The sequence below is a fragment of the Pinus tabuliformis genome, chromosome 3_2, assembly GCF_031772625.1.
Source record: "Pinus tabuliformis cultivar Carrire ecotype Pingquan chromosome 3_2, CPIR1, whole genome shotgun sequence".
Lineage (NCBI taxonomy): Eukaryota > Viridiplantae > Streptophyta > Pinopsida > Pinales > Pinaceae > Pinus > Pinus tabuliformis.
The window spans coordinates 887,985,286-888,057,374 of record NC_142302.1 but is presented as its reverse complement, the minus strand read 5'-3'; the positions used below and the strand labels follow the sequence as shown (position 1 = coordinate 888,057,374).

General features: G+C 37.9%; 2 protein-coding genes across 2 annotated transcripts; both read left to right on the top strand.

The window, feature by feature from the left end:
* Positions 1-23,281: 23,281 nt before the first annotated feature.
* Positions 23,282-26,412, top strand: LOC149183468 (uncharacterized). The gene is made up of 6 exons (XM_089414956.1): positions 23,282-23,827; positions 23,955-24,101; positions 24,228-24,535; positions 24,661-24,836; positions 24,926-25,965; positions 26,065-26,412. Exons 1-6 carry the CDS (start codon positions 23,282-23,284, stop codon positions 26,410-26,412), a joined length of 2,565 nt encoding a protein of 854 aa, XP_089271082.1.
* A 256-nt stretch (positions 26,413-26,668) lies between these two features.
* Positions 26,669-30,076, top strand: LOC149183467 (uncharacterized). Its single transcript, XM_089418737.1, has 4 exons — positions 26,669-28,011; positions 28,100-28,648; positions 28,748-29,278; positions 29,402-30,076. The coding sequence occupies exons 1-4, from the start codon at positions 26,671-26,673 to the stop codon at positions 29,936-29,938; spliced, it is 2,958 nt and encodes a 985-aa protein (XP_089274863.1). The 5' UTR covers positions 26,669-26,670; the 3' UTR covers positions 29,939-30,076.
* The last annotated feature ends 42,013 nt before the right edge of the window (positions 30,077-72,089 follow it).

Below are 72,089 nucleotides of genomic sequence, written 5' to 3'. Positions count from 1 at the left end.
CTCAAGCCTATTTTGTCTCACATGGGTACATCTACAGATTGTAATGAAACATATTGTAAGAGTGAAAGACCAAGTGTCGATAGTAGAATGTAATATTCATGTAGTAGTTGAAGAGTCATGAGGGTAGGTGAAGAGTCACAAAGAGGAATGTCAAGGGTCACCCCACCCTTTGCTATTTATAGAACCTCATAACCCATTATACAGGGTTTTGGGAGCCAAGCTTCCTATAGGTGTAACTTAGAAATCTTGGAGTATATTGTAACAAGCCTTGGCATCTCCACAGTGTAGAGCTAGTATATCTCTTTGGAGGAGAAGACGACAGTGACTATAATGTTCCGCTGTCGAGAGTAGTGGTTGGTCATGGTTACTCTTTTAATATAATAGATCCATCACGTTTCATGCATATGTTGTTATTGTAGTTCAACTATCTTGGTTACTCTAATGATATATGTGGTTGTTATTTATGCATGTATGCATGGACTATTTTGTATATGTTTGTATGAATCTTATCAAAATGTGTTTTTGGTATAACCATCACTTTGGATCGTCGGCTAACCTGCTTTCCGGCTTGTGATGTCTTGTTGCTTGTGTTTTCCCTTTCAAGCTGCGTGCTATCATAGGTTTCTAAGGGGCGCAGTCATCCCCCCATTCCATGTGTTAGAGCCTTTCATGCACCTTCCTTGACTTGCTGCAAATGTCACACCCTTGCTACCAACAAGGACATCTTACTGGCCTCTGTGCACAACCGCGGTCAAGGAAATACCGTACTACCCCACTGCTGGGAGTCCTACACCAAACAGTCTGAGGTCTAGTTATGACTTCTTACCGGGGAGATCCCCTGACATGTTGGCGGGTCCAGCACCGTCAACAAAACCAAACAAAGGTATTTACCTCAAGCCACTACAAAATCTATTGAAAGAGCACTAAATGATCAAAGAGTAGATATACCATTGATTATTTATTCAATCAAAGATAGACAAGCATAAACCCCTTAGAAAGCCCCAATATTTTAGTAATGATTCAAGCAAAGAGAGATAAATAGAATTCCTTACAATAACACTAAAAGGCATATAGATATATGACTGGCCATAAGTGTTTTCAATGTTTTGTAGTGCAAGAGAGCGTGTAGACAAATACCTTATTCTCTAAGTTGAAACAACCTTTGAAGTCTAAATTTCTTAATGATCTAAATATCCATACATTAAGAGCTTCAACAACAAATGAAATTCATCCACTAATTGGTCACGATGGATTTTTTTTTTCCCAATTTAATAACGTCCAAGTATAATAAAATACCATAGGAAATGGAACAACCATGACAATTGTTTGCATCCCTCTTTTATTTCTAACAATGAAAATTTCTAAATTTCATCAGTTAGGAACCAAATGAAGGTTTCCACCTTGAGCCATGGCACAAGCTATGATGAGAGTGAAAAATAAATAGAAATAAGAGATCACATATACCATAATTTTTTATTTTTTTATTTTCTTAAAGAAAGGGATTTATAATTATTAAAAGGCCTAAAGGTGGTGACACTTAGAATTACAATGGCCCAATAGCAATGAAAATGTTATGTGGAGAAATTTATAGAGAGTAGAAGCACAAGCCACAGATGTACAAAATGTCAAGAAATATAACATGCCTAAATGCTCACAATTTTTTCATCTTTATATCAATTTACAAATTAACACTGAAATTTCCAACCTAGCTTGCAAGCCCTAAGTGTACACTTGTAAAAAAAAACACAAAGCAATTGGTGCAAACACTTACAATACCTACAATAAGAAATATGTATAGGGAAATATGATTCACGATACTAAACATAAACCAATATGATTCACCAAACTAAACTACAAGGACATGTTGGCATGGAGCAGTAGTGAATGAAGTGTTCCACTCATCACCCACAAGGACCACAATAACCCATCTTCAATTACAAGGGAAAAATAATCATAAATCTCCATTGCAAAAAGTAATATATTCTGGGACTAGCCATCAGTATAATGTTCCTCCATTTAATCAAATATGAGCAACCCCAAATTGCTAAATAGCGTTATCATTGTATAACGTTAAATTACTAAACATAGTTATCACTACATTTTTTTGCCATCTATGTAGAGCCTAATGTTGAATGGAAGATGACATCCCTACTAGTGAGATGGTGTCACTAGGATTATGTTCCTAGGAACTCCATGGGATAAGTCTATTTCCCCACAAGAAACTCCTACCTCAAATTCTCTCAATGAACTTTGAACTTAAAACCTAATAAAAACTAAACCCCACATGAACCAATTGATATACACCCCATAAATCATAGCATTAACAATCACAACCACTACTTAAACACACCTTTATTTTTAATATTATTATTATTTAATATTAATAAATAAAATATTTTTCAAACTAATCAAACTTCCTTAACTAATAATAACATAATAACCCTCTATTTTAAAATAAATTACATTATTATTATACTTTTATAACTAATAACGTTATAACAACTTTATTTTAAATTAAATTACAATAATATTATACTTTTATAAAAACCTTTGAAATACCTAAACTGCACGATTGCTATAATCACATATAATTATTAGCCTTGGCAATTAAATTATTAAACATTAAAAATGGCATTAAAATTATATAAGTTGACAAATAATACTGACAAAAAAATTCTGTAATACTATTATTGTTTATAGTGAATCACAAGCTGTCACGCAACATCTTTTCCATCAAGGTCAAATTATTAATGGTCACGTCATCACTGACCTAATTTCCACATCACGTAGGAAGCTTAGTGCTTTAAAAATCACTTGAAAATATATTAAAATTATTACTTATCGATCACAACAACTCATTAATGATTTTAAGAAATAATTCTCATTGGTTGGAGGGCTCCTGAATTAAAAAAACATTCATAAATCTGACAAGTTCAATTAGAAAAAATTAATTACTCTATGTAATTAATTACTCTTTCATGACAGCCAATTCTGCCATCAGGTTGTATTGTTTAACTGAGGGAAGAACCTTCAACGGCAATTGTTTTCAGATCGTGGAAGAGACTTGCAAATATAATACAATATCAACAAACGATAAACAAAGCATCATGATGATGAATTTATTGAGTGTTTTATATTTTTTTTTAAATTAAAATGAAGTATACTCTTTTTTTGAAGGTGGTAAAACCTATCAAACTCAGGTGTCAAACCAATAGTGAGGACAGCCATCTCTGGCTGCTATCCGCGATTGTCGGTTTGACTCATCACTGTCATCAAGGAAAACCACGCCACCTGTAATAATCCGCTGGTGGTCCGTAAGGGAGCAGGCTTTCACTCCTGCCAGATGCCTCTGGGTCTTGGGCCGTTACCCTGTTTCCTTATGTCCAAGGAAGACGAGCTCTTAGCCAAGCAAAAGCAGTTTTACGGCAAAATGAAGTATACTCTTATTATTACTATTATTTATTTATTTATTATAGATGAGATTTTTTAATTTAAAGAATATTATTTTATTTTTAAAAAGGATATTTGTTAATTTCAGTTGAGTATGGATTGAATCACACATGGCTTTCATATTGAGTTCTGGAATCCACCTCCTTGCTAAATTATTATTCACTACATTTGAAAGCTAATTCTTTGTTCACACGTGTAACTCCACATTCAGCATGGACAAAATCACTCATCACCCTTATACTTGCTATATTATTATTCACTATATTTGAAGGCTCAATTTATATGTCATGGAAAGCTTCTTCATTGTTCAATGATTTTGTCTTGTTTTGTTAACAACAAGTTTAAAACAATCCAAAGTTTTGTAAAATTAAATGCTTGTTAAAGAGATGTGGTGTGTATATATACTGCATTAAAGTTTCTAGTTTTTTTTTTTTTTTTTCAATTGTGGAAAATCTAGCATAACTGAGTTAACAAACTAGCAACAACTAAGACAGTGATCTCTAGATACTATAGCAAATGTAGGGTGATGATCTACAATTGTAGGTTCACTAATCGTCAAAAATACTTTCTTTATTATTATTATTATTATTTTATTTTAATTTAAGTTTTATTTAATTTATAAATAAATGACTTAGTTTATTTATATATATATATATATCTATATATATATATATATATATATATATATATATATAGATATATATTGAGGTTTTAGAAACTTGCGAAAAATGTTATAGGAATATCTTAAAACTCAAAGAGGTTAGACACAAACACATTCCTAAGCCATAACAATTAAAAAAAAAAAAGTGTGTATTAGAGATATGAACTAATTAGGATAAAAGTAATAAAGGAATAAAATAAAATATATTTATGTGTAAAGAACTTGGCATTTGGAAACCTAGAATCGAAGCAGGTACAAACATAATTACATGAAACATTTTAAGATGGAGAAAGTGTATTAAACAATTTGCAATTGTTGAAAGAAAATAATTTTAACAAGATGAAGGAAAAATAATAAAGAAAACATAAAATAGTAAAATCACATCTATCATACACCAATGCATAAAAATATACATAGCATTCTAGAGAGAAAGCAAAAAGTTAAATCCCAAATTATGCTTGCCCAACAAAATTTATATTTAATTGATGGGGATTTTGATCATGGAAATTTGTCCCCAAGGGACTATGCTTTCCCAACAAATTTTCATTTAACTCATGGAGACTTTGATTATAGAAATTTGTTCCAAAGGTGTTTGACACATTTTAACATGACATAGATAAAGAGAGTTAGAGAAAAATGAGTGGATCATGATATAAATTTTCCTGGCCAAAAAAATGGAAGAAGATCTACAAATATAATTGTGTTTGTCCATTTATCAACTCACTCCTCTATGATTTTACTATATTTGTGTTATAAGTAATGATAAAGCTAAATATTAAGGACATAACAAGGCATGTATGTTATAATTGTTTAAGATATTTATGGCCACATATGAATGCAAACATATAGGAATTGGTTCATAATGATTGCTTGGGCTCCGTTTTGTGCTTACGGTTATTATTCACTTTCCATATGTCAACAGGATAATGGACTTCCTAGTATCCATGGGCATGCAATAATATGTCACCTTGTAGGAAACATTCAAAGTAACTCGCATTCAAGGCTTGGTATCTATCTTACCTAGCTACCACTAAGTATCTCTTCAATGTTTGTTGTTTTTGTTTTGCTTGTTAAGAATAAGATTACAAAAATTAAAACCTCTTATTTTGTAGAGAATTGTCTCACTTATTTACTTAGATCCTTTTAGTCATTTCTTCCATTTTGTGTAAGAGGAAGTGTTCCATTGAAACCTCTTATAGATCTAGGTTTCATTTTCAAATCCATTTTATATTTTAATTGCTTTGTAAACATAAGGACACAGTTCACTACATAGTACTAGTTCTTTATATTGAATTGACACACACATGCAAAAGAACATGGAAATGCCTTAAGAATCAAAGACGTTGGACATATACAAACTAGCCATCCCTAGAAATAGACAATAGTTTATATAATACATAGGGATAGCGGTGGGATTATCAAGTATAAGTAAATGAAATAAATAATTAACATTAAAATTAACCAGATATAAATCCAAAGCTCTATAATTTCCAATAAAGGTGTCTTCTTATCATTGCATATTTTATGACTATCAAAATAGATAGAAGCTTATTGTAAATTTCCATATAGGTATGAAAAAAAGAAAAAATGCAAGCCATGGTGAGAACATGTGTAGAAAAAATAAGGCCAAAATGAAAGCAATTCAATTTCTAAATACAAAATATGGAAAAAACATGGGTATATACCTTATCTTACAAAGGAAAACAAACTTTATAGATCTCAGACCCCAAAACGATACAAAACAATTTAATCAAATTGAAATCGAATTGTGTTCAAACTAGGTGGCTACAAATTAAATACCCTTGATATGAGGGAATATGGATGCCAAATAATAATGGAGTCAATTTTTATATATCCAAAAGATAAAGGAAAAGAAAATTATTAAAGCCAAAGGGGATCAACTTGAGCCAATATGGAAAGGACCTAATATTTTCAAAATAACTGAACCATAGAGAGATGAATGAAAGTCATTGCAATAACACCAAAAAACAACCATATACCTTACCCTACCTTAAGCATGAATTCAAGGTTTTTGCAATGCAAAAAAAAGCATACCCACATATGTTATTCTTCGAGGTGAAATAGCCTTGGAAGTTTGAACCACACAACAATCCAATTGTCCACAACATAAATATCTTCAACAACGAATGTCATTCACCCAGGGCTTAGATATGAGCAACATGGGGTTAACAATTTGTTAAAAAATTCCATTTGAACTATGTCCTATAGTTATTAGATCCCTTACAAATACAACACCCCCATTGATTTCACAAATTCCTTTTCTTTTATAATGCACAAGCTCAATTCAAACCCACTTGGAACCTGTTGTAGTGACTACAACCACCCTCCAAAATTTTCCCTTAGCTTCATTTTGGAGCTTCCCTACTAACCATCCTTAGTAGCATGTCTTGCACTGTCCAAGTACAAATGCTTCAGTTGATTTTCAGTGGATTACTAGCCTGTGCTTGTCAACTTGTTTGTCTCCCACTCGCAGGCTGACACTCTGGGACTTAACCATTTTCTGGTTGTAATGCTGACCTGGGAAATTGCGCAATTCTGGAGGGGAACCAACCTTCCCTCTGGAAATTGGGCAATCTATCTGGGCTACCTGCTGGGCTCTAGAAATGTGCAATCCATTAAGGCAGCCTTCCCTTAAAAAACTACACAATATAGCCCAACACTGGGCTTCATCTAAAATATTGCACAATTCTGACTCAAAGCTAGGGCTTCAGTCCAAAAATTGTGCAATCCATGAGGGACAATCAGACTTGCTCAGCCCAAAAACTGCGCAAATGTCATTACCAGGCTTGTGGGTTGTTGCATGTGCTTCTAGGTTGACCAGTTCCCTCTAGGACTGACCATTCTTGATTTGCATGCATATGCTAATTTTTCCTGAAAAATAAAAAAGAAAAAAACATCGCTAGATTTTAGGGATCTATTTTTAGCAACTTGAGGTTACATGCAAAACCGTTTTAGAAACCTCCTGCCAATTGTTGCTTTTTCCTATATTTTTGGCATGCACGTCTAAGCCTTTATCTTATCAAACTTATTTATTCAACGCTTCAGAGCTCTCACATCAATCTTGGAGCTCTGACATCCCACATCGCATCTAGGAGCATTCAACAGATTCAACTCAACTTTTTTTTAGTAAGTCTATTTTTCATGTCTTTTGCTACTTTTCTGTCGCATTTTGTATTTCTCTTTGTGTGAACGATGTTTGCTTGGTTTTGTTGAACGATTTTTGTCGTTTTAATGCATGTTAGCTTGTAAAAGCATTGTTTCAAGTTTTTCATTACATCTCATTGTTGTCGCATGCATGACATTGTTTCTGCACTAACGGTCGCCATTGCGGCGACTCTCTTCACACATATGCTTGTTTTCCAATTTTCTGAATCCTGCACTCACTGTTTTCATGCATGATCGTTCACTCTCATTTACACTCAGCTTTGCCATGCATTCAAACCTTTCATGTTTTCAGTCGCCCGTCAGCGGGTGTGGTTTGCCTTGGCTCAAACCTTGCATTGCCCGGCTAGCAATGCGCATTTATGAGATTGAAGGCTCAAGCTTCCTCCTAGAAATTGCATAAATCTGGAACAACACTATCCTCCAAGCTTTCTCTGTGCCATTCTAATAGGCAGTGTCCTGCTGGCCCCAGAAACTGCGCAAACGCAGTTTGCTGGTTTGCAGTCCTTGCTGACTGAAATTGCGCATTGCACAGTTTCAGTCGTAAGAAGGCTAGGCTGGACTCTGAATTGCGCAATTTCAGTAGTCAGTCAACATCCTGACAGCCTAGACTGTGCCTTGCGTAGTTTTGGCAGTAAGTCTCCCAGCCTCCCAGTGAAAATTACGCAATCTTCCCAGTGAGTCACCTGAGTATGTTGCATGTCAGTCCTCAAGTTGCTTTTGGTTTTCAACTGACAGAATTCTTTCTATGAGTGTTGCTATGTCTCCAGGTATCACAGGTGTTCATTCCGTCTCTCAGCAGTAGAGGTACAATGGCCTCCAAGAGAGCAGGGTCAAAGGACATCGTTGAGAGTGCAACTGGAGATGTAGTTGAGAAAGTGCCTATGAGCTTGCCTACCTATGAAGACACCAAGATGTTCATAGACAAAGATATCAAGATGAAATCGCAGGACATCAATGACACATTCTCAGGCACATTTGAAGAAAATATGGAAGATCACAGGGTCTACGTCAACATCCACAAGTCTGGCTTGTACATGAATGCATGCAGGTATCTCGTGTTTCCATGTACGAAGATGATCCATTGGATTGTCTCGCATACTGATCCCAAGACAATGGTGTTGAGAAGTACCAGTGGAACAAAAGTTTCTACCTTCAGGGTGAAGGACTTTCAGGATGTGTATCACTTGCCGCAGTCGGTGCTCACGATGGAGAAATCCTTCAGCAAACCTAGCAACATTGCAAATTCAAGAGATATCTTGAAGAGATGGGTGAAAGAGCCAGCAAAGTTCAAGACAACACCCAGCCATGTTTACATGATGAAGATACTGCGGAAGGGATATCAGTTCTTGGTCATATTTGCATGCCGCTTATACGACCAAGAGAGCACAGAAACCTTCCTGCAGAGTTGGGTGATCGTGTTGGATCAACTAGTGAGCGAAGGAAGACCTTGCAACTAGTCCAACATGTTGACTCTCAGGTTGAAGGAATAGGTAATAGAAGCCCAACATCTGCCCAAGGGTCAGCAAACAAAGATATACATGTCTTACTACATACTGGATGCAGTTTGTTCCCTTCAGCAGTTCCTAGGCTTTGGTTGGGCATGGACACCTTTAGAAAACTCTGTGCACACTTATTGTAGATTGTTCCCCGAATGTAGCTTCAACAGAGTTGTCATATAGGTATCAGACCACTTCGTCACCCCGGTGTACAAAATGATATTCAAGTAGGATCCACCTTTCATGTCACAGGTAACGATGGAGGCATTGATCAACATAGCAGATTGGTATGCCTCACCCCTTGGCAACTTCATACAGATGTACAACGCGGAGAAGGCTCTGCATGTTTTAACGAAGTTTTCCATGGATAAGCTCGCCATGTAAGAAGTGTCGTATCACATCTCAACAAGGTTGTCAGCGAGACTTCACAGGAAGAAGAAGGCACCTTGGCCCGCTCTATGTTTGCAGATCGATTTATATGAGATTTAGAATCTCAAGCATGCTTAGGCCGAGACAGAGGAATTCAAGAGATTCACCTTCAACACCAGAAATTTCAATCCATATGACCTGCATTGTTTAGTGAAGGAACACTGTGCTAGAGTGCAACATCCTTGGATCCACGGGGTGTGTCATTGGCCTAAGGAAGACCCATGGAGATACTGCTATCACTTCTCCAAGCTCAATGAACAGGTCAGCATAGCTGTAGAGTGGTTAGCAAAGCAGAGGGAAGCAACATCTCAGAGAGCAGCATCATCAACAATAACAGAGGGTAGCAGACCTGTGCGTGACAAAAGTAGGAGAAAGGTGGTTGAAAATGCAGAGGTAGAGCAAAGCTACAAGTCCAAAGCAGATCCACTGGTGTTGAAAGCAACTTTGGATATTGAGGCTAGGAGGCGACAACATGACAGGAGGATCGCGCAAAGGAAAATAGAGAAACAAAGGATGGAGGAAACAGAAAAGGAGTTACATGAGTTGAAGCGACAACTTAGGGAAGAATAAGAGTTGCGCAGAAGAGAGAAGGAAGTGCATCAGGAATAGGTACAGAAGGAGGTGCAACATGCACATATTGATGAAACTGTTTCCATATAGGGTATAGACTCATCTGAATAGTTGGCATAGAGAATATAGGGTGAGAAGTCGCAGGAGGAGTTAGCTCAAGAGACTGAACAGATGCTAGAGCAGATGGACATGGATATGGTTCAGCCAGAATAAGATCAAGATATTGACCTCATGCCTCAGAACCAAGAGGTCACCCCATTGACTTCACCAAATCCGGAAGCAGAGAAAGTCCCAAGCAATTAAGGTGACATAGAGATCCATGAAGACAATCCAGAAGTGGAGATGCAAAACATATATTTCGATGAGTCTCAAGACATAGTTGTGCAGTCGCATAGAGTTCCTACTCCAGATGTCCATATATTTGCTACGCAATTTGAAGAACAAGTGATCGTATTCGATGTGCAAAAGTGTCCATAAGCATTGGCCGATGCTACGAAAGCATATGCCGAAGCCACGAACTTGAGTGTTAGATTCTTGATAGTTAAGAACGAGCGCATGGCTAAGGAATTACAAGCGACCAAGCAGGGAGGAGAAAATGTGACAACATCTGCCAGAGCAGAGTTGAAGAGAGCGATATTGGATGAAGTACCATCTCTTGAGACAGTCATGCGAACGTTGTACTCCAGATTCATCACCGTGCATAAGTCAGTTCTCCATCTCAACAGTTGGCAACATTGATGTGCTAAGAGAGAATGCATCTTGTTAAATTTGCACACTACTTTCGATCGCATGCAAACATGGAAAATGAGGTACAAAGGAGCCCCATTGCACTTTCCCAAGATGATGAAGCCAAAGGCAGTAGAGTTGAAAGCACACTTCCTGAGTCAGATCCGGAACTATGAGGAACTCTTGCAGTTCATCACCACTTTGCAGGCTTCACATGCACGGTTGTTAAGGAGCATGGATGTCATTGTATGCACGCATGTGATCCCATCCACTGGCATGCTCACCGAGGCAAAGTCAAAGAACCAAGTTTGACTGGAGCTGGACATGTACTTTTATGGGTTGATGCACGTAGCCACCAACGCAGACTTGGAGATCTCCGCACACACTATGCATCAGTATGTTGTTGGTTCGACTGCACTCAATATTGTGATGTGCAAGTTATCAAACGAGTTGGAAAAAGGTGCCAAATCAATGTACCTGGATGCAATAGAGGCAAGACTTCACTTTCATAGGGATGTCACCATAGAGCACGCAGACACCATAACGGACTACCAAGCTTGGCATCAGTTCGCCATCGTCGATCATCGCGAGGATGTTGAAGAGTTGGTCTTTCCACAGTTGTTCGAGCCTTAGTGATGTCTTGAATGGCTTACCCAAGCCTATTTTGTCTCACATGGGTACATGTGCAGATTGTAATGAAACATATTGTAAAAGTGAAAGACCAAATGCCGATAGTAGAATGTAACAGTCATGTAGAAGTTGAAGAGTCATGAGGTTAGGTGAAGTCACAAAGAGGAATTTCAAGGGTCACCCCACCCTTTGCTATTTATAGAACATCATAAATCATTGTATAGGATTTTGGGAGCCAAGCTTCCTATAGGTGTAACTTAGAAAGCTTGGAGTATATTGTAATGAGCCTTGGCTTCTCTATAGTGTAGAGCTAGTATATCTCATTGGAGGAGTAGGCTGCAGTGACTGTAACGTTCGGCTGTCGGGACTAGTGGTTGGTCATGGTTGTATGTATGATTAGATCTTTCACTCTTTTAATATAACAGAGCCAGCACGTTTCATGCATATGTTGTTATTGTAGTTCAACTATCTTGGTTACTCTAATGATATATGTGGTTGTTATTTACTCATGTACATATGGACTATTCTGTATATGTTTGTATGAATCTTATTGAAATGTGTTGTTGGTATAACCATCACTTTGGATTGTTGGCTAACCTACTTTCCAGCTTGTGATGTCTTGTTGCTCGTGTGTTCCCTTTCAAGCTACGTGCTATCACAGGTTTCTAAGGGGCGCACTCATCCCCCTATTTCGTGTGTTAGAGTCTTTCATGCACCTTTGTTGATTTGCTACAAATGTCACACCCTTGCTACCAACAAGGACATCTTACTAACCTCTGTGTGCAACCGCAATCAAGGTGATATCGTACACCCCACTTCTAGGACTCCTACACCAAACAGTCTGAGGTCTAGTTGTTGGCATTATGTTTAGAATTCTTTGTTACATAATGATTTTTATTAATGGTGAGGATGGTTATGTTTTTGAAGTGTTTAAATGTTACATCATGCTATGTTGTAGTCATGGCTTTCCTACGATAAAGTCTCAGATAATACTTATATTGATTGAGCCACATAGTTGTTATTCAGATCAGATTTATGGATGATTGTGGATGACTCTTTTGATAATGCATATACTACATATGGTATGTTGTTTACATGGTGATATTCATAAGGACAAGGAGAAGAACACAGCTTGAGTACACAACTTCATTATTTGATAAGTGTCATTTCTTTTATGCTGTTGTCATCATGCCTTCAAAGATGCATAAACTTCATATGGTGTAGTTATGGATAAGGATTCCTATAGTTCTTGGCCCTCACATAGTTGAGGATTGACGTTGTTGATTGTTAAGTTATGGTATGTTCTATGCTTATAGCAGTTTACTTCTTTTTATTATTATTATCCACGGATTAGAAATCACATATACATAAAGTAAAGTGCATATAGAACATTAGACGATCGATAGAAAACAAGCCAAGACAAGAGACACAAGATGTGGCGGCTAGCCAGGGACAAACCCCAATGTGGGGAAACCCTTTGATAAAAAATTCCTTTATCTTCAATAATTCAGCAGAGAGAAATCGTACATAAATCTGATTTACATCAGCAGCAGCAAACCCTAGATTAGCCAAACTAGGGCAGACAATATCTTGCAAACCGACCGTCAGATCGGCTTGATTCCACCACCAAAAAATGCGGCCTTCAGAGGAGATCCAGATGGACCTACAGTGCAGTTCTGAGGAGGGAGTCTTCTGGTCAACGCTGGTCAAACTTTGGTTCTGTAGTTGCAGCCCTAAATTCTGCACCTTCCTTCCACACGTGTGAGAGAAGAGTCTCTTTCTGCGCAGTAGGAGAAGAGCCTCTTTTCTGCACAAGAGAGAGAGAGAGATGTGATGAGTTGAGTGTGTCCAAATGAGGAAAAGACCTCCTGTATTTATACACAACTATTGATTTTTGAATAGATGCGACTGTTGGGCTTCTGAGCCTACATGAGTTGCTGGTCGGCTTGATAATTATTCCATAATCAAAATAAATTCATATCTCCATAAATACTTATCGGAATCGGATGATATTTAGATCAATCCTACACCTCTCGATGAGAGGAATCTAATAAACATATTATTAGCCATGAATAAGATGACCCACATGGAGTTCGGCCCTAGTTGCCAATTTTAACATTGGTAGTATCAAGAAAGCTTGACAAATGACTATGAGCTCATGGTTTGCTAGATACATATTGCTATCTCTATGATGGATACATATTACGCTGATACACATTGGTAAATAATGTTGGTTGGCCAAGAAAATGGTGTTATTGCAGGTTTCATGAAGACATATCTATTTGAAGACATGGTTATTTGGAGACATGGCTTAGTCACATAATGATGATGAATTCTTACTTTATGATGATAGGTTTGATTCTCACATATGTTTATTATCATGGTCAATACTTATCAGATGTGGATGTTGGAAAAATCCATAGTGAAGATACATGGTTGATATATTGAGGGTTGTTATGGAAAGATCATGCAGTTCTTGTTACAACAATGATGATATTATGGTCATGGATGATGACAATGGTGGTTTCACATATATATATTATATTATGTGAATGGTTTTGTATTACTACTTGGAGATGTGACATATGCGGGATAATTTGTCATAGGTTGATGATATTAAAGGTACATTTTCTTATCTGGAAAACTGATGATGGACATATATAGGTTTTTGTTCTAGATGTTGTTGACATATGCTTATGGTGCAGATCATATATGGTGTATGATAGTTGTTAATAACTATCACAGTATTGTTTAGATATTTAGTATTTGTTATAAATGTCCAGTATATTATTTGATGTAAAGGTCATGTAAATACCTATTATGTAATAATTGTCATATTCAGTCATGTATGGACTTTTGAGATCATGTCAAATATGTAAACCCACTTGGTTGGGTGGATGAGTCAAATTTGGTGCATCCCCACTTGGTTGGGAGATTATGTATGTATGAGACATTGGTGATAGGAAGGTCGAACTCACATAGTTGAGTTATAGAGACATTATTCTCTTGAAAAATATTTCTACAAACTCTGCATGTGCTTAGGGGGAGCATGGACAGTATAGTGCATCTCAACATGTACTAAGGGGGAGTTTGATTAGAGAATTCAGCATGTGCCTAGGGGGAGCATGATCAGTGTTCATATTCAACAGTTCAGATATAGAAGTCTTCATTTAACATTGGTCAGCCCTTTGCCCTTGATGTCAAAGGGGGAGAGTAGCTTGATGTTTTGAAAAGCTTGGTGCTTGTCTTGATGTTATTTACAGGTTGTGGTGACCAAACACCAAAGTGGTTTCCATCAAGTCCAAAGGGGGAGATTGTTGGCATTATGATGCATGTGTTGTCCTTGATGGAAACTCACTTGTAGCAGAACAAGTATATGGTAACTAGATGAATCTACAGGACAAATCAAAGGTGACAGAATGATGGAACAGAATAATGGACAAAGGTTTGATATAGGGAGATTGTGTTAGTGTTTTTCTTAATAAGAAACCTACCCAATGAGTTGTCCTTAATGAAAACCTATTTGATGAATGGACTACTTGATAAAGGTATAAACAAGATGTGATAGAATGCATGGCAGTTTTGTTTACAAATATGACAAAATGCATGGCAATTCAAAGGAATCAATTCAGAAATGTTATAATGATGACAACTCACATTGTAACAGGTCAATTCAGAGGTAACAGAGTAACGACATAGAAGAACAGGATGATGGAACAATGGATTACAGATCATAATCAAGCAATTGAAGAAAAAGAATGTTTTAAGTTGCATTAAGCTGTATGCGATGTTTCACCTAGTCCAAGTAGCGTATACAAGCGGGTACATAGAACAAAAAGAGTGTATACGTATGCACGCGCTTTCACAGAAGGAAAACTGCATATGGGATGGAAAATTAAGGTTAAATAATACCAAGGGTCCATACCATGGTATTAGCCCACAATATTGAGCGGAGTATCGGTTACCTGATCCCGTCAAAGAATACCACAGGTTCTAAGTGTTGTTTTGGTTCGAGGTATTGAAAAAGGCTCTAAGTATATAAGCAAGAGAAGATCAAAGGGCTAAGTGTGTGAGTAATGAATATCTTATGAAGAGTCAGATCAAAATAAAATATACATGTTATGGGTTTTTGATGCTTTGCTTGATCTGAACTAAGTATGCACCTGAATGTTTGCTGATGGATGAGATCTAATGATGGATTAGGATCATAAGTCCTGGAATGACTTATCATTATGTGATCTGATAATGAATAGGCTAGATCTGAGTGCTAACAAATGTTTTGTCCTTTAAATGTTATGATCTGGGTATGTTTGAAGTCTAGAATAGTTGTAAAGTTATAAGTTATTATTTGCAGATCTATACATTAGTTCGCCTTGGTGAAGGTGTGTATACACGTTGGTTCAGCACTTCCAAGTAGCATATGCAGAAGAAAATCTTGTTGTTCAGAGATGACTGATCTATCTGATCAATGCTTTCGTTTTACTATTGTTTATCAATGATGTCTTCATTAGAGTTGAAAGTAAAAATGATTGTTTAAGGAGATTGAGTCTGGTTGATTGATTGATTGAGTGAGAAGGGTGATCTTTTCTTCTATCTATTTAGAACTTTGTAATTTGACAATAGATCTTCATAATGTCACTAGTTGGTACAATTTTTTGTTTATAGGTTTTATGATTCATTATCTTTAGAGGTATACACAATTTGGGTTACAAAAAGTAGCATATACATGCAGGTTGGCTTCATTGAAGTAGCATATACATTCTGACATATGATTTTTGAGGTTACAGTTGGTTCTGGTTGTTGATGCAGTGTTTTGGGTTCAGATCCGTGTTATGGTTACAGTGGTTTGACTGATCCAGTTGATTGGTTGAATTTTGATTAAGTATAAGTTTATTGGTTTTTGAGTGAATGATTGATTCCGTTGTTTCGGAAATTGATGATTACGTGATTCAGTTGTGTTAGAGGTTTCAATGATTGTTTGATTCAGTTGCATCAGAAGTTTAAATGATTGGTTGATTCAGAAAGTGATGATTGGGTTTCATTGATTGGTTGATGCAGATGTATTTTATGGTTGTATTGCAGTGGTGATTGATTTTGAGCTTCAATGTTACTGATATGTCCAGTATGAAAATTTGATGAAACGTGGTCCTTGGAGGATATTGAGGGTTGGAGACTTCAGTGAGGAAGTCGAAGCTTCCTGCTAGCAGTGGCTGGTGATTAGATCAAGGGGTTGGAGCTCGCTTCTAGTAGCAGCTGGAGAATGAGTGAAGTTTGTAGCCTTCTGTATTGGAAAATATATCAGTTGGTACAAAAGTTAAGGGGCTGTAGGTCCCTTCCAGTAGAAGCTGGAGAATGAGAGAAGGTTGTAGCCTTCTGCATGCAGGTGCCTATGTACTGGTATGAGTCTGCACCAGTACAAGATTGTAAACAACTTATTCTTTATATTAAAAGGAATATAGAGACAACAAAAACAGGTGGTTTTTCTCCCACATTGGGTTTCCACCTTAAATCTTGGTGTTCATGTGTTTTGCTTATGTGTGATGGCTTATTTATTACAACACATGGTTAATGTTTATCTAATGGTTAATAAAGTACTAACACACTATTTGAAGACAAACATATGATGGATTAACTGAATTGTAAGTTCACTGGATATATGCTAATTGTCTTAAGAACAGTCGCATGCACACGCAGGTTTGATTCAGTAAAGTCGCGTATAGAAATCTGAATATGAAATGTAAAAATTTATTGATTTGTAAATACTGATTCACCCCCCTCTCTGTATTTTTCCCAACAATTACTATCAGAGCATAGCATATTCTCCCCCGAAACTTGTGCCAACCGTTCATTGTCAGATCTGTTCATTGCATATGTCAGTAAGAATCATCAAGGCATCATCATCAACTAGTTATACATCAAGTCATTAACAAAGCACTTCTAAATAACATCCATATACTGTAATCATCAACTATCAACATAAAAGACACTTGACAATTGTCTGAACCATATCAGGTCCTTTTTATGAGTTTTTCCTACTGCTTCTTCATCAAACCAACATATACGTGACTGTGTAGTTTTTAACTCGCATATATATGCAACTCATCTTCATAATAAATGTGTACGAGCATTGGAATACTAAAGTTTCACACTTTCAGCTCCCCCTGAGTCTGTTCTGTCTGTACCTGGTCCTAGAACTTTTGTTGAAGCATCAGTTCCAAGAATATCATTATCATGATGGTTCTTTATCATAGACTCCATTTTTCTCTTGTCTCTAGTCAAGTGATGAGCACATCCATTATCATCTTTGTTTTTGAATGAGCAGAGAGTAGGATCACACCTTATCTGATCTTCCTTTTCTTGATTCTTCGTGCATTCATCTTTTTCAGATTTTTTGATATAAATCTGCTTATTTGATTTTTTACCATATTGTCTACGATGATCCATAGACTTGTCCCTGCATTCTTTTGCTATATGCCCAAACTTGTTACAAGCATAACATCTTATATGTTTCATATTCCTTCTAAAGCAATCAATGGCTTTATGACCAAACATATTGAAAGAAAAACAATATCCCTTAAAGTAGTTTGAAGCTGATGATCTTTCTGTGTGACGGTTATTAGTTTGAAACATTCTACTTCCACATCTAGCTGCAACATGTCCAAAATTATGACATCTAAAACATTCAACATTATTCATCAGAGGAAAGACTCGATTAACACTTCCATAGTTAGGAGTAAATGATTATATTTGAAGACTTTCTTTCCTTGTTTGTTGATGGGGTTGACCTCTTATCTCCTTGTTGAGAATTTCAGATTTGCATTAGAATTCCTTGCTTCAATTTATGAGCTAGATTCACCTTTAACAGTTTCATGAAAACCAAGAGCAGAATTGATGGCAGGAGACCTTTGACTACTAAGAATATTATCCAAAATCTTAGTACTATCTTGAAATCGTAAAAGTTTATCCTTTTATTCTAATTTACCTTTTAGGATATTTACCTCAACCTGATATTGCTCTTCCTTTTCAAGATATTGCTTCTTCATGACTTCTTCAACTTTTCTCCCTTCTTCCACTTGTTGCCTTAATTTGAGAACCTCATTTTCTTGTTCTTCTAATGCTTGAAATAGTTCTTCATTCTGCTTATTTGAATTTTTAAGATCTTTTTTTAGAGAGATGACCACAACTTCAAGACCTTCACAGCAATTGGTTCTTTCTATAAGTTCCTTGGTTGTTCTATCCTTTTCATTCACTTCATTTCTCAATGATGTCACTTCATCCTGTAGCCTTTGACATTGATCATTCTTTTCTTTGTACTGCTTCTTTATTTTGTTTCCTTCCTCCAACTGAGTTTTTAACCTGGTAATATCTTCTTTGTAGGTACACTCCCTTTTGTCAAATAGGTCATGTTGATCTCTAATTTTGTATGTGAGATTTTTAACTTCTGCCTCTATATTTCTTTCACTTTTACCCATAAGAGCAAATTTAGTTGTTCCACTGTCACTTTCATCATCAATATTGCATGAAAAGGGAAATGTATCACCAAAAGACCAAAAATTTGTACCTGATAATTCTTTTGCTTGTTCATCTTCAATCTAAGGTGATTTTGAATCTGAATACTTACTTCCACCTAATAGGCAATTGTCTCTCCTATTGTCACTGTTCCTTTGAGGTGTCTTCTTCTTCTTAGGCGCTTTCTTCTTTTGCTTCCTTCCCATTGTCTCGACGAATCTCTTTCAAGCGATCATGCTTCTGCATTGGTGAGAGTGCCAAATAAATAGAAATAAGAGATCACATATACCATAATTTTTTAATTTTAATTTTTTTCTTAAATAAAGGGATTTATAAATATTAAAAGGCCTAAAGGTGGTGACACTTAAAATTAGAATGGTCCACTAGCAATGAAAATGTTATGTGGAGAAATTTACAAAGAGTAGAAGCACAAGCCACAAATGCACGAAATGTCAAGAAATTTAACATGCCTAAATGCTCGCAATTTTTTCATCTTTATATCAATTTACAAATTAACACTGAAATTTCCAACCTAGCTTGCAAGCCCTAAATGAATACTTGTAAAAAAAACACAAATCAATTGGCACAAACACCTACAACAAGAAATGTGTATAGGGCATTTTCGAAGAAAGGAAGACAAACATAAACCAATATGTTTCACCAAACTAAACTACAAGGACACGTTGGCATGGAACAGTAGTGAATGAAGTGTTCCACTCATCACCCACAAGGACCACAATAACCTATCCTCAATTACAAGGGAAAAATAATCATAAAACTCCATTGCAAAAAGTAATATATTATGGGACTAGCCATCAATATAATGAACTTTCGCCATTTAATCAAATATGAGCAACCCAAATTGCTAAATAGAGTTATCATTGCATAACTCTAAATTACTAAACATAGTTATCATTGCATTTTTTTTGCCATCTATGTAGAGCCTAATGTTGAATGGAAGAATGACATCCCTACTAGTGGGATGGTGTCACTAGGATTATGTTCCTAGGAACTCCATGAGATAGTCTATTTCCCCACAAGAAACTCCTACCCTCTCTCGCCATAAACTTTGAACTTAAAGCCTAATAAAAACTAAATCCCAAATGAACTAATTGATATACACCCCGTAAATCATAACATTAACAATTACAACCACTACTTAAATACACCTTTATTTTTAATATTATTATTTTTTAATGTTAATAAATAAAATATTTTTCAAACTAATCAAACTTCCTTAACTAATAAATAACAACTATATTTTAAATTAAATTACATTAGTATTAAACTTTTATAACTAAGAACAGAGTAACAACTTTATTTTAAATTAAATTACATTAATATTATACTTTTATAAAAACCTTTGAAATACCTAAACTGCACAATTGCTATAATCACATATAATTATTGGCCTCCACCATTACAAAACTTTGACTAATAATATTTTGACGTAAGTAAAATCGATAGTATAGACATGCAGTGATTTATACTCTATTTTCATTATTAAACATTAAAAATGGCATTAAAATTTTATAAGTTGACAAATAGTACTGACCAGGGATGGAATTTGACGGGCATTTTGCCCGTCATAAGGCTTTTTGAACGTATTTGACGGCTGGAATTTGTCCATGCCCGTTTTGAGTGACGTGCCCTGAAGAATTAAAAACGTATTTTTGACGTTTGGAAATTTTCCCAAAACGTTCTTACGCCCGGTCCAAGGTTAGAATTTTTCGCTATTATTGGCTATTCGAATGATGTCGGCGGGTAATTGCACATGCAGAGCGTCAGAAACTTCAGAAACTTTTAAAAATAAAATAAAATAATGTTTATAATGATTTAAATTTTTACGACTTAATATTTAAGTCAGAAAGGTTATCGACATATGTAAATAAGTTATGTTGAAATAGACAGCTAGGCATTATAAATCACAGTGACAACCAATGGCATCGTAACAACCAATCTGAAAAGATCAGAGGAAAATTGCCTTTTCCTATGTACTCGCTGCTGCATGAGGCAAGTAGCTCATTGAATTGTGAATCTTGCCCAAATGTTGGAATCTTTCCCTGGACGATTTCAGGGATCTTGCATGCAATTTCCAAGTTCCAACCGTAGCAAACCCAATGCATTGCGCATTGCCCATTCTTGTTTTCTTTGTACAATCGAGTTCATGATTCACACTCTCTCTCAAGGCATTGCCCATTCAAACTTACGCCTGTCCCCCAGGCTCCAGCTCAAGATTGGCTCCAAGGAAACTGGGAGGAAATTACAAATTGGTGCTTCAGGTTAGTGATTGATTTTTTATTCTTCAAACACTGTAGGTCTGATTGCTGCTACGTTTTAATTTTTGATTTAATAAGTAATTTAGTTTTTTATTTCACAAGAGATTTGTATGTGTAACTGCTCACAACTCTTAACAACACTCTTATCAGTAAGATAGGTATGTAACTATGGAAAGGCATCTGAAAATTTATTAGAACAAATGAGTGTTGATATGGATAGTTTGAAAAATACCTATTCAATTAGATGGAATATGCAACATCGCACGATACAGGCTTACTAATGGAATATGTAATGTAGCCCTGTACATCCATATACTGTGATGGAAAATGTTAGATGAGCTTTCAAGTACATATAAACCAAACTATATCCAAACCTGATACCATTCCACCTATTAATATTTGTTTTTTAATCTAACATTGTAATTGATGTTGGCCTAGAGCCTAGATTCAAAGACCTATTGGGAGGAAAACAAAACTTTTGAACAGCAACAAAAACTACTTTTTCGATTAGTAAATAGACGCAAACATTGGATTTCCTGAACAAGAGAGTGGAGTAATTTCCAGAGCGAACACAATGGGCAATATAGAGAGCTTGTTCAGAAAAAAATTCGTTTCCACAACCATGATGAACACCGTGATCAAGATCTGACCCGTTGATGCGACGCAGGGCTCGTGCGGAGTCTGACGTGAAAAGAAGCGAGGGATGCTTTGCCAAGAACAACTTGCCCACAAGACGGTAATGGGTATCCACAACAGTATGCGGGCAAGTCATTATTGGCTGAGTAACACACTCTGCTTCTACATGCAAGACGCTACACAAATTTCTTCACAATTAGCGTAATTACTGGATAAGGGAATGGAGTCTAGACCGACGGAAGAAGGTAATTTATACAGTTAATAAGAACAAATCGGCCAAACGGAATGGACAAATCGAATCACTTGAAATCTAAAGTTTCTGCAAAAAAAATATATTCGATGCGCCGAGTATGCTCCACAGGTTGACGAGCATAAATTTTGCACGTCTCAATTAGTCTATGTATCTCGACTTTCATAGCGGCTCACCGAACTCGGAGTTATGGCATAATACATTGCAATAACTTGAGATTTAAGTGAATGATTTCAGTAGTCAGAAAAACTCGGATCAGCGTTCAAATTCCAATCCTGTCATCGTTCAGTGCGCACTCAGCAAACGATGAGATATATGTTGAAATCCTCATATCATATTCAACATATAACAACTTCCTTAATTTGATATGAGATTCAACATATAACAACTTCCTTAATTTGATAGGAGGAAAGAGATGAGATATGAGGATTTCAACATATAACAACTTCCTTAATTTGATATGCCTTTGTCTTTACTTCTTCTTCAAATAAATATTAATATAGATATGAGGATTTCAATATATAGCAACTTTCTTAATTTGATTACCCTTATCTTTACTTTAAATGAGCAAATTTCAAATGTTCAACACTTTTTATTGAAACCTCCCTATTGAGTTTTTTCAAATTTTGGTTTTTTTTCCCTACCATAAATATATGAAAACTTTCAACATAATTATTTATTGAATGGTAATTTTTTAATCAAAACTTTATTAGTGAAGGGTTAATTTATTACGAGAACATCACTCTTGAAGGGCAAAATTTTTAATATAACATTTCTTGACGAGAAGCATAAAGACCCAAAACGTCAAAAAAAAATTGTATGACGGGTAAAGAGAAATCCAAATTCCAACCCTAGTACTGACCATTTCTTCTTCTCATAATATTTAAAAAAATAAATAAAATAACTAATTTATATTTTCAAACTATTTCTTACTTATCCATCGTGACAATTGGCCTCCATTTCCTGTCATCACATGAAAGGTTCCTGACTGACATTTAAGTTATTTAGTTAGCATTGACTTTAAATTAAAAAATTCTGTAATACTATTATTGTTTATAGTGAATCGCAAGCTGTCATGCAACATGTTTTCCATCTTAATGAAATAAAGAATGTCAAATTATTAATGGTCACGTCATCACTGACGTAATTTCCACATCACGTCGGAAGCTTCGTCCTTTAAAAATCACTTGAAAATGTGTGAAAATTATTACTTATCGATCACAACAAGTCATTAATGATTTAAGAAATAATTCTCATGGTCTCCGGATAAGGTTGGAGGACTCGTGAATTAAAAAAACATTCAAAAAATTAATTACTATTACTGTGACTGTATAGACTTGCAAATATAATACAGCAAATAGTTAATTAGATTACATCTATATTTACTTGCAAATATAATACAGCAAAGGGTAGGGTGGATGTGATTGAAGTTCTATAAATACTTAATGACATAATCGTTATGAGTCATTACGGCAGATCGAGTAGCGTGAGGCCTTTTGCACTAATCGTCGCACTTCTTTCTCTCATTCCTTCGGCAGATATCATTTCTTTTCTCAGAGCAACCATGGGAAGGGCTCGAAATTTCTGTTGTTCGTGTTGGACGACACGAGATGACCCCTCTCCACCCACTCCACCAGAGGGTAGTGGCATTTCCTCCTCTGAAAAAGGAGGTCCATCAAAAGGTGATGGCTCCAGCGTTCCAGGAGCGTGCGATCTTACTGACAACATTACGGAAGCTGCTGCAGTCGCAATGGACGGGAAAGAATTGGCCAAGGGGGATGACCCCTCTCCTCCCCATCCACCCACTCCACCAGAGGGTAGTGGCATTTCCTCCTCTGAAAAAGGAGGTCCATCAAAAGGTGATGGCTCCAGCGTTCCAGGAGTGTGCGATCTTACTGACAACATTACGGAAGCTGCTGCAGTCGCAATGGACGGGAAAGAATTGGCCAACGCGGAGCTGGATGGACTTATCGATTATATAAGTGGGCTTCTGGAAATAATTAGGGTAAGTCGAATATCGCAATAATCTTTCAGATCCATCCATCCGTATTCACATTCCACTATTGTTCTTATTATGAGTAGTATGTCTTGACACGCCATACTGAAAACGTCTCATTTTCTTGTTTTCTTAGGAAAAGTCACCACTGAAAAAATTGGCGGAAGAAAAATTGCGACAGAAAAAATCGCCCGCTCCCAACTTTTGGTCTATGATCACCTCGACGGAGTTACTGAACTTTAAGGAATTCTTGACGGCGGTAACAGAGCTTGCTTCCGCAATGGTATGTATTAAGCCTTACTCTATAGTTTCATGATATTCAAGCAGACGAGGAATCTGACTATGAGAAAATGTTAAGTCTAAATTTTTCTCTGACTGTAATTCATATAAAATCTGTATTGCATTCCAGAAAGAACTTTTTTCAGCAAACAGCGTAGCCGTGCATGTCTTAAAAGAAATAGGGCACACAAGCTTGGCTACTGCATGCCTTGCTGTGTTTGCCACTGTTTTAGAAAGATTTGAAAATGTTTCTGAGATCCGAGAGGAGTGCCTGGATCTTTTTGAAGAAATGTACTCTCTGGCCATACATGTTCGGGAGCTTCAAAGAGTTCCTCGGTTGAAAGAAGAGTTGAAGGATCCACTCAAAAATGCAACGGAGCTGATACTGGAAGCTTCCATCCTTTGCTGCGCTCAAATAGACTCTTCAAGATTTGCCAGGTGAACATCCATGCTATAAACGTTGTGTTTAAATGGATATGTTGTGGAAGCCCCTTTGTTGTATGCGTGCATCTAAGTTCAGAGTCCTATTCTGCAGTTTCTTCATCGAATTTTACTCATTGCAGATTTTTCAAAATGTCCGACAACAAGGAAAACCTGCTTCGGTTTCGAAAGGAGTTAAAAGCCATGTACAGAGATCTGGACAATGGAAAGTTTATGTGTCTATATAATCGCGTCAGTGATAATGCCATTAGTCAAAAGAGGCGGAAGGCAGTACCGATAGAATATCCCCAAGGCACGGGTAAGCTGTAATATGTATTATAAATTATTTATTGTTTTAAGGTTTGTCAGAGTTATGTGATTTACTCCATGTTTAATATTGTTAAACAGTTGGAATGGATGAACCATTGAGAAAGGTTATACAACTTCTAGACTGGGAAAGTAAGAAAAATGCTTTAGCAGTTGTTGTCCATGGTTTTGGTGGGCTGGGAAAGACTACCCTTGCTGATGCTGTGTATGCAACACTATTTGATACCATAGAAGGATGTCAATACTGTATGGTTAAACTATTTGATACTATAGAATCGACTCCAAATGTAATAGATTTGCAAACACAAATGATAAAAGATCTGAGGAGGGGAACAACAGAAGAAGCCGAGGCTATGCCAGAGATCAAAACATTTGAAGAAGGACAGCGAGAAATTAGCCGCTTGTTGGATCAACAGGTGGCCTTTATCTATATCGACAATGTTTTGCTTCCTGACAAAGTCGGCCAACACCGAGATGCACTTGAACAACTTCTCCCCCAGAATATGAGGAAAGCAAGAAAATTGAGGTTGCTTCTCACTGCACGAGATGCAACCGCCACAGACAGCATAATCAGTGTAAAACGAGAATTCTACCCAATTGAAACCCTTCCCGAAACGGAGGCCAAAATACTTATCAAGAAAGTGCTGGATGTCAATAAGAAACAACTAAATCCTACCCAAATGGACCAGATAGTCAGCATTTGCGGGGGCGTTCCAAAGCTTTTGACGGTGGTCGCAGGTTTCATAGGTTGCGAGGGAAACGCACAAGAAGCTTTTCTTACAGTAAAGGAAGCGTGGGAAAATAACTGGAAAGGTAAAATTGGAGATGATATAGAGCGCTACGTCTTTGCCTGCAATAAGCTGGAGAAGGATTTGAAAGAAGCGTTTCTGGATATTTGTTCCTTTTTTCAAGGATGGGACTGGGAAGAACTTTCAAATATTGTGGGAAAGCCTGCACTGGATAGTTTACAGAGAAGAACGCTGGTAACCAAAGATGTGAGAAGCATGACTGCAACGGTACACGATGTCATCTTGACAGTTGGTCTCCGGGAAACAAAGAAAGAAAGATTCAGATTCTCCAGTGCAAGTGAAATTCGAGAGTTCTTAGATCAGGAAGATGAGGTATGAAGCAATTTCTCAAAGAAATATATACAGTGTTGTTTCAAAATATGTCTATCGTAATTCTTATGACTGACTCAATAATGTTTAATAAAAATGCAGGCCCTCGGAAATATCAAAGGCATATGGTCGAGCGACAACAGCGACCACCCATTGTATATATCCGCAACAAAACTAGATTTGATGGCTGCATCTTTAAGGGTTCTTAAACTTGGACGTGTAACAGTTGTGGAGGACAAATGTCAAAAGAAGTTTAAAGAGCTAATATTTTTCAGTGCGGGAATTTCCCATCTCCCTTTTGATGTGTCAATGTCAGAGGAGTTGAGACATTTATGCTACAGCCCCGAAGATTTACAAAATCTAACGCAGGCAAGTTCACTTCAAATATCCGGGCCCGTTATTTCTCTTCTCTTCGCAATTTCATTTTTCATTTTCCGAAGTTGCTTGTAGTTAGATTTTTTTTTTTTTTGGTTAGGAATTTATTAAAATTATAAATTTGATAGGTATTTCTGCACAATTAAGGTGTTTTAAAAGTTTTTTCAGGGCGGTGAATCTATATATAATCAAAAAACCAGTTTAAATAACACAAATCAAAATTTCCCTTCAATTTTTTCCAATCAAACTAAAAACAACTCCTTTCTTTTCTATTTTGTATATACAATTTTATTATTTTTAATTATTAAAATAAAACTATTGCATAATTTGCAGATGCCCTCCAGTCTTAGACACATCGATTTCCAATTAAAGTCCCCCTCTTTCCACATCTCTTCCAAGTGTATTAAGCAACTCAGCAAGTTGCGAGTTCTGCGACTGAAGAACGCAGAGTTCAAAAGATTACCTCAAAACCTAGGAGATCTGGGAGATGGTTTGCACGAGCTGACACTTCTAAATTCCAAATTTTTAGAAGAATTACCGGAATCGATTTCAACGCTGGTATCTTTAAGAGTGTTGAGAATGGATTCCTGTTCTCGTTTGACCTCTTCCAAGTGTATTAAGCAACTCAGCAAGTTGCGAGTTCTGCGACTGAAGAACGCAGAGTTCAAAAGATTACCTCAAAACCTAGGAGATCTGGGAGATGGTTTGCACGAGCTGACACTTCTAAATTCCAAATTTTTAGAAGAATTACCGGAATCGATTTCAACGCTGGTATCTTTAAGAGTGTTGAGAATGGATTCCTGTTCTCGTTTGACGCAGCTGCCAGAGGATTTTGGAAAGCTTACATCATTGCAAGAACTCCATTTCAGCGAGTGTAGAAGCCTAAAAGTGCTTCCTACCAGTCTTGGAAGGCTTACATCATTGCAAGAACTCCATTTGGCTCGGTGTGAAAATCTAGAAGCTCTTCCTGGCAGCCTTGAGGAGCTTTCATCTCTGAGATTATTGGACTTATCCTGGGCTTACAGGATAGAACATCTCCCAGATGGCTTAGGAAAGTTAACATCCCTCGTTAACCTTCTTCTAGATGGTTGTAGGCGTCTAAAAAGTATTCCAGAAAGCATTTGGCAGTTGACGTCGTTGGACTCAATCAACTTAACTCGGACCAATTTAAAAGAACTACCCGATTGGTTTTGCGACCTCTCCTCTATAACAAAACTTGCAATGAGTTATTGCCACAGTCTAGAGAGGCTTCCGGATCGATTTGGAGCAATAACAAGCTTAAGAAGGCTAAGCCTGAATTGTTGCATGAGTCTAAAGAAGCTTCCAGAAAGTTTCAGCCAACTCAAGTACTTGGTGTACTTGAATTTATCACACTGCGAGAATCTTGAAGAATTATGTGAACACTTCAAAGGTCTCTCATCACTGCGAGTTCTATTATTGGAGGAATGCAGAAAGCTAGAAAAGCTCCCCGAGGATTTCCTTTGTCTCCCATCTCTGGATACTCTGGATCTAAAATATTGCGATATGTTGGAAGGGAAATCGATGGAGGGCATTGTAAAGTTGAAAAAGCTACAGATTGTGTTGATCAGAGGAAGTCAGTCGTTGCTGGAGGAATGGGGCGAAATTCAAAAACAGCGCGATCAATCATGGTCCTTTGCAGTGGAAACAGGGGAGGTGATTATTGAAACCTGCTTTTTACCCACAATATAGTTGCTAAGCATACACTAATTTTCCTTTCCACTCACGTATGATTTCTCTTCAGGGTTCATTGCAGGGAAAAGGTCATTTCAACCTCACTAATGGACAAGGAAAAGCGTTCAATATTTCCGATCTTCCTCTGAACACCGATCTACTTGTGTTGTTTGATTGCCAAGAAGAATTCCGTCATTGTTCCAGATTGACATTAATTGAGGAGAATATGGATGATAATTTGGAAATGATTTATTTTGGCAACCATTTTAGTAAGTTGCCTCACAAAGTGGCGGGTGGAATTCGCGGCCATGCTCCTGCTAAATTGTTTGGACAGCTGTTCCCACACCTTGCTTATCAACAGGAGGAGAGGTTTGAATGGTCTGCGATTAGAGCGGAGATTGTGCCCGGCGAAAAAGGTGAGAAGACCCTTTCTTGTGGCGAAATTTTAAGCAAATGGTCCGTGGAGGATTTTGTGGTGGAGAAATGCGGAAGATACCTTAAATTTAAACAACTGGTGAAAACAGCTGGAGACAGTAATATAGAGTTGTTAAGAGAGCTCTTCGCAAATGGAGAAGAGAAAATTAGTTATGACTTTCTTAAGAATGGTGCATCAGCGAAGGTATATTCAAGTTTTATATTTTATTTTGTTTATAATTCTTCCTTCAAATTTTTTGGTGACTAACTGTTTATTTTTCTTTTGTTGATATGAAAATTGTAGGTCGGGGTGGAGGAATTGAAAGGGAAAAGAATTTTATTAGATATGAGGCCTGCCAACCTTTGTTATGATATTCCACTTCAGTCTTTAGTGGATCTGTATAATGTTGCGGAGAAAGAGAGATTTGATTTTGAAATGATAACAATTCCAATGATGCAGGAAAATACAAGAAGGGATGTATCTAACAGCTTTTCCAGAGAAGTTCCGTGGTTGGTCCTCCAAAATCCGTGGGACCTGACAAATGCAACTAAATATTTTCTCGTTGAGGGCAGCGAACAATTTGGTCCGTGCTACTGGGACGAGTGGTCCTGGGAGAGGTGGTACCCCAGTAAAATGAGGATAATAGAAAGCAACGGGACAATTGCAGCTTACAATTCACTGGGCATTTTGTGTATGGTGAACACGTGGGGGACAGAAGCTTTTCCTTTTACGGAGGAAAAAAGGAGGGAATTAATAGATAAAGAAGTGAAACAAAGGGAAGAAATGTCTAATTTGATGTTCCTCTTTCAGCATTTGCAAGGAATATCGGAGCAGGTCAGTAATTTATATGTTGTGTGTTTGTTTTTCTTATTACATTATAAATTTTGGAAAACAAAATTCTCTGTTATTGATTTTTTTAGGTCTAACTCAGTTACCCCTTGTGCTGATGATGCAAAGGTCGAAAAGGCTATGTGTCAACAAAAGATGTTCTGGTTGTGTATCGGGGATTGTACAACTTTTATGAAGAGTATGTTGGTAGAGTGGAATGATAACATTTACACCATTTCTCTTCCAAAATTTTATGATCCTGAAAGAGAAATGGAATATGTGTATTTCACTCATGGTAGATATGAAATATATAGGCCTTTACAACACCCTACGGCCGTGTCACAAGTCGAGATGGAAGGGATGTGTTCATTAAGTTTATCTGAGCACGAGGCTATCAGATTTTGGGCACGGCTTCAGTGTTTATCCTTGGATGGAATAGTCGATGAATTTCCAGACTTTACTTGGGTTAGGGAAATTTACAGAAATGAATATATAATTATAATGGATGAAGATGGAAATCTGCTAACAATGGAGGGAAAAAAAATTATAGAATTATTAAGTGAAGAACATGACAAAGCAAAGGGTTTGGTACAACAATTGATCAATGGTGACAAAGAAAGTAGAAAGGAGACCTTGATGGAATTAGAACAATTGATGGAAGGGTGACAAAAAAAGTAGAAAGAGGCATGGATTGAATTGGAACAATGGATGAATGTTAAAAGTAGAAAGGAAATATTGTTTGAATTTGAATAATTGTTGCATTTTTAATTCAAAATCCTAGATTCAACAATGTCTAATTCTTTTAGGCATCCTTCTTTATTTCCAACTATTTTATTTAGTGTTTTTATATGTAACATGTAATTGTATATTTCCAATTTTTTTCTAATCCTTGGGCTGTGTGCATTTTGAATGCAACCATTGTATTTTTATCTTCATTGTTATTTGGTTACCCTAATAAACCAATGCATTTTGCCTTGTGGTTATATATTTTTGTGACTCTTCAAATTTTTATTTCTTTTGGTAAATTATTGTCTTAAATGGTTCACTTCTTTTTTTTGGCTATATATTTTTTATTTGATTTAATTAACAGATAACTTTACTTTTTAATTAATTTTATTTTACTTTTAATTAATTTTAAATTTATTTATTTATTTATGTAAAGTTGTCTCATAAATATAATATTCTAAATTATATTTTAATTTTACATCGAGATAAATAAAGTAGTTAAAAGTTAAAAAAAGTTAAATTACAATTGTTTTTAACTTTTTAGTATGAGCAATATGGATAATTCCTTCACAACTCAATATGGAGTTCACAAGTGACATCTAAAAATAGCATTACTCATATTACAATTCAATATGAATGATATGGGTCATTCATTTCTAATGATATGTGATATTTAAAACAAAAATACGTTAATAAAAAAAAATATTTTAATCAGTAATAAATAAAAAAATTTCAATATCCATATTAACTAGCATAACTTCTTTGTTCTTTCTAACTAGAGTGACCCAGCCCCAATGTTGAAATTATTTATTTGGTTTTGGTAAATTATTGTCTTAATTGGTACACTTCATTTTTTTTTGGCTATATATTTTTTATTTGATTTAATTAACACATAACTTTACTTTACTTTTTAATTAATTTTAAATTTATTTATTTTTTTAAGTAAAGTTGTCTCACAAATATAATATTCTAAATTATACTTTAATTTTACATCGAGATAAATAAAGTAATTGAAAGTTAAAAAAGAAGAAGTTACAATTGTTTTTAACTTTTTAGTATGAGCAATATGTATAATTCCTTCACAACTCAATATGGAGTTCACAACATCTAAAAATAGCATTACTCATATTACAATTCAATATGAAAGATATGGGTCATTCATTTTTATTGATATGTGATATTTAAAACGAAAATATGTTAATAACAAAAAAATATTTAAATACACAAAATTTTCCAATATACACATTTGTGTAAAAAAATTCAAAATGGAATATATAAAAAGTGTCTTCTCATTCCATGGATAGGTGCTTTTCAATTCAAGGTATGAGTGAGATTTATAATTCCTTACATGCTTATATGAAGTTGATATGTAACATTTTAAAAAATATTGTCAACAGTGAGTGGTAGGGATGGTGGTGCAGATCATTTTTTCAAGTAAAAAACTTGACGAAAAATTTACACATTGAGAGATTTGATCCCTTTCGACACTTGGTAGATCTGTGGTTATGATGGATCTAAGATGGTTTCAATCATGTCCGACCATGGAAAATTTGTTGAACATCTAATTATTCTAATCATTTTAAATATGTTAAATATGTCTAAGATGAAAATTCAAATATTTTATTTATGGTTGAATTACTGTAACACAGAAATCATTGCACATCATCAATAATTTTTTTTCTTGCATACATTGAAGTTAACACACACTATCAATCTAATTAGTTTGAAACGAATGTACATCATACATCTAGTTACATCAAATAAAGAATCAATATCTACACTGAAATCAATGCATCTAGTGCAAGCATTCAAATAGAATTAGAAATCAACATATACATTGAAATCAATGTGTCTAGTGCAAACAATCAAATAGGATTAGAAATAAACATCTATACTGAAATCAATGCATCTACTGAAACCAATCAAATAAGATTAGAAATAAACCGCACTAAAATCAATGCATCTAATGCATTCAATTAAATAGGATTAGGAATCAACATCTACACTAAAAACAATGCATTTATTTTAGTGAATAACAATGTATCTCCCCCTCTCTCTCTTTCTTCGCCGCCCTCTGTTTCTCCCCGCCATCTATATTTATATATCCCTCCATATCTCACCCTCCCAAAACACACACTCTCTCTCCATATCTATATATCTCTCCCCCCTCCCTCTCATGGCCTGTCCCTCCTCTCTATCCCCCCTCCATCTATATATCTATCTCCCTTTCTGTCTCCTTTTTCTTTCTATCTCACCCCGTAAAAATACACACTTTCTTTCCATATATCCATCTCTCTCTCTCTCCCTCCCTCCCTCTTCTTCTCACTCTCTCTCCTCCCCTTCTCTCGGTCTCTCTCTCTCTCCCTCCCTCCCTCTTCTTCTCACTCTCTCTCCTCCCCTTCTCTCGAGTTCTCTCTCTCTCTCTATTTATATCTCTTCCCTCCCACTTCCTGTCCCCCTCAGTTTCTTGTTATCTCTCCCTTCTCACTTGCTCTCTCTCCCCACCTTTCTCTCTTTATGTCTTTATTCTTCCCTCCCTCTCTCCCCCTGTAACTCCATCTCTCTCTCTCTTTGCTTCCCTCCCTCCTCTTTCTCAAGTCGTCTCTCTCTTCCTTCCTCTCTATCCATTTTTATTGCACCTCCCTTTATTTCCCACCCATCACTCTCTCTCTCGCCACCCTCCAACTTTGTCACTATATCCCCCTCCAACTCCATCTCTCTCTTCCTCCCCCTCTCCTTCTTTATATCCTCGTCTCTCTCTCTTCCTTCCTCTCTCACCATCTCTCTCTCTCACCTCCCCTACTCTCTCTCTCTCTCCCCCCCCCAGCTCTGTCACTATCTCCCTCTCCCCTCTCTCTCTCCCCCCTAGCTCTGTCACTATCTCCCTCCCCCCTTCTCTCTCTCCCCCAATCTCCCCCCCTCATCTCTATGTTTCCCTTTCTCTCTCTTCCCCTTCTCTCCCTCTCTCTTCTTTCCTTCTCTCTCTCTTCCCTCCTTCTCTCCCCGACTCTCTCATTAGAGAAATTTTGAGGTAAAAAATGGGCCTCAAAACAAAAATGTACATAAAAAATAAACTTTATAAGAACCAATAAGATTCAATATGATGATGTCATCCGTGGGGGATGATTCATCATTTTTTGAGTAAAAGGTTAAAAAAATATAAAATAAAAATTTTAACTTGTACTTTCAACTTATCTCCCTACGATTTTATTCAAATTTCAAGAGGGAGCACTCATTGGATGCGAAATTTAATTTTTCATCAAAGAAGTACCCATGTTGCATACTTTCAATGGACCCTACTACACGAAAATTGTGAAATACATGAAAAATTTGATCTCATATATTTCACATTTTTTATGTAGTAGGGTCCATTGAAAATATGTAATATGGGTACTCCTTGGATGAAAAAATAATTTATGCATCCAATGAGTGTTCCCGCTTGAAATTTGAGTAAAATCATAAGAAGATATGTTGAAAAAAGTAGTTTTTATTTTTTAGTTATTATTTTTTTTTTTTTTTTGCGTCCAAAGCTTGATGAGGTGATATAATATTATTTTATTATTTCCACTATTTTTTTATAATATTCTTTAGGAGGTCCATTTTAGACCTCAAAATTTTTCTAATTCCATCTCTCCCTTGTCACTCCCTCTCTCTCTTTCTAACTCTATCTCTCTATTTCTTTGTTCTTCCCTCCCTCTCAGTCATCCTCCAGCTCCATCTCTCTCTCCCTCTCTCTATCCTCTCTCTTCCCTCCTCTCTCTTTTCTACCCCGCAAGCCACCGGACACGGGGGGGGGGGGCGGGCTACCACCTGCCTTGTGACCCCCCTGCTACGCCCAACACAACTGTTATGAAGGTAAATTCCATCTGTGGGCATGTGCAATCCCTCTAGCCCAATGAGTGGGTCTAGAAACAAACTAAACAAATTAACATACACTTTCCTAGCTTATGTTTAACAAATGCAGAAAGACAGAGTGGCCTACCTCTCTTTGATGCTAATCGCTCAATCCTTTTGAAGACGAATCTGATTCTTTCGCTCCAGGCCTCTCTCCTTACTTGTTCTTCACGTCCGAGTACCCAGAAGGAAGATCAAAGAGCTGTGAAAAATAAAAGAGCATATATGACATACATCAAACATAAACTACTTAATAGATCAAGCAGTATTAAGCTAAAAGCATAAACATTTACACAATTATGGAAAGTGAACATTAGATGTATATATTAATAAGTTAAAAAGGGAAGAATACCACCTATGCCTTGATGTTGGAGACCTCCTTTTGGTGGATGTCCAAGTGACTCTAAGCAAAGACTCTTTAAGCACTCCTTCTCCAAGCTAGAATGGGTAGCATGTAAGCATAATCTCAATATAGGAATGCAACAATCAATGACCAACCATTTGGGGATGGAAGGGAGTGAATTTATAGGAAGGGAGAGGGAGTTAGGGATCCATAAAAGAGGGAGGAAGGTCCACAACTCAAGGGGAAAGCTCATGATGATAAGATCAAGAGGTTCAAATGGGAGATTTTGACCATATCAACAACAACCAATATCTAGCTCGTTGTTCTTGAAGGTTCTAGTGTACGAAGATTCTCCTCCAGTTTGGGAAAACCTGCCAGAAGAGGTTCAGCGTGGGTTTTCATATCAAAACCCACACTGGAAGTGCTAGTGTAGAAATGTGCAACCTGCCTTCAACACGGGTTGCCAATGTAGCAAAACATGCTCATTCTAAAATTTAGGTTTTTAGTCAACCTTCTTCAGAATGGATTTAGGGAAGTTTTCCTTTGATTCTTCAGAGAGGTTTTGGTCTATATATCATGATAGATATGCTGCACAATTGTCAATGTTTTGGAACTTCGAGATATGGAATAGGAAGTGAATAGGAGGTGTGACAAAATAATGTGTAACAGATGCCCCCTAAATCATGAAGGTAGAACAGGGAATGATGGCTGAGATGCTTTACAAGTCACTGCAAGGACAAGAACAACACTGTAAGGAGACCTGCAAATGAAGAATACACACACACACACACACACACACACATATATATATGTGACATCTTTGATGATCATGCCTAATCATACATGAATAGGCATCTAATAATACATGAATTTGCGATATGGACGCAACCATCCAAATAGAAGGGATCATATGTATGGATTTTCAGTATGGTCGTAGCCCTATAAATAGAAAGGATCATGAATATGGACCAACAGTATGGTCACAACCATCCGAATAGAAAGAATCATGAATATGGACCCACGGTATAGTCATAGCCATCCGTCTAGAGGAAACATGTGTACAATCATGAATAACTCATAACTCCGTGCAACCTAGATTTCATCAGACAGAATCCAGGGTATTGTGCTCCGTCTCGAACCAATCAATGAATGAATTCTAACATGCGAATAGATGTGTCGAAGTCAAACATGATAGAAAACCACCTGATTATTGGTCAATGATGTAAACCATTAACAGGCATGAGAGAAACCACCAATATTGACAATGGCTCTCAAGGTACAATCAACACAATCCATGAATGTGAATAATAGAGCTAAATTCGAACACTCGTGGAATCATTTGATCGAAGGTCAATGATGTAAACATGTCGTCAAATGCGAAGAACTTGCCATTGAGGCATGCAAGATCTAAGGTACTATAAGGGAGTTTCTAGATCATCTTCCCGGATAATGCACTGAAGTCGATAGGAAGTGATCCATCGAAGGAGGGCCATAATGAATCCCACATCACCGACACAAAAGAAAATGATGTAGTAGAGTAGATAAGTGTAGTCCAGGACTGTGGCAGAAAGTTAGAAAATGTATAAGCAATAAAGAATTGTAGATAGAACTTCTTTTGAACATATTAGCGACTCGACTCCGGAGTTTTGAAACATTTGACTCAACATAGGATCAAAGGTCATGATGACAAAATGGTATAATCAGATGAGAGGGAAAATGGATTTCCCAAACCCAGAAAGGCAAGTGACTAAGTGAGGATGTCCTAGACCCGACATGAGCAACAGATGAGTGTCATGTTCAAGAGTGACATGATGCCTTTACAAAATACAAGAGATGACCGCTTTCACTTCCCCCCCACCATTTCTAGCGAGTACCCCATATATTTTTTATCGCAAGCTTGAAGGGGATAACATATGCTTGCCATATAAGTTCATTCGTCGAATGAATCCATCCTAGTAAGTTTTACGAGTCCTAAGAAGGAGAAACTCAGTCTTTTCATGGTGACAAGTCCTGCATCGTTTAAGTTTTATGGTTCCAATGAAGGTAAAACTCGGCATCATTTTCATGTTTAGAGAGTTTGAAAAAAAAGCGAAAAATAAACCTCCAAAGGTCCCTTTTCGTAAATCGTCTATTGAACCCGAAAAGGTAGAAAACAATATACAAGAGAACGTCTTAGCCATGTTCGACTAAGGCATTCCTTTTTCGTACAATAGTCTATCTCAGTCTGGAAAAGGGTTAAAATTATACTGAGTAGACGTCATTTCATTTACTTTAACGAGTTCGAAACGACAAATACTCGACAATCTTTTCATTTTTCGAGAGTAAGAAAAGAGCTTAAAGATGACTCTAGGGGGTTGCTTTTTCATTTATTTTTATGAGTCCAAAAAAGTGATAAAATAAAACTTGTTCAATCATTCAAGATAAAACACAATCACCAAGAATATATAACCTTTCGCTGAACAAGGAAACACACATTACCGATTTCGAGGAAAAATATTTAAAAATGAGTGAAATATGCCCTAATTTGGTAAAAATATTATTTAAAACTTATAAATAGGGAAAAAAGTAAATGATTTTTACCATTTTACCAATTTTCAATTGTGAGAGCATTTTTACCTCATTTTACCTCAATTTTCAGGCAAGGAGCATGATCAATCCCGGACACCATTCGTCGAGCTTCTTGTTGCAGGTAAGAGATGTGTCCCTTCCCTTCATTTTGGTACTAATTTCATGCATTTTCATCCATAGATTAATCTATAAGGAGGGCTCACAAAAATTTTATATCGTGGGTGATCCAGGTGGATATTGGTGGCCACCCGCCTATTCCACTTGGACCCCCACCATTGTTTCTTTCAGTTTTTCATTTTCCTTATTTGTAGCACAATTTACTATTTTTGGCAGTTTTTCGGTTCCCGAACTTTCAGAGCCGTTTTGAGGCCCTAAACGACGTTTTTTGGGAAAACTGGGAGTAACATAGGTCTAGACCATGTTGGTCCCTCAAAATTTGTATTCCTCGGATAGATCTTTCTAACGAGGTATTGTGCGCATCAAACAGAGATCGTATGCCAAAGTTACGACCCCAGGAAGTTGATGTACCAATTTATCCAAACGGGGCCCATAGTTTGGCATTTCATCTCCTAGGGTTAGGTTTTTGGATGTTTAGAGTTTTCCATTGTTTCTCAACAATACATAGGCCTTTGAGCCTCATTGTAACACAATTCAAAGGCATATAGCCACCACATCTCTTCTCAAAGATAAGCTACCATCGCCCGAGCTAGTCTTATTTCCATTATGTTTGTAAGCATATTTCAGTATTTGATATTAATGAAATGTAGTGTTATTTCTACTACATCTTTGTATTTATGGTTATATTTGTAATTTGTTGCATTCTTATTTAAATCTGGATCAGTGGGTGACCAATGCGAGTTTTACCCATCAGAACCACGCTGCTCACCTTGTGGTCAATTAGGCCCTCACGTTATCAGCGCGAGAAAATTCATAAACAGACACACTGGAGTCGAGGTAATTTTTTTTGTGTGAAATCCTCCATGTTAAATAGTTTATCTTGGAGTTTGTTTCCATGGAAGCTCATGAAATGTTGTTTTATTAATTTTCCACAGGATAATCAGTCCAAAATGGTCGTTGAATGGAAAGAAATGGCACATGAAGCTAAAGATGAGCATGTGGATTGCTCAAGTTCTTTAGGATTCCTGGGATCACATCACAGTCTGAGTTATTACAACATCGAATCAGTGGTGGGATGTGGATCACCAACTATTCATGATCGGGGATCAAGAACTCGAAATAGAGGTTGCGACATTTATTTCATTACCAGGTTGTCTAGAAAGGGACAATGGGTTCAGTTGTTCGGTTCACGCACTGGAGGAGAGAACATGAACATGCTCATTGCGAGGAATTGTCCAAGGACCAAAAAGACCCAAAGTGGGAAAATCGACATAAAGACCATTACAAATCTCCCACTTAGAACAATCCTGCATACTATGGCCCAAATAGGTGGGGCTCAAGCGTTGCATAAGGCAACAAAATCTCATTTCCAGTATGCAATCGAGTGCCTGAATCCCACGGTTTTCAATTGGAGTGAGGTTTGTTAGTGTGCATGAAGCGCCAACTTACCAAGTGTAAGCTAGGGAGTCTGAATCAATTTGGTTTCGGATCCATTTTGGTGACATTCATCCTAGAACGTGTACCATTATTTCACTATCAATGGTTAGAAGTGGATGCACCAGTGCCTATAGATCCACGATTACTCATATGGGGAGAGTTGATGCCTCGTCATGGAGGCAGCTAGCAGATGGCATTCCCTCCTGCAGTTTTTAGATGGCTGCATCAACAACTAATCATGGTTGACGATTGGGCATACACATGCACAAATTTTCGAGGAGATTCAGATCTTCCACTTCCTCCAAGGGCATGATGGACCGATTCAGGTAAAAACTATCTTTGAAGTTTTGAAGTTTTTTATTTTTATTTTTTTGTATGTGTACTGAGATTTAACTTATGATTATTTGTATATGTGGGACCAGAGAGATCTCCAGGGGTTTCTCCAGTAGCCAGGCAAGTGGCACACTAGATTGAGGAGTCTCCTTATGAGGAGGGAGCGGATCATATTGTCAAGTTAGAGTGTAACTTGGAAGCTTTAACCAGGGACATTCTAGAGTAAGCCTTGATTGATGAAGTGCCATTTTGTGCTATCATGAGCACCATGTGGGCGAATAGCAAACTCTAGTTTAATTTCTGCACTGTTGTAGGCTTATAAAGCCATGTGTCTCAGAACACAGATTTTGTCATTTTGATGTAGCAAACTCTTTTGCAAACACACACTCTCTCTCTCTCTCTCTCTCTCTCTCTCTCTCTCTCTATATATATATATACATGTTTTTCTATTTACCATGTCTATTATGGGATGCTTTATGATTTACATCTTTCACAAATGTCTATCTAATGCGCAGTTAGCCAATACATCTGTTAATGTGTTCATGTGTCTCAGAATGTGATGATAAGTAATAAAATCAAAGTATCCTCCCAAAAGATGAACTTGCAAATACATTCTCAAAATTTGAGGGTTTCTAACTTAATATTGTCCATTAAGTTGCATTACAATGAGTTGTGAATCAAGTTTCATGATTAACTCTCTAATGCCAAGAGTGATAGCCTCTGACAAAAGCTCAATGACCGCATTATATTCGACAATGTTATTAGTCGTACGACCTAAACATATACCTTGTAAATTCACTAACTCACCATTAAGGTCATAGATTACCCATGTAGCGGAAGATAGATTCCATGTACTATGACAAGAACCATCACTGATCCAGGAGGATCCTAGAGAATTGATCCAAGTGGATCTTCAGAAAGTACCAATGGCATGGTAAAAGGCTCAAAACTCAAAGTGGCAAAATTTGGATAAACTTAGCATCGGATCGAAGTGCTTGTCATCCTGATTCCAACAGTGTGAAGGACACTCAAATCCGAGTTCAAATGAAGAGGTTAGAGAAAGTGAAAGTTTATGTTTGACTTGTCCAAGTGACAGGCTGAGATGACGAGGAAAAAGTATCAGCGAATGGGGAAGTGCTAAGTGGTAGGCTGCCATTGCTCCCACATATTGCATATCGCAGCAAGGAGTAGAAGCGACTTAAGAAAAATCGTCCCTAGGCAAGTTGCGATGTGATAATCGCTTATCATAATCGCAAAAGGAAAGTGTTAAAAAATTGGCCCGCAGCAGAACCAAGGTTGCAATGTGATCAAATCGCAATCGCAAACTGCAGTGGGAGAAGTCATATGGAGCACCACCTCGGGATTCGCTGATTGCGATTTGTGATGGGGTTCTCGGATGCAATATTTTATATGTCATGTTTACTACTCCCGGCAAGTCTGCCGTATCGCAAAGTGCCTGTTGTTTTGGCTTGGGTCTGACCGCTGATTGCGCGGAACGCTGATAGTCATGCCGCTGAGTTGAATGCACAATTTATAGGAATTTTTCCATATTTCTAAGGTTGTTTCCATGTCTTATTTAGGCCTGAGAACCTCTATTGGGAAATCAAACCCACCTGCTTAACCTGGTCTATGGTTGAAAATTGCTCGGGTATTGAGGGACTTGTCGCCATGCTTATATAAAAGGCCATTTGTATCGAAAGAAGGCAGAGGGGATCAGAGGAATAGTTCATAAGAATTGCACGTAGTAGACCCTGACCTAGTAGCAGGTCGAGACCTCGCCTTGAGCAGCAGGGAGGTTTCGAGAAGTTGCAAAAGGCCTGATTATCCAAATTGGGTGTTTGGATAGGCGTTTTTGCACGATTTTTCGCCAGGGTTTCAGTGGTACTGTCTGTTTCTCAAGTTGGGCTGTCCATTATTTGTACATCTTCTAGCGTGGATGTATAAGGATTTTAAAGAATGTTTCTTGTACTTTTATCTATTTTTATGCCACTTAATGAATGAAGGCCTCCCCACTATTGAGCAGGGACCAGAGACATAGTCCAAATTGGACAAACTTCATAATCAAATCATTGTGTCATGGTTTTTTATGTTCTTCTGAATATTTCCGCATTGTTTATGTGCTTTTAAGTTCCATGGTTAATTAGATCTGTTATATGTAATTCTGATGCATCTGTAAGTAAAAGATCTTGGATCAAGTTTGGTATCGGAGTAGGTCTTTGTAGATGTGAATTGCATGAGTATATGCTAACCCAAAACAAGCTGCGAAAAGGAGAAGGAACGCTTAAGTCCTTTGATCCTGAAGCAGGATGTGCACAACAAAGAAGAAACATGGGAAATGAAGAAGCTTGTTGGGAAGAGGAACAAAATTTCCGCAAGATATTCTACAATATGGCAGAGAAAGTGGACAAGTTGTTTTCAGAGTATGAGAAGGCACTTGGGCATGAGAAGGAAGGTGTCGATGATAATAGATCAACAAATCATGAAGGTGGTGGAGAAGATCCTCCTCCCTCTCCTTCTTCAAGATATAGCTCTCATCACTCTCATCTTGATTCCAAACATTCATCCAAGAAACCATTCTTCAAGTTAGATGTAAAGTTTGACTTGCCAATGTACAATGGAGAGTGTAGTGCAGAAAAACTTAATAATTGGATAAGGCAGATAGAGGTTTACGGCTGGATCCAGCAGATCGAAGAAGATGAGGTGAAAGTCTGTTTAGCATCTCTTTAGCTGAGTGTCACTTCTCTCGTTTGGTGGGAGAGTAAGTTGCAGAAGGGCAACACAAAGTCAGGCAACCTTCTGTCCTCTTGGTCTAGTTTTATTTATGCATTCAAAGACCAATTTTACCCTTTGGGTTGTAAACAAAAGGCACTTATGGAATGGAAATATCTAAGGAAAGGTAAAGGCAAAAATGTGCAAAGCTTCAATGAAGAATTTCGGAAGCAAGCATTAAATCTGGGCATCTCATTAGATTCGCCCGAGACTGTAACTAAGTATGTAGGTGCGCTACATAGTTACATCAGACACTCACTATTATTGTTCGAGCCTACTACAATTTACACGGCCAATGTAAAGGATATTCATCTTGAAAACCGAGGCAAGAATGATAGATATGATCAAGCCAAGAAACCACCATTCAAACCTCAGCATGGAAAATTCCAGAAGAATGGAAAAGGGAAGGATAAGAAGAATGTTACAACCAAGAAAGGGGACAAAGCAACACCGTCTTGCACTCATTGCAAGGAAGATGGTCATGACTAGGATCACTGTTGGAAGCTACATCTGGAGCTGAGACTGAAGAGATTCAGTGGAAAGGGGAAGCAAAAGACAGTCGAAACAATGCAGGACCTTGGATCAGATTCTGGCGATGAGACATTGATCACAGCCGTAGGTGCAAGAGGTACTCTTTTTGTTAATGATAGTTTTGATGTGATTGGAAGTACTCGTTATTTGAATGAGCCTGTAAGTAATGAGGGAAATAGAATTGAGTTATTCCACATTAGAGTTATTATAAAACACACAAAGGTGGAAACTCTGTTTGATTCAGGTTCCCAAGAAAAATTAATCTCAGGGTCCTTAGTGAAAAAGTTAGGCCTGGAAACTAAGCCTCATCCGAGTCCATACCCGCTTGGTTGGGTAAGCGATAAAGGAAAATTACAGGTCACCAAGCAGTGTAGGGCTAGATTTTTTATTGCTTCCAAATCAGTTGATGAGGTAGAGTTAGATGTTGTGCCTTTGGACATCTATGGAATCATCTTGGGAAGCTCATATCTATATGACATAAAGGCAGGTTTCTTTCGGCATAAAAAAAATACCACCTCATAAAGGATGGGGTAGAATATATAGTCATAGCTCATCATACAAAAGTTAATGCTAGCCTTGTAAGTGCAGGACAGATTAAACGAGTGGTTAATTCCAACAAAGGGTGCATGCTCATGATAGTAAGAGCAAAAGAGGTCGAGATGGCTGACACTTTCAAAGGTTGTAATCCTGATCATAAGAAAGAATTGTTTGAAATTATTTGTTACTATGATGGATTGTTTCAGGAACCGAGAAGGTTTCCCCCAAAATGGGAAATCCAACATGAGATCCATTTACAACAGGATGCTCCTTTACTGAATAATGGCATGTACAAGATGGCATCTATCGAGATGTAGGAGATCAATAAACAGGTGCAGGAACTGTTAAATCAAGGAGTCATCACACCGAGTTCTTCTCCTTATGTCTCACCAATCGTGTTGGTTCCAAATAAAGACGACACATGGAGAATATATGTAGACTACAGGGTGCTAAACAAGATTACGGTGAAGAATTGATACCCTCTCCCTTGCATTGATGAATTTTTAGATCAGTTGAAAAATGTTGTTTATTTTACAAAACTGGATTTGCGTAGTGGATATCACTAGGTTATAATTGCAGAGAAGGAAATTTGGAAGACTACGTTCGAAACCAAACAGGGGTTGTTCAAATGGATGGTGATGCCATTTAGACTGTGCAATACTCCGGCCACGTTTATGAGGGTAATGAATGATCTATTTAGGCCTTTTCTTTATCATTTTGTGCTTGTATATTTGGACGATATTCTTGTATATAGTAGGACATGGGATGAACATGTGTGTCATATGAAGAAAGTGCTTGATGTTCTAAAAAATGAAAAATTGTATTTGAAATTGTCAAAGTGTGAGTTTGGGAAAGCCTCTCTGGTTTATTTAGGCCACATAGTTGGTAATGGGAAATTGAGGATAGATACCTCTAAAGTGGACGTGAATATGAACTAGCCCGAACCCACAAATGTTACAGAGGTCTGAAGTTTCTTGAGCGCGGTACAATATTGGAGAAGGTTCATTGTGAACTTCTCTATTATTGTAGCTGTTACACAACAATTTGTCACCATTTGTCACTGTCCCTTTTACCCCTCACCCGCACACTGGAGGACTCATTCCGGGACCTGTGAGAAGTGACATGACCTGAAACCACTTGCATCATATTCCTCTAAGTATGAGCTTCATTTTCCCTGAAGACATCTCTTGCAAAATCTCCATGAAAACAACTCTTTTTGCATTAGCGCGGGTCCTCAGTTCATTGCTCGCGCCAATGAGGGAAATCCTCTAAAAAGGGCGCGCTATTGGCGCTCTGTCTCAGAGTCGCACTCGCGCCAACCGAATTGAGTAAAGTTTTCAACCAACAAACTCCCGAAGGTTCTCTTCAACCCATTCACCAACTGAATCTATGTTGAGCTAGGATGGTTTGGCTTCGAATCTCCATAGAAGGGAAAGTGGTTTGCCACCTTTCATGGAAGTTTCCAAGTGATAAAGCCAATCCCATGAATAATGTGGTTGATCCTATCTCTTTCTTCTCTATCTATAAAAGCTTGCCTCTATGCCTTGAGCAAGCTAGTCATAATAGTTACAATAGTTCCAGTTCTAGCATAGTGATAGAGAGTTTGAAGCTGCAAGAGCCTTCTTTGCACCCATAAGGCCAAATATAAGTAAGGAGATTCTTGTCACCCAAAGAGAGAGAGGCTTGTTCCTCATCCCAACAAGTTTTGCAAGACTTGTGTAGCTGACTACCCAGCCAAAGGAGGATTTGACGTCAAAACAATGGTTGTATTCTTCTTTGTTATTTATTAATAATAGATGACTATCATTATGGTTCCACTCTCATTGTCTTATGTTTTATGTTGAGTTATATCTTTTCTGACTGATATATAATTGCATCTACTATATTTTATGCTTGTTTTCGTGTTGTTCTTTGCATGTGCAGGTGTCCAATCACGGAGATCGTGGGGATCGTGACCGGCCAAGGCAAAGGAACGAGGGTGATATCTCTTCTACGAATATTAGCGTTGGAATCCAAGTAGGTTCTCATCATCCACCTTTAATTTGCAATTAGGAACTTGCGTGATAGCATTGTTTGATTGTTGCTAGACCCGGTCTGGGCTAGTAGGGATCGCTTCTATCCGCAGAGGGGATTTACCTCCACAACAGTAGCGCCCTTGCACACATTGACCAGTGTGAAGCAGGCCTTTTAATGGGGAGGAAAACAACAAAAATCCTTCGACACGTTGAAAGAGAAGATCATCACAACACCAATGCTAGCCTTACCACACCTTCAACAGCCTTTTGAGATTGAAATAGATGCCAGCGGATATACCATGGGCGCTATATTGATGCAACAGAGAAATCATTTATGTTACCATTCGGAGACTTTCTCCGAGGCTATTGTGAATTATCCCACGTACGAAGGGGAGTTGTACACCTTGGTTCAGAGTGTAAAGAAGTGGAAACACTACCTGATCGACAAGGATACCATCATCCATACTGATCATCAGCCCTTGCATTACCTTCAGTCACATACCAAGCTTCAGCAAGCTTGTCATTTCAGATGGATGGGATTCCTCCAACAATTTCATTTGGTAATAAGTTACAAAAAGGGCGCCAGCAACAAAGTAGCAGATATGTTTTCTCTCCCTCCTATTTCTGCATCTATAGTTTTGCAAAGTGTTTCTTTATCGTTATAAAGTTATGATTTTAAGGACATCAATGCAAAACTGACTCGTGGATCGCAATTGGACAATTATTACTTGCAGGGAAATCTATTGTACCACCTTAGAAAACTGTGCATACCCATTGATGAAAGGGTACGTGTAATCTAATAGGCTCATACCTCTCTGGTGTCTGGTCATTTTGGGATTGAAAAAACTTTATTTCATTTAAAGAGGTTTTGTTTTTGGCCTCATATGAAAAACATTGTGACTCGCTTTGTAAAGGGTTGTGTGTTGTGTTTTGTTTCAAAGCCCTCTAATAAAAAACTTGGGGTCTACAGAGCACTCCCTATTCTGAGTCGACCATGGGAAAGTATGTCCATGGATTTTGTAGGAGGTTTGCCTATGTTTAGGAAAGGTCATGACTATTTGTATGTCGTCATGGATCGTTTTAGTAAAATGTGTATTTTAATGCCTTGTAAAAAGAAGGCCACTGCTTAGCAAACTACTTATCTTTTCTTTCAACATGTTTGGGTCCATTTTGGGTTGCCCATATCTATTGTGTTGGATTGATACTCTCGCTTTCTTGGAGAGTTTTGGACCAGCTTGTGGAGAATGATGAACACTAAGATGAAAAGAAGCATGACATTTCATCCACAGCCCGATGGGCAGATAGAGGTCGTCAACTGCATTGTGGTACACTTGTTACAAGGCTATTGTGGAAAACATTCCAATTTGTGGGATGAACAACTTCCTTATGTGCATCATGCATACAATTGAGAAACACATTAATCTATACAGAGCTCACCATTTGAGACATGTTTTGGCTATCTACTAAGGGATCCCTTAAACATGGTATTTGGGAAATATGACGATGGCAATGGACGAGATGATAGAGACAAATCACGGAAGTTTATTCAGCAGATACATGTGATTCATCAGGTAGTACATGATCAATTGGAGAAGAGTTAGGCTCGGTATAAAGCTCGACATGATAAGCACTGAGTTGACCATCAGTTTCAAGTTGGGGACAAGGTATGGCTCCACATTAGCAAGGATAGAATGAAGGGAGAAGGGAAGAAATTGAGACCCATTCGACATGGTCCCTTAACCATATTGGCAAATATTGGAGGCAATGCTTTTCGTCTTGGCTTGCTCGCTTATATGCAAATGTACTCAATGGTAAATGTTGAAAGCCTAAAGCTTTATGAACCTCCATTGATTATGGATACTGAGGAGGTTGCACAGATTCCTACAGTGAACGATTTTGCACCATATTATCTAGACAAGTTGCTCGAAGATATCATTCTAAACAAGAAAACCATAACTTCACGAAAGGTAGATTTGGAGTACATTTGTGTTGGCTTCAATGGAATGCATTCGAGCAAATCTCAATGGATGGAGAAAGAGAAAGTGAGGGAGTAATTTCCTCACTTTCCAATGGACTGAAAAGGCTTTTGGTGGTCCAAAATCTCTAAGTGGGGAGGATTAATCCAGGAGGATCAATGGAGGATTGATCCAGGAGGATTGATCCAGGTGGATCTTCAGAAAGTACCAGTGGCATGGTAAAAGGCTCAAAACTCAAAGTGGTAGAATTTGGATAAACTTAGCATCAGATCGAAGTGCTCGTCATCCTGATTCCAATGGTGCGAATGTCACTCAAATCCGAGTTCATATGAAGAGGTTAGAGCAAGTCAAATTTTATGTTTGACTTGTCCAAGTGGCAGGATGAGATGACGAGGCAAAAGTCTCAACGAATTGGGAAGTGCCAAGTGGCAGGCTACCATTGGTCCCACATATCGTATATCACAGCAAGGAGAAGAAGCGACTTAAGGAAATCACCCATAGGCAAGTTGCGATGCGATAATCACTTATCGCAATCACAAAAGGCAAGTGTTAAAAAATCAGCGCTCGACAGAACCAAGGTTGCGATGCGATCAAATTGCAATCGCAAATCGTAGCGGGAGCAGTCATATGGAGTACCACCCCAGGGTCTTATGATTGTGATTTTCGATAGGGTTCCCAGATGTGATATTTATATGTCATGTTTAATACTCCTGATGGGTCCACTGTATCGCACAGTGCCTGTTGTTTTGGCTAGGGTTTGACCACTGATTGTGGGGAACGCCGATAGTCATGCCGTCAAGTTAAACACATAGTTTAAAGGAGTTTCGCCATATTGGTAAGGTTTTTTCCATGTCTTATTTAGAACCAAGAACCTCTGTTGGAAAAATCAAGCCTGCCTGCTTAACTTGGTCTATGGTTGGAAATTGTCCAGGTAATGGGGGATTTTCTACCATGCATATATAAAAGGCCATTTGTGTTAGAAGAAGGCAGAGGGGATCAGTGGAATAGTTCATAAGCACTGCATGCAATAGACCCTGACCAAGCAGCGGGTTGGGACCTCACCTTGAGCAGCAAGGAGGTTCTGAGAAGTTGTAGAATGTCCGATTATCCAAATTGGGTGTTTGGATATGCGTTTTTGCACGATTTTTCGCCAGGATTTCAGTGGTATTGTATCTTTCTGAAGCTGGGCTCTTCGTTCTTAGTCCATATTCCAACGTGGATGTATAAGGATTGTAAATAATGTTTCTTGTTCTTTTATCTCTTTTTATGCCACTTAATGAATGAAGGCCTCCCCACTATTGAGAAGGGCCCATAGACATAGTCCAAAATGGATGAAATCCGTAATAAAATCATTGTGTCATGGTTTTTTATGTTCTTCTGGTTATTTTTGCATTATTTATGTGCTTTTAAGTACCATGCTTAATTAGCTCTGTTATATGTAATTTTGATGCATTTGTAAGTAAAATATCTTGGATCAATCACCAAAACTGACGTAACGGTTGGATGACATTTGCAAACCAAGTAGAGCACGAGGTAAGGAAAGGAAAACATTTGCAAAAGAAAACTAACACACCAAAACCGCACTACACACTAATGAAAACACACTAATGTACATACGTATAATAATTCTTTAGGTAAATCCTGTTTCGGGGCTTAGCCAAAGAATTTCCTTCATAATCTACTAACTCATAGGCACCTTTTTGTAAAAATCATTCGACAATGTAAGGCCCATGCCACATTGGTTCAAATTTCCTAGCTCCCAATTTATCATTGGCTTGATCATATAGCAAGACGAAGTCACCTTAAAAAAAATGCATGGAGAAATAGTTCTATCATATTGAGCCTTAACTCGTTTCTTCTAGGCTTCAATTACTAACGTTACAAGACGACAAGTTTCATCGAGTCTTTCGAGGTAAAGTAAATGTTCCTCCTCAGGTGAGGTATCAGGGAGTAATTCGACAACTAGTTTCAGTGAAGGAATTTCACACTCAATTGGAAGAGTTTCCTCTAGACCATACACCAACTGAAAGGGTGTGAATCCAGTGGCAGTCTTAGTTGCAGTTCGGTAAGCCCAAAGAGTTGAAAATAGCATGAGATGCCAATTTGATTTATGCATCCCAATGGTGCATTGAAGCATGGTAACCAAGACTTTGTTGACTGCCTCAACTTCGCCATTGGCCTATGGATAATAAGGATTTGAGTTGTCATGATGCAAACCCAACTGAGTAGTGAGCTCTGTGATCATGTAATTTCATAAATGAGTTCCATGATCAATAACGATGGCATGAGGGACACCAAATCAAGTTATAACATGGTTGAAAAGAAGTTGAGTGGCATTTTTACTATCAACATCATGTGTGGGCATCGCTTGGACTCATTTAGTGAAATAACCAACGACGATGATGATATAACAATGCCCCCTAGCCGAGTGAGGCTTACATGTCATGAAATAAATACCCCATTTAGAAAAGGGGTCGACAATAACAAATGGGTGTAAGGGTGTAGGTGGGGCGCATTTTTTATGGTTGTAAATATAGCAAGCTTGACATTTTTGGACTGCTAAAATGCAATCTTTAAAGCCCGAAGGCCAGAAATAACAGACATGAAGGATTTTCTGAGCAGTAGATATACTGACATGTGACCATCACAAGCCCCAGAGTGGCAGTCATTTAGGATACTCTCAGCTTCTTCGAGTGTCAAACATCTACGAAGGATAGAATCGACACCAACACGGTACAAAGTATTGCTAATGATTCGATAGGGTTGGGACTAATGTCAAATGCGACGACGTTCAGAATTGGACAACTCTGATCGAAAATTTTGGCTTTGGAGATAAGCAATAATATCCCCGTACCATGGGTCAAGAGTGTTGATGAGAAAGAGAGTTTCATTAGGAATGAGCTCATCAAAATTCGTAGATGTGTTTGCAGAGGGAAGATCACAAATTAATTCAGCGAAAACCAATGATTTCTTTGATTTTCCAGTAAAAAATTCCAAATCAAACTCCTAAAGACCAACAATCCACATAGAATACTTTCCACCCAGTAACTGACGAGTCATGATGTAGGTCATGGGGTTGTAGTCAGAATTCATGGTGGTTTTCCACAAGAGAATATAGTGTCGAAAGGGTTGAACAACGTGAACAACTGCTAAATCTAGTTTCTCAACATGGGCTTATCGAGTCTTAGTATCGATAATATTTCGTCTTAAGTAGTAAATCACGTGTTCATTTCCATCATCATCATCCTACGCTAATTCCATGGTAATAGTACTATCGGTTGCATCCAAGTACAAGAAGTAATTGCGGTGATAATTGGGGGGATGTAGTAAAGGAGCACTAATGAGGGTGTCCTTTAATGCATCGAAAGAATTTTGAGTATTTTCATCCCAAATAAATGGGATCCCCTTTTTCAGCAAACGAGTAAATCCCTTGGCAAGTTTAGCATAATTGGGTACAAAACGATGGAGGAAATTAGCTTTCCCTTGCAAGCTCTGCAACTGGTGTAAAGATGATGGAGGGGGTAAATTCACCATGGCCTCAACTTTGAGGGGTTCAATCTGAATGCCTTCCTTAGATACCAAAAATCCTAGGAGATGACCAGATTCGATGTAGAAGACACACTTATGAAAATTCAAGCGTATATTGTAGTGTCTACAACGAAGAAAAATCACTCGAAGGTGGTTAGGATGATCATGACTCTTAGTAGAATGGGTCGGTAAGTCGTCAAGATATCATTGAACGATGTGTTTGATGTCATGAAAATCATAATACATTGCTCGTTGGAAGGTAGCGCCATCATTTTTCAACCAAAAGGGTGTTTTTTGTAGGCAAATGTTCCCCACAGATAGATAAAAGCAGTTTTATGTTGATCAGCGGGAAGAATGTTAATCTGGTTGTAGCTAGAAAAACCGTCCATAAAAGAAAAGATCTCACTCCCATCACATTCATTAATGATCTGGTCTATAAAATGAGTTGGATAATTATCTTTCAAATACGCCCAAATGATATCGCAGTAATTAACACAAACGCGAATAGTCCCTTATTTTTTAATCACAGGGACAATGTTCGAAACCCAATATGTTAATGGAATGGGGTAAATGAAACTAGCCTTTAGAAGTTTTTCAACCTCTCCCTTTATAGAGGCTTCCTTTCTAGGCTGCACTGGGTGAAGATGTTGATGAATAGGCTTCGCGTTTGGATCAGTAGGAATTCCGTGCAACACTATGCTCGGATCTATGCCAGGGATTTCTTCATATGACCAGGCAAAGACATCATGAAACTCCTTAAAGAGGGCAGTGTAAATATTGATCTCATCTTGAGAATAAGAAAACTTGACATGGATGTTCTCGACAATTCTTGGTTTAACAGAAATGTCGATGGGAATTGTAGCAGTAATGTTCCCCATGTTTCCCTCAGACAAAACTTCGTGCACCGAAATAGGTGTTTGAAGTGGATGGGTTAATGTATGGGAAACAAATGTATCTAAACACGATTAAATATCTCTGAGACTGAAGAGAAACGAAGGAAAATGTTGGGCATCATTCCAGGCAATTTCCTCAAGTGAGATAACCTCGGTGATACCCTCATGTGGGAAATGTCTCGTTCAAGGGATCCGAAGAATCCCAAGAACCAAGCCAAGGGGATTGTGAATATGCGTCTAGATGCATACTGAGAGTAGCATGACTTTTAGAAGTGAGTGTTGAAGCGAAAACAACATCTTGAAACACTTGTTCTACTGGGTTGAGTGACATGAAATTGCTAAAAGAATCAACTTGATCAAGATGAGGAACGATCTAAGGATTGTAAGAGCAAAGTCTTTGAAAAGACCCACCCCAACACTCTCATAAGGGATTTCAATATTTACCACATATGGCACATTGCCATTCGAAGAGCTAGAAGAGAAAAAGGCTAACTGATCAACAATGACTATTTTCCCGTCATGAGAATAACGGAGCACACGGAACAAAGAAAAAACCACGCAAAACATAGTGTAAGTCCAACTTCGACCAAGTAGAAGGTTATGATTCAAATTGGCATCAACAACTTCTACTTCTACGTTAATGGTTTTTCCTTCCAATGTTATGAGAAAGTTCGTGAGAATACCATAAGGATGAGATCCTCTGCGATCAAAGGCTTCTAATTTATTAGGACACTGGTTGAGAGGCAGAGAACCCATAGCTTTTGAGCATGAGACATACATGATGCAGGTGGAATCACCCTCATCAATCATAGTCTGATGAATTGTCTTCCCTTTATAATGACTTCGATTAAAAAGGCAAGTTGATGTGGAAGATGTGGAACATGATTTTCTAGGTCAAAAGTAATCAAACTCGAATCAATAGGGTCAATTCCTCCTATAGTAGATAGTAATGCTTTCCACTATGATGGACAACTCTGGAGAACTTCCAAGGCAGACATCGTCAAAGGTGCTTGAGCTAAATCTTCGACAATATTGTAATGTTGGGAAACTCGCGCATTCAGATTGTAAGATTATTTCCAAAGTCTGATAGTATTTTGACCGAGTTGCAATAGAAATAGGTACCTTTCCACTCATATAAACCTGAGAACCTAAAGATGTATAATATTGCGGTTGTTCTACCAATTGGGTTTGTTGTGATGGAAACGTTTATTTTAGTATAGCTGGTGTCCCTTTAGTGCCTTTTAACAAGCGACTAACTTTAGCAGGACAGGGACAATCCTTGGTATAGTGATCTTCCTCACAAATGAAGCAAGGATATTTGGGCTTACGTTTAGATGCATCTTCAGCAAATGATTTCGGATGATCCTATTTTGGGGTATCAGATTTGGATTTTCCTTTACCCTTGTTTTTACCTTTTGAGGTTTTGTCTATCGCAGTAGAATGAACGACATTAACCATGAAGGTTTTACCAGGATTTGGAGAGGAATTCGAAGGAGGATTGCATGTAGTAGTTGAAATGAATTTATTCTTCGAAGAAGCTTTACTGGAAATTTGAGTCATTGACCCAATAGTACCATCGATAGGTGGCACATCTGGAGGTTTAGAAGATGCTAGATCCATAGATGGTCTTGGATCATAATGCAAGAGATCATATAACGTGCCAGATTGGGAATATACCAAATCTAAATATTGGGCACGGAAAATGTCTATATCTTCGGTCACACAACCACCCATAGCTATGTCCTTGGCAATTTTATTGACAAATTATTTGGTAAACAATTCAGCTAATAGCTCATCAAGTATATCAAACTTAATAAGAATATGTTGACGTCTCTACTCATGGATATGATCAGAGATGTGGGTAGCAATATTATGTTTCAAAGACGTAAGGATTAGGGGAATTTTGAGGTCTAAAATGTGCCTTCTAAGAAAAATGTACAACCAAAATAAATTAATAAGAACCAATAGGATTAAAGATGATGATGTCAACCATGGGGGATGATTCACCATTTTTGGAGTAAAAAAGTAAAAAGATTTAATAAATAATAAAATAATAAAACTACTTTTTCAACTCGTATTTTCAACTTATCTCCCTAAGGTTTTACTCAAATTTGGAGCGGGAGTACTCGTCGGATGCAAAATTGAATTCCTCATCCAAAGAGTACCCATGTTGCATATTTTTTATGGACACTACTACATGAAAAATGAAAAATACATGAAACAACGTGATTGCAATCACATTTTTCATGTATTTTTCATTTTTCGTGTAGCAGGTTCCATCGAAAGTATGCAACATGGGTACTCTTTCGATGAGGAATCAAATTATGCATCCAACGGGTGTTTATGCTCGAAATTTAAGTAAAACCATAGGGAGATCAATTGAAAATACGAGTTGAAAAAATAATTTTTTGGTTGTTCCCTCTAAAATTTGATGATCTAATCTAATATTATTTTATTATTTCCACTATTATTTTATAGTTTCCTTAGGAGGCCCATTTTAGACCTCGAAAGTCCCCTAATGCAGATGGGTACTAGTTTCATATTGAACTAGTAACTGGAAGTGAGTACGGAAGGCCATTGCCAAAGAGTTGAAGTCTTGATAGGCACCTAGAGGTAACTCGATGTACAACTTCGCGACAACACCCTTCAGGGTTCACTGGAAAAGACGTAGATGAATAGAGTCCTCAACCCAAGAATTGGATGAACACCATAAATGGTAAGTCATAACGTAGGCCTGGGCGTCTTCTCCATACTTTCCTTCGAATTTCATACAATCATCTAGAATCTTAGTAGGAACTAGAGGCGAATACGACAAATGAAGTATTGGATCATTCGTGAGTCTTAACACATTTGGTAGTTCTAATGTTGCTAGAAATGGAAATTGTGGATTGAAATGAATGGGAGGCCTTTGATAAGGCCCAACTTGTGGATTACAACCTTGTTGGTATGGGTTTTTCCACCAAAGTGGTGATTTTTTAGTGTAAGGAGCTTGATATTGCCCTCACTGAGAGGTATTCTGGCCAACAAAGGTGGATTTTTCCCCCACAAAGGTGGTTTTTGACCAGGGTAAGATTGATATTAACCCATTATAGGACGTTGAGAACCATAAGGTGGATAAACAACTTGTGAAGAGTATGAATTATAAGGTTGTTATTGCAACTGTTGACCCTGGTGGTAAAATTGTTGACCCTGCTGCTGCAGGGGTTGACCTTCTTACTGTAAGGGTTTACCTTGTTGATACAAGGGTTGTCCTTACTGTTGTAATGGTTGTTGATAAAGCCTCTATTTCACATAAGGTCCTTGTTTTACATAAGGCTGCTATTGTTGGAAATTTTTCTTGCAGAATTTGTTGAGTTCCAAGTTGGTACTGATAGGTTCCATCTTGAAATTGACTCGATGCCCCAAATGAGGGATTTGAACTACGAGGTATTTGGGGGCCTGCCTGTTGGGTAAAGGGTGGATTTTGAGGCTGTTCTGAGCCATATAGAGGGTAGAGTTACTAGTAGGGTATCTAGGCCAAAAGAGGCTGTTGATATGGGATTTGGCTTGATCCATATGGAATAGATGATCCACTAGGATAAGGTACATTGCCAACATTTTGACTAGCTCAGGTAGCATGATTTTGAGATCCACTCACATAAGGTCCACCCGAAATAGGAGGTACATATGGAGGAGGTACTTGTTACCCCCCATGCGGTAGGATCGGTGGTGGCACATATTATCCACTTAATGGAGGACCCGAAGAAACTATAGGGACATTAACTGTCCCAACCATAACCGTCAGTTGTACAGGAACTGAAGAAACTGCAGTCGGTACAAGAATTTGAGAGGCTACGCTTGAAACAAATGAACCAAAAGTAGGCATCGTGCCTAACGTCCAAATGGGATTGTGATAAAGTGAAGATGCACTTGGATTATCTGAAACCAATTGAGCCAAAGAGATATAACTAGGTGGAAACAAAGGTTCACTGCTTTCAGGTGGTGGAGGAGGTGGTACATGTCCCACATACGAAAAGCCTTCAGGTGGAAAGTCATATTCATAATTATTGCCAACACCTGGAGTGTGAGTGGCTGAGACTTCTGGAAGACCTTGAGGAGAGGTTGGGAAATCACCTTCTAATGCCATGGGTGGAAATAGTTGGTGAGGGGCAATTTGAGATAATAGTGAGTGGCTGAGACTTCTGGAGGACCTTGAGGAGAGGTTGGGAAATCACCTTCTGATGCCATGGGTGGAAATAGTTGGCGAGCGGGAATCTGAGATAATAGTGGAGATAACTCCAAAGGCACACTAGGATTATTGTATGGACTATACGATAGTTGAGGAGATATGACCAAAGGATAAAAAATCGGATTCATAACGAATAATACAAACCTCTGTGGACTCTCAGGAGTTTTTGGTTCATATTCCTGAGATGATGAGTCTTGAGGTGGAGGATGAGAAGGGGTTGAATACTCGGGATAATTCCAAGTTCAAGACCTTGGTCTTCAAGTGATTGTGAAATCTCAAGATGGACTCCTTGTGATTACCCTTCAGTGTCAGATGATGAAGGGGAAATGTAAGGTGAACCTGATTGTTCAGCCATGATGACCTTCTCTCAAAAACAATAAGGGGTGGCTGATTTCAGCCTATAATTAAAATTTACTATTAATTAGGAAATATGAGGCCAAGGATAACTGCATAGGTAAGTCATGTTATCAAGGGTAGTTAAATTTTAGAACTTAAAAACAAAAAATAAATAAAAAAGGGTGTACTAGGCAAGAGGGTTTACCAAGAATCCATGAACCATTATATGCACCTTAGCCGAAACCAAGGACTTAACGTACGACAAATGATCTCCCTGAATGTTGTGTTCAATGTATCACATCTACAAGGTGGCTGACTCGGTTACCTGTGGCAAAAGGATAAAAACATAGTGGGGTCTCCCAATATATACTCGACGGTACGGGGAGCACAAGTTCATGTTAGCATCGTCTAATGCATAACTGTTCGGTGAGAGCGTTCCCATATACATTCTATACTAGAGTGCCTCTGATATACCCAAGAGTACTCGAGAACCTCTGGTATACTTCCGTACTGTAACAAAATTTAATCCCCGGTGTTGTCGCTAAATCTTGCACTTGTAGCACAAGTGCAACAGGAGGCAAGGAAAGCTCCCTAGAGACAACCTCTGGGTTGATTGTAGACCATTTCCTAGGACATCTTTAATAGAGGAGTGCTTGTAAGGTTATATGTGAGGGGTTTGCAACTCTCCAACTGTCACGTAATGAAAGAAAATGAGGGGGCTTGGTTCATTCCTCCAAAGATATGAGTTATGGATTTCAGGTACTCCCTCACACACATAGTTCCTAGTAGTATCACTGTTGGGTGATTTAATTGTCTGTTAAATCCCTATTATTTAATTGTCAACCCGGGGGTTTCGTAAAACTTAGAAGCAAACCAAAATATATGGGACCTCAGATGCAACTATAATCAGCTTTAGAAGATAAGTTATGGAAACTAAAGGGAATGAAATTATAAACTAATTAGAAGTGTATATTACAAATATAAAATTTAACTAAGTAATTTCTAATTCATTATGTAATAAGCAGGAGAAGTGGCTCCTAACTTAGGAGAACTAGATTTGTCTTTCTTCTAGAATACTACTTCATGAACAGAAATCAAAAACCACTAATGGACAATAGCTTAAGATGCATAAACAAATAATAGAAGAGGCTCCTAAATAAGGAGGTCCTTGCTGTTCTTCATTACAAATTCATTCATCATTAATGCCATTGTTGGAAAATTGGAAATTTAGAAAATCACTTGAAACTAGAAAAAGAGAATGAATTTTAATTATTACTCATATCAAATGGAAGAGAGCCTAACTTGGACCCTTGTTTGTCCTTTCATATGCTGATAAGATTTAAACTAAAATTTATTCATTAATAATGAAAAATATTCAAACATCTAAGTAATTAAATGAAAATATAATCTATAATGAAATAAATCTATAATGGAATACCATTTTCCAATGAACAAATTATGCGAGGGAGAACGAGTTGAGGAGGGCGATGGGAGATTAGGGTTAGGGTTTTAGATCAGGCAGCCCCTGGCGGACCTGCACCTGGTCAGGGTGCAGGGGATCCTGAATCCACCTGCAGAGTTATAGACCAAACCACGATAGATCAACTAAGGGCAGAAGCCTTGAAAATAGACAGGACTAAGAGAAAGATGACCGAAACGAGCAGGGGGGGGGGGGTGGGAGATCCCCTCCTACAAGAACATAGCAGCAGGAGAAACAAGCAGGAATGGAGCAAACGGTGGGTCAGGGAGACGTAGCAAGGATACACCGATCATGGGAGCAGTATGGCAAGCAAGGACGAGGAACAAATGCCTACCGCGAGCAACAAAAAAGCCCAGGTTTGTTATTCCAAACAATAAACTTGAGGAATACAGAGGATATATGAAAGACCATGCTCTCATTTGCAAGTTTGTAGGAACATGGCCGTCTAAGAAGGACCTGACAAAATGGATACAACAGAGGTGGAAACCCAAAGGACATATTGATCTAAAATTAGGGGCAAAAGGGTTCTTCACGATAATATTTGCAAATCTGGAAGATAAGGAGAGGATCTTCGAGGAGGGACCATACTTCTTCAATAATGCAGGGCTTTTCATGAGGCAATGGGAAGATTGCTATAATCCAAACAAAGAGAAAATGCTAGCAACACCAATATGGGTCAGATTGTTTGGGGTCCCGATAGAGTTTTGGGACCCAGAGATTCTAGAAGGAATTTGGAATTCAATCGGGACCTTTGTAAAGGTAGCAAAAACTACCAAAAGAAGATATGCATCATATGCTAGAATTTGTGTCTACATGAATATCACAGAACCACTTCCAGATCATATTGAAGTGGAATACCATGATGAGGTCTGGAAACAGCCAATAGACTATGAACACATTCCTTTTAGATGTAGACGGTGCCATGAATATGGCCATCTGTATAAATATTGTCCGATGAATGATAATGAAACACCAATAGATCTGGGGGGAAGAAAGGGGAATACTGAACAGGAGGAAAGGAAAAGCAGAGGAGACAATGAAGGGTTTACAAAAGTACTGAGAAGAAGAAAACCCCAAAAGGAAAAAACTAAAAAAAACCCTCTCTACCTAGAAGGCACTCAGAAAAGCCAGAACTAGTTTGAAGTATTACGAGAATTAGAAATGGAAGCGGAAGGTGAGGATGGTGAAGATGAAACAGTGGAGAATCAAAAAGAAAACAAAGAGAAAAATAAGGAGTCAAACAATATGGAGATGGAAAAAGAGGGGGAGAAGAGAGATCATCCACAAGAATAGATCCAAATGGAGATAGACCCACAACAGGACCAAGAAGGAGAAGAAGAACAGGTCATGAAGAAAATTCTGCAGGAATGGAGGCATCTGGATGAAAGATTCATACTCGACGCCCAAAAACAACTTTACAAAGACATGTTCCAAAGATACAAGGAAAAACGAGGAACGATAATAGCAAAGCAGCCAGAGCATCTTGGAACACAAGGAGGTCAAAGCACAGAAGCAGGAACTATAGGGAAAGGAGGAAGGAAAAGAGGAAGAAGACCTATGAGCGAGACCATCCAGATGGTTGGGGAGATGCTGGTAAATTTAGGAAGAGTGGTGCCACTATCAGAGGTATTCCAACAACCCCTCAAATTATTGAAATGATCATCACAACCTGCAATATTAGAGGGCTGAACAGTAAGGGGAAACAAAGATATTTGAAAGAGAGACTCAAAAAAGATAAACCCAATATAATGTTAATACAAGAAACAAAAATTCTAGAACACAAACTAAAAGAAGTTATGAGCAACTTCAAGCCACATTATGAGATAATTGGTCAAGACGCCGTAGGTAGCGCGGGAGGTGTGGCAATGCTCTGAAATCTAGAGGAAGTCCAATTTGAAGACTGGATCAGTATACCTTGAATTCTTTTAGGAAGATTCATAAATATAGGTTCCCAGGAATGGATTCTCTTATCCAATGTATATGGACCTCACATACTGGGTGAATAGGAATTTCCTTCAGAATCTGGCAATTATACGTTCCATGTTTCCAGCCTCTCCATGGATAGTAGGAGGAGATTTCAACATGATCACATCCCTAAATGAGAAAAGGGGTGGCCTCAGAAGAATAGATGCAAACATGGAAGCCTTTGGCGATATGATAGCAGAACAAAGGTTTGTGGATATTTAGACAACAAACAGGATCTACACATGGAACAACAGAAGGGGAGGTAGACATCAAATCGCCTCCAGAATAGATAGATTCTTACTGTTAGAATAGATTATAAATCAGGAAATTTTCATTGAAGCAATGATTCTTTCAGGAATGGGATTGGACCACTGGCCGATCAAAATAGAACTTGACATCAAAGCCAGCCCCAAGAAAAAACCCTTTAGGTTCGAAGCCTTCTGGCTCAGGGATAAAATTTTTATGATGAACGTAGAAGAATGGTGGAAGCAAATTTGACAAAGAGGAAGAAACAAGATGCAGACCTTTCAGCTAAAATTAAAAGAACTAAAAGGAAACATCAAGAAATGGAACAAAGAGGAATTTGGAAACATCCTCAAAGACCAGCAACTTCTAGATCAGAAGATGAAGAAAATCCAACAAGAAATCATAACTGCAGGGAGAAGTGAAGAGTTAGCCAAAGAGGAAGGGATCCTGATAGGGCAGATGGAAGAAAGAAGGAAACAAGAAGAGATCATATGGAGTAAAAATCCATAGTGAACTGGCCATGAGAAGGGGAGAGGAATACAAAGTTCTTCCATCAGGTAATGATCCAGAGAAGACAGAGAAACAGAATCTTCTCTATAAAACATGAAGAAGGACTACGAGTTACACAACATGAGGAAATGGAACAAGTTTTGGTAAAGCATTTGAAAGAACTCCTCACGGAATCCAGTACAGATCGACGAGGAGCCACTGAGAGAATCTGCAATGAGATACCAAGCATGATTACAAGAGATCAAAATCTCGCCCTGATGAGGGCAGCTACTCTGGAAGAGGTAGAAGAGATAGTGAAAGGGATGAAGAAGAATAAAGCCCCTAGTCCTGACGGATTCACAGTGGAATTCTATCAAGCAGGATGGACATTTTTGGGCCAAGATATCCTGGAAGTGGTGGAAGAATCAAGAAGAAACCATAAGGTAAGTACAGGCTCAAACTCAACTCTCTTATCTCTTATTCCTAAAGAAACCAAGTCTGAAGAGCCCCAGGGCTTTAGACCCATTGCTCTGTGTAATTTTATTTATAAGATTATAGCTACACTAATGGCAAAAAGACTTAAGCCTATTCTATCTAGTATTATCTCCCCTAAACAAACAGGTTTCGTAGAGGGTCGACAAATCCTGGATGGACTGGTGATCTCTCAAGAAGTAGTGCATTCTCTGAAAACAAAAAAGGAAGCAGGTATGATGATTAAACTGGACCTATCCAAAGCTTATGACCGCTTGAATTGGGATTATTTGAAAGTAGTTTTAAGGGCCTTTGGCTTTTGTAATCGATGGATCGAATGGATCTCCGCCATGGTCTCCTCACCCAACTTCTCTATCCTTGTGAATGGAGTTCCTTCCCAACCTTTTAAAGCTTCCAGAGGACTCCAATAGGGAGACCCACTGTCTCCCTTCTTGTTCATTATTGCAGCGGAAGGCTTGGGAAGATACATCAAAAAAGAATTAAGGGAAAGAAAGATTAGAGGTATCCAAATATGGGGCAGTGATTTACCTATCACTCACCAGAAATTCGTAGATGACATCATGTTGTTTTGTGCTGTCTCTCTCACAGAAGCTAGAAGAATTAAGAAGATCCTAGAACTCCTTATGGAAGCTTCTGGCACACAAATTAACAAAGAAAAGTCCTGCACTTATTTTTTCAATATAGTTGGAAACATCAAATTTTTTTTAACGAGAATTCTAGGTTTTCGCTCAGGAGAGCTACCCACAAAATATCTAGGAACTCCGTTATCCTTGAATCCGCTGAGACTGACGAATTGGCAACAAACCATTGAGAAAATTGCAAGAAAACTAGCCAATTAGTCCTTCAGAACATTGAACATCGCAGGCCGAGTTGTATTGGTTAAGGCAGTCCTTCAATCGATCCCGATATACCAACTCTCGGCTATGGCGGCCCCTAAAGGAGCATGTGCAAAGATGGTGGAGATTTTTAAAAAATTCATTTGGGGAGGACTGAAGGAACAAAGAAAATGGGCGTTGGTATCCTGGAAGGGCTTGGTGAAAAGTAAGACTGAGGGAGGGTTAGGTCTCAGAGATCCTCACTCACTGAACCAAGTAATGGGGGCTAAGCTTTGGTGGCACTGGATGAAGGGAGGAGATGACCTATGGAAAAGAATATGGACAAAAAAATATAATATGCCAACAAACCCAGAGGAGATCTTAAGAATAAGGGACACCCCGAAAGGGTCTACAATATGGAATCTGGCTAGTCAAAACAGGGAGATAATAACTAAACATGCTTTCTGGGAAATCAGGAATGGCAGCTCTGCCAAGTTCTGGGAAGAAGCCTGGCAGCAAAGAGAAAGACTGAATGGATTACAAGCTTTAAGCGATATATGTCAAAAGGCAAAAGAGGAAGGGATGAACTTTGTAAGGGACTTCTGGAAGGAGGGGGGCCAAGAAGAATTATGGAGAACCTGGAAGAATCCGGACGAATGGATTGGACAGATTGATAGAGAACAAAGGGAAATATATCTAAAAGAAATGCAGATAAGGAAAATACCTATAAGACCAAGACCAGACATATTGCGATGGGGTCACACAATGAAGGGAAATTTCACGATTAAAGAAGCATATCACCTCTTCACTCCGAGAGAACCAGACGATATGGCAGTTAATTGGAATCAAATCTGGAGAAGAAATTGGTGGCCAAAAGTGGCCCACTTCCTATGGCTGGTATGTAAAGGCCGCATTCTAACCTGGGACCAACTTCAAAAGCGTGGGATTCATGGCCCTCCCCGATGCAGTCTATGCAAACAAGATCAGGAAACACAGGAACATCTCCTGAATTCATGTAATGGAGCACAACAGCAATGGGAAGAAGTTAGGAAACTCTTTGGAAGGACACACAGAGATCAACAAAGTATCAGGGACACAATTAAACAATGGGGAAGAGGCCAATTCACAAGCCCAGTGGTAAGACGAGCCTGGAGTCTAGCAGTAGGCATGAATATGTGGATGATTTGGAAAGAAAGAAACAGAAGAATCTTCCAAAACAAAGAGATGTCGAAAGAACAAATCTGGGGAAAAACATTGAGTCATATTCGAGAGACCATCTTAGCGGACACCTGGAGCACAGAGGACTGGGAAACGACGCCGAAAGAAGACCTAATTTTAAGGAAGCTGAACCTACATCAAGGAATGGTGGCTCCACAGATGTGGAAACAACCCAATATAGGATGCAACAGTACCATGCACTTCTCTCGCCCCTCGGCAGGATTCATAAAGTTAAATTTCGATGGAGCATCCAAAGGCAACCCAGGCCCGGCGGGGATTGGAGGCCTCTTTCGAGATGACCAAGGCAGAACAAAATGGATTTACTCAGACAATGGTGGCATCATGAGCAACAATGAAGCCGAATTGATGGCAGTACGTCAAGGACTGAAGATAGCAATCAGAAACGGCTACAACAACCTGGAAGTGGAAGGAGACTCCCAAATGGTAACACACATAATTAAAAAACTTAATAATGGGACCTCATGGGACAAAGTTACTCAGAGTTGGAGGACGGCTAGCCTAATTCAAGAGCTGGAAATTATCTTAAAAAGATTTGAGTACATGATCATTAAGCATGTCAGAAGAGAGGGTAACAGAGCAGCAGATTTTCTTGCAAATTGGGGAAGCCAGGAACAAGGAGGGAAATTGGATAGTATATGGGCCTCACATTCGGAGAAGCCAGAATTTGAGCCGCTTAGAATGATATTAATCCAAGACCATAATGAAGACACGATCCAAAGACAATAGAGACAGATGGCCCCCGATCGGGGTGTGGAGAAAAGCAGGTGAGAGTGGCAGGAAAAATCATGATTGCATAGGATAGAGGATTCCTTCCCTAGAAGTAGCGCCATCCTTCCCACCATGGTAGCGTACTGCATGTCAGCGCACATCTCAAGAAATTGGAGTGGGAGAAGTGGAATGAAAGAGGAAAGTAGAATTGGCGGCGGTAGTGGGAGAGGGAGTGGGACAGGTGGTTTATATCATTCAAAGGTGGCGAAGGGTAGAAGGATAGGTAAGCCGCACTGGGAGGAAGAGAAGCAGAGCGCAACGCAAATAGAGGGAGCCTCTACGGAAAATTGCGATTTCAGGTATGTCATTTCTGGACCTTCCTCTGTTTTTTTCTCTGTCTTGAATGGTATGTTGGACGAAAATGGAATGTTGGATGCCTCTGGGGAAGAAGAGAGCAGGCGCGAGGTTGCCTTTTACTCTGCCATGCACTATGTAAGTGAAATGGGGCTGAACCAGGGAAGGGTACAAGACGGGGGGAAAAAATGTGGACTAGCAGATAGTCTGGGGAGAAACACGGTGGGTCAAACCGCTCAACCCACAACGAAGGACAAGAGGGAGGCAAAAGGCAGGACATGAAAACCAGGCACCTGGCGTAGGAATTGGTTCGTACAATAGTAGGCCTTCTTGCCTTCCTTCATCTGGGAGAAGATAATCACCGCAATCCCCAAACAAATGAAGGTGACTACAGTAGGGGAGGTGGGATAAAAACCAAGAAAATTAAGGAGGAGGGCAATTTTGTAAATCCTCGAAATCTGACCTCTGTGAATGAAAACTGTAAACAGGAAACGGTAAAAGGAAGGATGGCACGCCTAGGCCACGAAAGGGGGCGTGGAGGCAGAGGACGTCCAAGTCAGCGGAATTGAGAGGACCCGTCAACTGCTGCACCGGCTAGCCAACGCAGAGGTAGGAGATCCATGCTGACAGCAGTCCAGGAAGCTGCTAGAGCTTACAAAGAAGGCACGGATGATGACATCCGCCAACTTATTCAAGAAATGGAGGCAAACGTGATGGAAGAACAGTCTGACCCAGAGATAGAAGAGTGGGCAGAAATAATCCAAGACCCTGGTAACACCCGTGGACGGATGATGCTCTACCAGCAAGCTCTTCATGTCTATTGGATGTTAAAATGCATTCTTGCGAAGGCGTTGGAGCAGGTGGCAGGGGAAGTGGTTGAAATCGCCCAAGGGATGCCAAACCTGAAAAAAGAAATGAAGAATTTGCAGGTGATCATGATGATGCAGGATAACAAGTTGGATGAGATACAACAAAGGCTGGCTCAGATGGCTCAAACGACTCAAACTCATGCAGAACCCATGGATACCCCCGTAAATGCTGATCCGAATGCTGATGATAGGAAGGAATGATCCTTCAATGCTTCTCCTGTTTTTAGCGAATAGTTTTTGTCTTCAGTTGTTTCATGCTCGTTCTTAGTTTGTTAAGTACTTTTAACTATTTAGTGCACATAGCCTGGATGGAAAGACTAGTAAAATTTTGGTTTTGGAATGCTTATAGCAAACTTAGGTGGCCAACAGACTTGGTTTCCCTTCGGGACAGGTTGAGGCCACCAAAATGATGTATCTGGTCTCATTGGTCAATATAAATAGAAAAGGAAGGCACTACCTACACTTTCAAAAAAAAAGAAATAAATCTATAATGAAATAAAATGTTTATTTGATCCTTTTAGAGTGAGCTCAATTTTGTTAAGAACAAAGTGACAAACTATTCCATAAATTCATATACTACATTAAGACAATTTATATCTAAAACTATAAAAAGAAAATTTTATTCTATTCCATCATAAGTTAGGATACATGATCCAAGAGTCCTCTCTTTGGAATGGAGGAGGTACTCCTATTTATACAAAAACATAAGCAACTAACTCATTAATGGAGATCCACTAATCCCTCCTAGATCCACAAATCCTTCATATGGTTACAACCAATATGAGACACATATTCCTTTATCCATGATTTTTCTCCATTAGATATGCTTGATCCCTATCCCAAATCTCCTTAAAATCTTCAAGAGAATTCGAATTTGAGTCTTGGAGGCCACATAAGAGTGTCTTTGAACCTTCCAAATCACCTACACATGTCACCAAACTCATTCCACTGCTAGGTATAAGCAAATACATGTTATTTTTCTAACTTTTAATCATAAATTCACTTTAAATACATAAAATAAATAACTTTGGAAAATGAAAATATGAGCCCATATGGTAATGGAAATATAATGATAATGTGATGAAATGAGGTGACAAAATTAGGATAAAGGTGAAAATGGAGTGAAATTGTATGTTAATTTGGGAACCCAACATACCCCCCAACTTAAGTTATTTCATGTCCGCATGCAATCAATTACATTGATTTACTTTAATCATGATTTTATCTTTTGAATTGTCTTCCTTTTATATGAACTTTGGCTGATGTTAATTCTTCTTTCATATTCGCATAATCATTTGATAACTTTGTTCCTTTTGCAAAGTGTTCTTTTGAAAAATATTTGATTGCAACATATTACTTTGGTTGGTTCTTGTGTGGCAACCAACTTTTATTAGTATTGGTTCTTGTGTAACAATACTTTTGTTATTTTTGTGTTGCATCAAAAGACTTTGAAAACATTTAATTGACCATTCATTCTATGATCATCATTTGCAAAACATGTAACGTTTTGAATCATAATGCAATAGTGGTTGTTTGGAAAAGTATGTTGGTTAGGAAGACATGTGTATAAAGGATATTTATGACATATGAAAGGTGATAATGGAATATGAATATGTTATATATCATGAAATGTGAATATGAGGTATGAACATGAATTCCCCCTCCAACTAGAGATATGACAATGTGGAAAAGGAAGTGAGGAACTTTCCAAATTTTCAATTTTAAGCATTTTAAGGAATTGCATGACTAAAAATTAGAAAACCACATACCTTCACTTACCCTCAATGTACATGAGTTGTGGATGCTGAAGAGTGTGGCTATTGATGCTGTTGGATCATGGAGTATGTAAAAAAAGGAATTTGGATCTTCTTCTGTGTTCTCTTTGCTGATGACAAGGTTTGAATCTTTATTGTTGCTATAAGAAATTGATTTGCTGTAAACTGTTAAAATACTATAGCCTTCAATTGTTACAACACCCGATGGTACTAATCGTACGAATAAATGTGTCGATGTCGAGCATGAAGAGAAGTCATTGGATTACCGACCATTGATGTATGTCGTCAACCAATGTGAGGCAACTCACCATTAATGTCAATGAGTGCCAAGGTACCTAAGTACATCTTGCGAAGGGCGAATAGATGAGCTGATGTCAATCGAGGGACATTGGTGTATTCCCATGATTTCTGGCGAGATCCCATGATTTCTGGTGAGAGACCCTGTCATTAAGGGATACAAGTCTCAAGGTACTACTAAGGACTCTAGCCTTGAACCTAGATAATGTGCTGATGTCGATAGGCCAAGACTTGTTAGAAGGGAGGCCTTAAGGAATCCTCCATCATCTAACTCAAGCATGAAACAATAATTTTGAAGGATTATGGATGAGAAATTTTGTAGTGGATGAAGGTGTATTTGGAAAAATGAAATGGAAATGGAATGAATCAACTTTGTAGAGGAGTTGAATGTTTTTATTGATGGGTTACAGATTTGTGAAAGTGAGGCAGGAAAATGACTGTGAAGGAAAATGAAGAATGGATCAAGGTTTTATTTGAAAACATGAAAAGGAAAATGGAATGAAAAATTGAGAGTGAAATGTAGACACTGGCATCTGAAAGGCTTGCAAGTGATGGATCTGATCTGACATCACGTGCTCATGCATTGATCTTTCATCTTTGTTGATGCTTTGATCATTTTCTTATGAAAGAAATGTGGTCTTTGGGAGGATTTTCAATGATGTGATGGATATGATGACATTCTTCCCCTTGGCTTACCCAAAAGCATATCCTCATGCTTGAAGTCTAACCTTTGATGTTTCTCTGATAATGTATCTATGAAATGTGGTCTTTGAGAGACACTATTTGCTTGTGGTCATCTGTTTATCTTCTTGGAACCTGCAAAAACTTAGTACTTTTTTTGCAATGAAATGTAAGTTTATCATAAGAGAGAGGTGATCAATCTCTCTATTTATGAAATTTACAAAAAAATTGAGAATTGGTACTAATAAAACAAATTCATGAAAGAAAAACTGAAAGAATTTATACATGTGTCGTAACTAGTGCTTCATTTTACTTGTTATATCTTGTCAGCAATTTCTTCATTCTTTAACTGTTTCAAAGTTTGATTATATCTTTCTCATTGTGTAGATCTCATTGATATCTTTTCAACGATGCTTGAATCGTCGAAATTCGATGTCGTATGAGAAAGTTGTGCTTATTTGAAATTTGGGTGAAACAGTGAAGATTGTCATGAGGTTTCTCAGTTGCAGGATTGCACTCTTCCTGCATCTAAAAATCCTGTCAATCTTCTTCGGCTAAGTCATGACATAAAATTTTCCATTTTATGATGTCGTTGGCTTATGTACCTGTAAGACTCAAAGAAACAAGATCATATAAAAATACTTTATGAAACGAAAATGTATGTCTACAGGATTCAATTTTCCATCTATAGGATTCTCTTGAAGGCATTTTGCAAAACAATAATCCTGTAGAAGAAGCACCTTTATCATTTTTCTTTTTGATCCATCTTCAGTGTTGAAAAATGAGCTGGTAGATGGAGGGTGACTTTGTAATAGTGATGTGGTAGTGGGTGACATGGAAAATGGATGATGTGACATGTTGACTGATGATGTGGCGATGAATGTGAAAAATTGGCCAATGTTGTGCTGCCATGTGGTGGAAAAATTGTTGTTTGATTAATGTTGTATAAAAATTGTAGAATAATTAACAAATTCCAATCCCCACAAGATTTGAACTCATGACCTCCATTATGCAAATTAAATGACATACCAAGAAATCACAAGTCACAATTATAAATTTAATGGAATTTTGGAAATTTTAATTATTCTAAAAATGAAAATTGAAACAACAACTTGACAAGTGGCCATTCTAAACCCAAAAGTTTTAGGAAAATATGATTCCAAAATATTTGCCAAATTATTTTTCATGTCTTTTGAATTCATCCTTTCCAAGATTGTTAGGAAAATGGAATTTCAAAATATTTGCAATATCATTTTTCATATCTTTTGAACTCATCATTTTTGCCCAGAAAGTGGATTTTTTTAAACCAATTTTTAACCTATAAAAGCTTGGGAAATTTTTATGATATATATATATATATATATATTGTTGCAGGTTGTAAACATGGAGAAAATCTCATTTCTGAAAATTTCTGCCGTAAGAATTTTTTTTTCATAATTAATTTTTTTTTGTTATTTAATTATTAAATTATTTTTTATTATTATTATTTTTTAATTTATTGATTGATTTTTTTCTCTAGAACTTGGCAACACTGCTGGGTGGTTGGCCATGGCTTTGTGGTTGGGTCGTTGGATGGCCGTGGTTGCTAGCTGCATTTAATTGAAAACCCTTTCTTTTCATGCAACCTAGCAAATAAGCCTCTAGAGAACCCCAAAAATCTATCAAACGGTTATGAATTTTGAGGAACTTTAACATGCAAAACATAATCCACCCCGTTCTGAGAAAAACCCATGTTTTATATTTTTTAGATTCGTTTTCATTTGGTCACAAAATGCGTTTTAAAAATGACGTTTTTAAGCTCTACGAATTTGGCCTCTACTCAGGTGATTTTTTTTTTTTTTTTTTAAATCATGAGAATGCACGGCTATCTTTCATTTTTTCAAAACTACACATAACATTTGCAGCAATTCGTTTCGTTGGCTTCCATGATTTTTTTTTTTATTTGTTTAGATTTGCTTTATTCTCATTCTCATTTTTGTGTTTTTATTTATTTATATTATTTCTTCATTTTTTAATGTTGTTTTGATTTTGTATTTAAATTAATTTTTTTATTTAAATTTGCTTAAATAAACAAAACTCTATTTTTTTAATTTTTTTTTTAATTTACATGTGTTCCATTCACTATATCTATATCTATATCTATATCTATATCTATATCTATATCTATATCTATATATATATATATATATATATATATATATATATATATATATATTAAAAAAAAACATTAAAAAGAATTTATGTTCCATTTTAAAATTATATATATTAAAAGAAACAAATAATGAAAGAGATTTTTTTCTTTTAACAAAAGATATACTAACATGAAATCTTTTTTTTTGATCTTCTAGGTCACACAAAGCGTAGGAGGAGAGCATACTCAAGTTTTTATTAGTTGATTCCTCTCTTGAAAATTTGGATGCAAAAAAAATGAAAAGAATCGATCTCTTACCTCAAACTATCATTCTTTCACCTTAGCTTGTGCTCTTTGTTCACAATCGTTTGTTTTATTGCAAATTTTTCTTGCCAAGGGTTAGTAAATAAGTGGTTCTTAATGCACCATAAAATCGCAAATTTATCCTAAAAATAAAAAAAAAACTTGTTTTTTATTTGTTAGTCCTATTTTATTGAAAAGGAAATCAAACATTCTCTTAAGTATAAGAGAATTTCCAATGCATCCATTTGCGCAACAAGATCATGAGTAGACTCATATCCAAGTTTGAAATAAAAGCACAGATAAAGAATATGGAGAGATGAAGGAGGAGGTGTCCCCTTGTTGTTACAATGGAGGCCTTAATCAATCCACATCCCTACTATCCTCATGCTTCTCACTGTTGATGAGACGATTCATTGTTGCTTGGTCGGTTTCTGTCAATTTTTCCTTAACTGACTGAGTGACCTGCTCGGTGGGGTAGGAAGTAGAGTGGGAGAGTCATGTGCCCAAGCGGTCGTTTTCTGTGTAATGGAGTGGAGCACCATGCCATTCCATTAAGACTTCCTGAGTTCCCCCATATTGATTTGCAACAACGCCATGCTCCATTAAAGTCCTTAGCTACTTGCCCATCGGCCCATTTAAATCTCTATGACAACGCTCTCTGCGCAACATGGTCGCGAGCCTTTATCATTAAAAACAAACGAACAAGCAGGCATTTTTAATTTCCCCTTTGGCCCGTATGCTTTCAGTTTATTCATTCATGTGATCGGGGGCCTGAACCAAGCAATTAAGCCCTTGACTTGCTGTGCAGGGGCCTTTTTCTTTAAACACATAAGTCCCTTATTCGCTGATTTCCCAGACGTGACAACTTTATGAAATGTGTCTTATGAAATATCGCATCTGGGGCCTTTTTCCATTGTTATCGATTTCTCCCTCATATCGGCACTTCAACTCTGTTTTTCCCAGTTCTATGCTTTTTCCTTGGTGTGGGACGATAGTCTGGACGCGAGGTCCTTATAGACCCTGCCCTAGTCATTTATCGCATCTGGGGGAGGAGTCCAGCATATCGCAATCACATTGCGTCGTTGTCTTAAGCCTTTACCCCTTAACTATTGTGATCGCTGATCTGCGAGATGATATCATTACTGCCATGTGTCACCTTAGCTTTGTCAGCCTTTTCCTTTGTAAATTGTTTTCTCAACCCCTCAACGATGTTACACAAAAAATGCAAATCGGCAGTTTGCAAGTCTTTAAAGTTTTAGAACCCACCAATATGCCGAACTGCGGGATTGCTGTGATGCGAGGTCACCGAGATGCAGGATTGCTCCATGTGGAGGAGACAGAACAGGGGAGGTCCGACCCCTGTTTTTCCATTATTTTCTTTATTAACACTTTTCGTCCCTTCCTTGGCGGTGCAACAATATATCACAAATCGTCTCCCACATGGTTTGGAGTATCTGTAACTGAGGGACTACTGGATCTGTGAGATGCGATATGCGATATCGGCGTTCGGGGCTATGATATGTTGATAACCTTAGTTATGTGCCTTGGGACCCTGCCGATAGCCAATAAATGTTGGGCCATGTCCCGCCGACCGCCGATATGCGATATCGACGATCGACGGATCGTTGTTTCACGCTTCGTCAGTGCTCCATACCCATCTGAATGCCAATATGCGATATGTGATGAGCCTCCCAGGTCTCGATTGTGATTTTCCTCCATATTTAGCCATTTTCCTTATTTTCTGAGTTTTTCAAAGGAATTCTTCAATAGTATCTAACTTTTTATCCAGGAACCCTTTTTTGGACTTGTATATACTACCGAAATCTTATTCCGAGCACTACGCAATGGAGAGGGTACCCTCAAGCTATGATAGCACCTCTGGCTCAGAATTTGGCATCAAACATCACTGTAGTTTGGCTTTTGAAGCATCTAGTGATTGAAAAAGAAGTGGGTGACAACATTGGATCCTATTGGGGATAGTGCCTTGCTGGCAAGGGGATGAGAACATGCAGACCAGTATCCTTCACCATTGGGTATGGAGTCAGTAATAAATGCATACTTGTAATCAACAAAATCTCCATGGGACTTTCCTCCTCAATCTAAAATACAAAAATAAAAATTCTAACAACTGAAAAGTAAATGCTCAGCTGGTGAGCTTATTTATGTACAATCCTACTTATGGATAGTACTTAATTCAGCTAATTATGTTCAATTTTCCAATAGAAACAAGCTAGCATAAGAGTATTGGACCACATGCCTTCATACTGCTGAAAAAGAAAAATTAAAATAGGCATGCAACATGAAAAATCTACAAATATGGAACCTAATACATGCTCTTGAAATGACCTTTGTTGTTGGCTTATGAATAGGTTCATGTATTCAGCCATAGGGTTATGAAATAGAAAAGGAATGTTTGCAGTAGCCTCTTCTTCACATACAAACTGTTGGCTGATGTCTTTTTGGTTATGGCAGCTACAAACACCCTTCAGCTCCTCAAATTCAATATTTTCAAGGAAGACTGGTTGCTTCTCTTTTACTACCCATTTTTCAATTGGACAACTATCTTGGAAATATTTCTGCAGCAATTTAGCTTTGAGCTCTTCTCAAAAAAATTTCTACTAAGAGATTTCTCCCCACTTGCCAGTAAACAACTCCTTCTAAACTTCCGCGACCATCTCTTCCTCCTCTGAATAATTTGAATCACAAATTAGAAGAGGGACTTGATCTAGTTCTCTGTGTGAA

Coding starts and splice junctions, on each gene's coding strand:
- LOC149183468 (XM_089414956.1), top strand. CDS start 23,282: ATGAGTCATTACGGCAGATCGAGTAGCGTGAGGCCTTTTGCACTAATC. Junction 23,828..23,954: donor GGCTTCTGGAAATAATTAGG/GTAAGTCGAATA, acceptor TTGTTTTCTTAG/GAAAAGTCACCACTGAAAAA. Junction 24,102..24,227: donor CAGAGCTTGCTTCCGCAATG/GTATGTATTAAG, acceptor ATTGCATTCCAG/AAAGAACTTTTTTCAGCAAA.
- LOC149183467 (XM_089418737.1), top strand. CDS start 26,671: ATGCCCTCCAGTCTTAGACACATCGATTTCCAATTAAAGTCCCCCTCT. Junction 28,012..28,099: donor TTGCAGTGGAAACAGGGGAG/GTGATTATTGAA, acceptor ATTTCTCTTCAG/GGTTCATTGCAGGGAAAAGG. Junction 28,649..28,747: donor AGAATGGTGCATCAGCGAAG/GTATATTCAAGT, acceptor TGAAAATTGTAG/GTCGGGGTGGAGGAATTGAA.